The 72,089-nt window shown below is 38.5% G+C and overlaps 4 protein-coding genes and 1 pseudogene across 9 annotated transcripts in view; 1 reads left to right on the top strand and 4 right to left on the bottom strand.

The window, feature by feature from the left end:
* Positions 1-2,631, bottom strand: part of LOC132302314 (uncharacterized) — a 2,866-nt gene extending 235 nt beyond the window's left edge. Inside the window, exons 1-2 of the mRNA XM_059799150.1 lie at positions 2,462-2,631; positions 1-244 (exon numbers count right to left, since the gene is read on the bottom strand). The exon at positions 1-244 is cut by the window's left edge and continues 235 nt beyond it. Of these exons, the coding sequence (XP_059655133.1) occupies positions 1-244; positions 2,462-2,561 (344 nt within the window). The 5' untranslated portion in view covers positions 2,562-2,631. The remainder of the gene's footprint in view (positions 245-2,461) is intronic.
* Positions 2,632-4,491: 1,860 nt separating this feature from the next.
* On the bottom strand, positions 4,492-13,917 carry LOC132303871 (26S proteasome non-ATPase regulatory subunit 6 homolog). 4 transcript variants are annotated; one of them, XM_059801316.1, is made up of 9 exons: positions 13,674-13,917; positions 13,471-13,585; positions 7,878-7,968; positions 7,647-7,792; positions 7,316-7,535; positions 6,994-7,102; positions 6,036-6,204; positions 5,743-5,922; positions 4,492-4,913 (listed from the first exon to the last, which is right to left on the bottom strand). In XM_059801316.1, the coding sequence occupies exons 1-8, from the start codon at positions 13,807-13,809 to the stop codon at positions 5,748-5,750; spliced, it is 1,161 nt and encodes a 386-aa protein (XP_059657299.1). In that variant the 5' UTR covers positions 13,810-13,917; the 3' UTR covers positions 4,492-4,913; positions 5,743-5,747. The 4 variants fall into 4 exon arrangements, with proteins under 4 accessions (XP_059657299.1, XP_059657302.1, XP_059657298.1 ...); XM_059801319.1 differs by having other exon boundaries at positions 4,492-4,910; XM_059801315.1 differs by having other exon boundaries at positions 5,747-5,922.
* A 1,745-nt stretch (positions 13,918-15,662) lies between these two features.
* Positions 15,663-25,582, bottom strand: LOC132303870 (uncharacterized). Of its 3 annotated transcripts, none has more exons than XR_009481392.1 (15): positions 25,306-25,582; positions 25,047-25,075; positions 24,790-24,892; positions 24,232-24,403; positions 23,572-23,757; positions 22,994-23,154; positions 22,293-22,569; positions 21,249-21,463; positions 20,894-20,992; positions 20,287-20,810; positions 18,991-19,760; positions 18,515-18,713; positions 17,029-17,206; positions 16,047-16,155; positions 15,663-15,961 (listed from the first exon to the last, which is right to left on the bottom strand). XR_009481392.1 is itself a non-coding variant. In XM_059801314.1 (14 exons), the coding sequence occupies exons 1-13, from the start codon at positions 25,481-25,483 to the stop codon at positions 17,048-17,050; spliced, it is 3,072 nt and encodes a 1,023-aa protein (XP_059657297.1). In that variant the 5' UTR covers positions 25,484-25,582; the 3' UTR covers positions 15,663-15,961; positions 17,029-17,047. The 3 variants fall into 3 exon arrangements, 1 of the variants encoding a protein (XP_059657297.1); XR_009481391.1 differs by having other exon boundaries at positions 16,047-16,106; XM_059801314.1 differs by lacking the exon at positions 16,047-16,155.
* Positions 25,583-28,009: 2,427 nt separating this feature from the next.
* On the top strand, positions 28,010-39,172 carry LOC132305331 (uncharacterized). Its single transcript, XM_059802990.1, has 4 exons — positions 28,010-28,064; positions 30,020-30,489; positions 30,592-30,858; positions 38,762-39,172. The coding sequence occupies exons 1-4, from the start codon at positions 28,010-28,012 to the stop codon at positions 39,170-39,172; spliced, it is 1,203 nt and encodes a 400-aa protein (XP_059658973.1).
* A 7,007-nt stretch (positions 39,173-46,179) lies between these two features.
* Positions 46,180-51,440, bottom strand: LOC132303869 (transcription factor MYBS3-like; annotated as a pseudogene).
* Between the last annotated feature and the right edge of the window lie 20,649 nt (positions 51,441-72,089).

Below are 72,089 nucleotides of genomic sequence, written 5' to 3'. Positions count from 1 at the left end.
TATCTAGAAAACAAGTAAAGAATTGACAAGTTCCTCTTTTGAGGCTCTTTCAAGGTGCTCAGAGACTGGCAAACAATGTCACTCCGTGAAATGCTAGCGGAAGAACAATCATAGTCTATAGTCAGTGCCTCCTCATAGGGTGGAATGCTTGCAGAAGTACTGCTTATGTATGCATTCATCGAGTTCTCGGAGAGTGAGCTTAGATCACGCTGCGAACCTTGTCTGAGCTTCATAAGTGTAGTCTCTGCATCGAAGGAAAGGTCATTCAATAAATCCCTCAAGTCGGAAGTTAGCACATACTGCTAGATAATACTTTTCTCTTTTATAGATGCATCAAAAGCTGTTAAAATGTCATAGGAGCAACTAGCAAAAGAAACACTGAAATAATCATTCTCTGTAACCTTCATCGCTTCCTCATTTGTGTTTGACAATATGGTTGATAACTATCTTCCCAAAAGTAATTCGCACAAAAATATTATTTGTGAATGAAGCCATACTTTTGCAAGACGTGCAAATTATCAATTGAGAATGCACATACAAGCTTTCATGTACAAGAAGGTTAATGTCAAAATACAAAATGCTAAGCTAGGAAGGAAACTGATTCAAGCAAGTACTTCCCGCGTGTTATTTGCCAGAAACAGAAACAAGAGGACCGTTTTCTATTAGCTCTGCTCATCTCTAAACATTTTATCAGTTATTGTTGGTCCATTTTACTGCAAGTTCCTGAGTAGTATCAATTGAATCCATCCATCCATGCCACTATTCTTACTCCTATAAACGGGAATTTGCAAGGATGAGCAGGTAGCCTGACATGCATAGCTTAATAATTTTGAATTAGGAAATTACTTTTTCGGAATCCGAAAGATTTTCAATTGATATCTTGTATTCAGTAAACCAGTTCACTGCTTAATAAATTCATTGAGTTCAAATCCTGCAAGGTACTACTATATCTACAATTTGCATATATGTGCATGTGTATAAGCGTATTTATGCATCCTGCATGCAGTACTCTGTGTGTGTGTGTGTGTGTGTGTGTGTCCATAGTTGCCTCCTTGGGGAAGAAAAGAGCCGGTGAAGACGCAACTGAGTCAAAGAAAGTAAAAGAAGAAGACTAAAGTTGTCTGAAAAGGATTGTCAATTACAAAGGACAGTCATTGCTGTCAATGTGAAGCTTTTGACTGTTGTAACTTAGGTTGTCTTTATATAACGAATCGACGATTGTATGCCTAAGATGAGCTGGTGGAGCTTGCATTTTCCATTCATGAATGAAGGATTTATTAATACAGCATAATGGGAAAAAGTAAGGTGGTTTATATAACTATGAAACTGCAAGTACCTTGTTTAAAACTTAGTATCAGAAATCTCAGGCTTTAATCAAAACTACATCAAATCTTAAGCTTCTCAAGGAACAAAAGCTTAAGATACCTAACACAAATTTAAAACGCAAGAAAAAATTAGCAGGATTTTATTTGGTTCTCCTCTTTAAATTATTACTATATCTTTACACATCCTGCAGTTTGTCCACAAACATAAAAATTATGTATGCTGAGGCAAAGTATCAAACAGGTGGTGAACGAAAATATCAGCTTGACAAATGAGTACTTAGAAAACAACAACAAATACAGAATTCCATTTCTTTAAACAAACCCATGCTAGGAGAATCGATTTTGGAGCAATCTCACCCGAAAGAAAGATGATCAAATGATCACTTCAAAATCAAACTAACTAAATGGCTAGCCTAGAGTCCAATACTGATTAGTTGATTTCGTGAACTACCACTTTCGCAGCCTAGACAATGTTACAACGTTAAAGATCTTCTAATTAACATCTCCTAAAAGTAATTAACTCTCATTCAAAAACTGCAGCTTCTGTTACTTCAAACAACAACAAAATTGCAGCAGAAGTCGTACTCTTGGACAGAGAATTAATTTGTGCAAAAGCTACCACCCCCTTCTCTTTTGTGTTGCGTATGAATATAGACTCGCAAACACTATAAATATTTTGAACAATTCCAAAATCATTCACAAAATTCATAAATTATTCTTCAGAATTCGAGAATGGCAGTAATTGCTGCCGCATTTTAAAATCTCAATTTCAACCACCGCCTAAATTCATGCTTGAAGCATTCCCCGCCCAAAATTCTTGCAGAAAACTATCTCAATTCAATTCTAAGTGTTTTAGCTGCCAATTCTACTACTAAAACTAGATAATTACAAATTAAATAAAAAATAATAAAAAAAACTCATAATTCATGTTATCTTGATATTGATCTTAGTCACTAAAGTGGGTTCTGTTTGAAAATTAAACAGGGGGGAAAAAATCCATTTCACACAATCTGATTTGAATTATGGAGATCTATGATAAATATTTTTAAAATATATATATATATATATATATATGAAGAGTTTAATTGGTATCAAAACAGGAATTAGATGTGAAAATAGAGGAATAGCAATAATACCGTAGATGGAGAGAGAATCGTCTTTGATGATCTTGGGAGGTGACCTCTCCAACTCCAAGCATTCCAGAGAACTAGATGACGGTCTGACCCTCCCCAACATTTCCTCTCTTTCTCTCTCTAAAACTCTCTCTCTCTATAAGTTTAAAGACAGGGACAGGGACGGGGGGAGGTTTGGAACTTTGTATCTTGACGCGGCAAACAACAAAAAAAAGAAGCGGGAACCAAGTCTGAATGATCGCGGCAAACTTCTTTTGGGCTTCTTTTTGCACCCACTAATTGGGCCACTAGTTGGCCCAAATTCAAATAATTTATTTATTTATTTTAACATTCAAGCTTAAGACCTCTAGAGAGCAATCCTAACTATTTTCATTTCAATTCAACTTAAAGCGAGCTATAAAAATATTTCATATTTGGAAAAAATTAAAAGAGAGAGTAATTCAATTTTGAATCATATGAAAAAATTAAAAGAGAGAGTCAATCAATTTTGAATCAGTTAGTTCAATCATTTCAAATATTTCATATTAAGGCTCGTCTATTTCAACATAAACTTTTTTTAAGTAATATATATATATATATATTTTTGGTGTTTGGTAAAGAAAAAATTAAAAGGGAAAGTCAATCAATTTTGAATTTATTAAGTAACTAGTAATTTATTTGTCGAATAGAAAATTTCTGTGTGTGTTACTCTGTTATATCCTTTGTAATCATCATTCTTAAGGTAATATCCAAATATCCATTCACTTTCAAATAGTAAAATTTACTTCCACTCATAATTAAACTTGAGACTTCAAGTTACTATTTCGAAAGAGAAAGAGATAAAAAAAAAAAAAAAAAAAAATTAGAAGTGGCAATCAATTGCGCATGAATTTATAAAGTAATTAATTAGGCATGTAGTCCAATAATATAATCTGTACATTCTTGCGGAAGGAAAGGGCTTGAGCTCGTGTAGACAAAATGTGTGTGTGTTTTTTTTAAAAATAAAAAATCAAAAAAAATCAAAAATAAATAAATAAATAAATCTTTTTTAACTGATTTTACTTTATCCTTAGGTTGAAGTATTCCTTCACCTTAGATCAATTAAAAGTCACTCTTTTTCTTAGGGTTGTTTGTTTCGACGTAAAATATATTTTTTAATTTTTTTTTTTAGATAAAATATTGTTTTATTTTTACTTTGTCGGTATTTGGTAAAAGTCTATACTTGTCTCTTCTAAAATTCTCTCTGAAAAGTAAGAGGCTGATATCGCTAGGTCACTGACCCGTTAATTTTGATAGGGATTTATTAACTTATAGGATATAGGTACTTGTAAAGATACATTTTATTTTTAAAGAAAATGATTGTAAGCCCATACGTTCTCCATTTCAACCAAGCAATAAAAACTCGATGTTGGTATGGTTATGTGAGGATTTTTTGGTAAGGTGGTTGGTTATTTGAGGTTCTTTAGGTATTCTTCCATTAATAAGCGAGCCACTTTCTGCTTTGCTTTCGTTTATTTATTTGTTTATTCCTAAATGGTTTGGTTTACTTGTATGTTCTTGCAGGCGTCATTTCTCTCCCTGAATCTGCACTCTCTCGCCGAACAACTTGCAAAAGTAGATCTATCACAAAGGCTCATTAATATTTTTTTCTTTTGTAAATATTTTACAACAACCAAACACTAAAAAATAAAAAAATATTTTTAAAAATATATATTTTACCTCTAAACAAACCGAGCTTATAGTCTTGGCTAACCGAGCTTATAGTCTTGGCTAATCAAACAAGCTTTTCACTTGTTTTTCATTTCCCATTCACTCCATCCGGAAAATAGAAATGATAGTTTTTAACAATAATGCTACTAAACTCTTCCAAGTGAAGAAAGATGATGATTCTTTTTTCAAAAAAGAAAAATATGAAAATGGTTCCATATATAGTAATGCTACAAAATAGTTTATATATCATTTGCACTCAACTAAAAACTTAAGAAGTTCATTTTAGTAAATTGTAGATAAAATTGACCATTTTGAGTCATCAAACAAGCAGTAGAACAGCTCAATCCAAGGAAAATGATTCTTCCTCTAATAAATGGCAAACAGAGTACGGATTGAAAGCATGTGGCTGAACCACACACTCATCACGTCTCTGGCTGGATTCAGCAAAAGATTCCATTAATTCCGAACCCACATTTTCTGGGAAAATTCTCAACGAAAAGAAACTTGTGGAGATTGAGACTTCCAACATTCAGAGCATGAAACAATCAAATCCCTAGAGACATTTTTTTTGTTTAGGCAAGTCACCTTCCAAACGAAAATTAAATTGACAAAGCAAAAGATTTCCATTGTTCAACGCTTTTGCAGAAGTCTGTTAAATACTCGACAGCTAGTTGGCAACACTCTCCATAATGTCTCCAATTTAAGCTCTCCGCAGTGTCTCCAAATAAGAACAAGCTTGAGTGGCGGTGAGGTAACAGTCCTGCTGCTGCAAGCAAAAATATCATCAGCTACTAGCATGATAAGGTTGCACGAAAGATCAATACAGACGGAAATTTTGACATGAAAAATATATGAAATAATTAGTACAAAAGTTACATGAATTGTGTTAAAGGTGGTCGGTCTTTCATGAAGTTTTTACTCCTAGGTATTTTACTCATCTAATCATTTCCCCGACATGAGGATGCATCTCTGTACCAAAAGGTAAGGTTACTCCAGGAATGACATGGTACACTCATCGAGCAAAGAGTCACTTCAGAAACTACTTACTACAAAATGAAATGGGAACCTTATTCTGGATGCTAGATAAATTTTAATATACAAATGCAACCCCCCACATAATTAAAACTTAAATGATTCGGCTAAATGAAATGAACCATTAATGTGGAAAAAATGACCAACTGAAATTGAAATCATTGGACCATTTAAGGAATGGGAAAGATACTCAAGGTCAAAGGACCCAACAGCTTTTAACCACTCAATTGGATATATTAAATTAATAATCATAATCACTTCTATTTTAAATGCTATCCAACCATAAAACATCTAACATCACGCTATATCTTCCACACGGACAAAAAATAAACAACCCAGGAGATGCCAACCAAACCATTACCCAGCATGGTTCCCATTGATTACCAAGGGTGCTGGGAAGGTTAGACTGTTAGACTTGGCATAGACCTAATTTCTGGCATCATTTTCACAAAGCAATTGTCCATTAGAACTTTAAAAATTAACAAAATTCAGATGACAATAAAAAGTACATCTTAAGTAACCACACTAGGTTCCTAAACTCAATCAAAACAAGGAACATTTACCTACTTCATAGATCGATCACGCGAGACAGCTTCTGAATCCGGTTTAATAAGAAGTCCCCTTGTTTGATAGTTGCTTGATAAAGAGCATTCTTTGCATCAGGACGATTAGTTTCCAAAACACCTGCAACTTTATCAATTTTGCAATGAAGCTTCCCTGCTGCAATAAATCGAGACAGTTCCCTGGATCCATCGAAATACACAAGTAAACACCTCTAGCTCCTAACAAAAAAGTAAAAACTAAATAACACAAAAGAGAACACAATTGAGAATATCCGCGAAAATGAACCACTTACAAATCAATGAAATCCACTGATACACCAAACGCCTTTGCCATCGCTTCAATTGTAACACTCTTGTACGACTCCAAGAACTGGGAATACACAACGGTTCTAACCTCCCTCATGTAATACCGGAAGTGTGGGTGCAAATAGCGGTCCAACTTTACATTCTCAGTCAGGCCAGCTGAAAGTCATCCAAGTGAAAATTATAACTCAAATATACCAGAAAACTAATAAAATTGAATGAAACCTGACAGGTTTAATCAGTACAGGTGGTATTGGCTATCGTCGCACTAGCAGAGAGGGCAAGCGAAATCCAAATGCCACTCGCATATATTACATTCCAGTACAACCGACATTGTTTACCAATAGATTTATTAATCTGAAGTAGATATTTTATATGAAAATCTACTATGATTAGACTAGATCAGCTATTCACCTTCAATCTTATACTTGGACAGAACAAAGACATATAAATGCTTCCAAAAAATTATGCAAACCAAACACTTAAAGCTCCGCAATTAAGACTAATTTTTTAAACTCCTGATCTACTGAATGGGACCTATTTGTTGGTTAGTCCCATTCCTTTTTCTCATATGCTTCAGATGTGGATCCCAGGCTTACTCGATATGGCAATCCTTAGGCAAGCAGATGATATGTACTATTGCACTTTGAAAATCTATCAGATATCAGTTTCAGGAGGGATGCCTCCTAAATGAAATTTATTTCAATGACTTGAGATGACCTTCAAGAAAAAGAGAAGTATTTTGCATGAGAATTTTGTCATATGAAAAATCATTGAATTAGAACACATGAAAAGGATGGTGAAGGCCGGAGGGTCTATGATAGAACTGGAAAAAACTATGCAATGCAACAAACTATATATACACACGCACATGACCAAATGCATACACACAATTCTGAATATATTCAATTAAAAAGGAAGAGTATTATGTACACTATATTTACTCACCAAACGCTGAGAAAAAAGATTTGTACTGACAATCATATAGAGAGTTCATAAAGTCAGACAGAAAAGGGATCTTTCCAATCACTGTCAAGATTTCAGGAGCATCAACTACCTGCCACAGAGTAACCATAGTTAGAATGTCAATTAAACCAACCTCCTCCCCCCAATCCTACCCCCATCACCACCCCCAAAAGGGAAAAGAGGAAAACCAAAGACGACGACAACAACAACAACAACAATAATAATAGAAGAAAGAAAAGAAGAGCCAAACTCTCTCTCAAGAAAATAGGGCAAAAATACAGGCAGAGGCAAAACTGAATAATACCTTTTGTTTCAGAGAAACTCTATCCAATGATATAATGCTTGTAAGGACGGTGTAAAAAATGAAGGTGTCATAAGGGAAAAGTTCATAAGTAGTGAATGTTGAGATGGAATCCAGAAAAAGATCTGCGGCTTTTTTAAAGTTACGAATGGACATGCAGTACAAGCCTTCATACACCTTTAGACGGTTCTTCCTTTCCCAGTCACCTCCCTCTTCAAACAAGCTGCCATTGGTGTATTAGAGTAAGAATTCATGCTGAACTGCAATGCTTTAAATAAGAGAGACTGCAGAAGAAAATTTCAAAAAAAAAAAGGGATTTTGTGTCCATGCTTACTTCTTCGCTTTATCAATGCTTTTAGAAATGAGATCAAAATCCATATAGAAAAAACCAAGCAGCAGTGTATGGAAGACCAAGTCCATCTTCTGCCCAACTGCAACAGTTTTGCTTTCAGTTACCTTGAGTTGTTCTAATGCCTTATCCTGGAATCACAAAGGAATAAGTCAGAAAAAGGTTCACTGAACTGGCCAAGACTTTATGTAATTTTTAGTCATAATTCTTATTTACCTTGTCACCAATTCGAATGTAAAACAAGGATTTAGCTAAATGAGCTTCTCGAACTTCACTTTCGCCAAGGTTTTCTTCAGCATCAGCAATTCTAAACAAATTCAATTAAATATAAATGAGCAAGAACAAAAGAATTTAGGACCTTAGGAACTTGGCACCTCATAGATACAATGTAATGATCACATCACAACAAAATGCAGTGGTGGAAACATAAGGTGCAGTATGATCAGACTAACCAACTGGTCCATATAAGAGGACCTCATAATATATAGTTTACAACAGAACTCAATAATCATTCACACTAGCTAACCCAGATCCTTTTCAAATATATGTGGAATTCATCAGACATGGTAAGAAACAAACCACATTACCAATTGATAGAAGTTACATAATGGGATTAGTTAAAAACCATATTACCAATTGAACTTATTTAAATTCCACACACACAGAGGAAACTATTCCACCATTCTAGCATGAACTAATATATATATATATATATATAGACACATACGCATTGATAAAGGGCGTTTTGTACCTTCCAGATTTATTGAATATGCAGTAACTTGAAAATTAGGAAGTGGGTTATCAAGTCATTGCATATTGGTTAAAGCACTAGTACAGGATTAAGGCTATGTCTGATAGGTGGGAAAGAAGGAAGGGGGAGGGAAGAGAGGAAGGATAGAACATACATTTTTTACGTAGTAGAGGGAAGAATGAGAGGAAAGGGATGGGATCATAAATTAGGCATCCCTATGGGCTCACCAATTTGCTGCCTACCAAAACTGGACAAAAGGGAGAAGAAGGGAAGGATATTTCTTAACTGAAAATGTAAAGGGCATTCTTTATTTAATATTACCATATCAGATGTGTAATACTTATATAAATGAGGGTATAATAGTGAAAACCATATTCAAAACCTTCCCTCTTTCCTTTCTTCCTATCAAACAATTAAAGATGTCAACCACTTCCTTTCTTTCACTCAACCAAATAAAATCCTATCCCTTCTCATATCCCTTCTATCCACTTATTCTTCCCACCATATAAAGCATAAATCACTGGAGTTCAAATGAGTGAATGAGTGGCTAGGACGTGGGAAACCTTTTGCTAACAAGGTACTCCCTTCATCCCATATCAGATGTCCATGTTTAGAAATTGAAGTTTTTAAGGGGACATGCAATTAATGCATTGTCCCCTTTTAAAATTACCAACTTGTCCTTTTTAGTTTAGATATGTCTAGTTACAAGTTTGAATTTTTTTGAAAATATAAAGGACAACGATGGAAAGATAAGGCTTATTTGCTTTGACTTTTCAAAGTGGACAACCAATTTGGGACATTTAAAAATGAGATAGTGGACTAATACCATGGGACAGAGGTAGTAAAAGACATTGTCATGCGCAACATCTTGCCAATCACGAAGCATCTTGCCTGTCATCACGCAAGACAACGTCATCTCGGGTGAGACTATGAGTCGTCTTGTGATACGATAGAGATCACTTCGTCTACCATAATTCTTGTACCGTGTCTTAAAATAGGATTGATAACTTGAGATATTGAGACAAGCTAGATGATATGTCAAGGCACTGACTGCAACTTTAAACTTTGTGTGAGATACTGTAAATAGGTTAGGATGTAAGAGAGAGAATGTAAGAAAGAAATCAGGTCGTGGCCTTTGGACAATAAACATTGAGTGGTTGCAAAGTGAACAGCATTGTGTATTGCAAATAGAAGGCATATTGACTCCATCTCATGCGACAACACATCACTACTAAGAAGACTAAAGTGATATAAACAGGATGGCTGCAAATCAGGTAATTCATGAGTTGTCATGCGATACTTGCCAGGATGGCGCCAACTATATTGGGTCATCTTATCGGATCAGAATCCAATAAAACTGAGATGACTGGGCAAGTCGAAGCAGGGCAAATGCATCAAATCTTGAGTAATTTGCTCGGAGTGGAAAAACCTAAAACATACAAGCAGATAGTATGCAAGGAATGAAAAGTATAGGGAACGACTAGTAATCTGCAGTCAGTGAGATGACCTAATAACATCAGCAACATTAGTTCAAGAAGGAAAAACTATAAAGGGTCAAATTGCACAAAAAAGGCAGCATACTAGAGCTCACCTGCAGATGTAGAGAAAACCATCACCACCACCATTACCACTATCATCTTCATTGCCGTTATCCCGTTTGAATGGAGCAGGCCACATGGATTCTCTTTTTTCATTCTCTTCTATCATAAGCCATTTCACCTAGTAGATTTATCTATTTAAAATCATTTCTTATGTATTCATTCCATGTTAGTTTGGGCTGACCTACTTTTCCTTGGAAATCTATTTGAGGACGAAAGCTCCCTTGAAGGTGGCTTTCTTCTCTTGGACTGCTGCCCTGGGAAGTATCCTATAGAAACCAATCTTCATTCTCTCACCAGTGCATCTACAGGTCTACATTGAATATATCAACCCACCTGAGTGTACTTTCTCTATTTTCATTAATATGTGTAATTTCTCCCTTAACATTCATTATTATCCTTTTCTCTTCTCGTTACTCTTAACATCCATCTCAGTATTCGCATTTCAGCACCATGAATGTGTCGTTCTTGTCTCTCTTTTTTTTCCTTTTCCTTTTTTTTTTTCCTTTTTTTTTCTTGTTTCTTTTTTAACACCCAATACTTTATATGGACTTTGTTCCATATAGGATAGTCGGTCTAGTGACTGTCGTATATACCATCCCTTATAACTTATTTGATGTTTGTTTGTCGTACAAAACACCCCACTACCTTGCCTCCATTTTGTCCAACCTATTCAAATTCTACTACTTATATCATCATCAATCTCTACGTCCTTTCATGGGATTGATCTTAAATTTCAAAAAAGATTACTTGAGTAATGCTTTGGTCTTGAATTGTTATCACTATATTATCATTTCCTATAATATGACTAAATTAACATTCCATAGATTCTGCTTTAGTTCAACTTATGTTTAGACCATTTGAGATTAAAGTTCTCCAAGTTTCCAATTTTGTTGCAAAAGTTTCATTTGATTTATCCAATAGCACTATGTCTTCAGCAATTATGTTACTTTTTTTTTTGGATAAGTCTTCAGCAATTATGTTACTTAGGCAAATAACATGCATCAACAAATAACGACAATAATTGACCTCAAGTGATCCTAAAAGGTTAAATTTTTATACTTCAGATACATAAAACTAGTGATGTAGGATGGGTAGTGTGATCTGATACCAAACTGATTTAGAGCCAAAAGAGAGAAGGAAAGTGAGGAAAAGAGAGAGAAGAAGAAGGAGGGAAGAAGAGAGTAAAAGAATAATTGGGTGAGAGGAATCTGTAATCAACTCAATATTATTCAATAATCATCAATGGTGGTCAATCCAACACATATGCCCATGTATATATATAGGCAATACAAAAGAAACCCAAGTCCAATATAGCTGCTACAATATATGATGCAATCACATAGAAGTCAAAAATGGTTGTCATGTAGCTGTGCCTATGTTCGGTGCCGAAAAATAGCCATGCTCAGTCCAACAAAGATGCAAGGCCTTAAGACCTTACTCATAGGCAAACCTAACCCTGATACTAATTAAAAGGATATATTCCAAAACTAACTCATATCTATTAATATTTCTAAAATATATAAGAAAGCTCTAAAATCTATTTGTCCTTGCCCGTCCTCCAAGCATAGGTTAGAGTCATGTGCGGTTCAAGCATACAATACAAATTATGATCTCCATCAACTAGTGAACAGTATGTGTGCGCATGTATGTGCATGTGTTAGTAGAATGCAAGCATACCAAAAACAAAAACATGGTTGAACTTCATTGTCCAATAAATAATAGGAAGATTGAAAGAGAGGTACCAAAAATTTTGCAAAAATAGAAGTCAAAATATTATTAATCAATCAAAAAGGTAGGGATAAATATAATTCATCACAATTTCACAAACGATCAAAGAAAGGAAGCTCAACTAATATTTAGAAAACAATCACCCATCCTCCCCCCCCCCCAAAAAAAACATAAAAGAAAGAAAGAGAGTGAAGAGAGAGAAGGAAAAAGGACCAAATTAAAGTACCAAAGGTACTCTCATGGCATTGTGAGCAATGAATAACCCTATCAAATTACTGTTCTAAGTGGGAAATCCCCTAATTGACTTCCTGCTGACGGTACCAGAGTCTCACATCCTGATCCTGCCTTCTCACCGATCAACGAAAAAGAATCTTGCTCCGCTCTTGACTAGATGGTCGTCGATAGCGAACGTTATTGATGCAACGTAGATGAGCCTTATGGGGAAGGCCCTCTGAATGGGGCCAAAGTCTTCCCAATAGGAAAGTGAACAATGCCATTTTCACAAAATGGTTGTCATGCATATGACACAAGAACAGTTTGAACTTAATAAACAACAAGCCCATCAAATGAACTGAGGATGTTAGAAAGGTTTACTAACAAAATTGAATAATGCATTTGCATCAGCTTAATGATAGTGCAAATAGGTAATAGTCATGTGAAACAAAGCAATGGATGTGTGTGTGTGTGTGTGTGTGTGTGTGTGTGTGTGTGTGGGGGGGGGGGGGGGGGGGGGGTTTAAGAGGGAGAGATTAACTCTCAAAACTCATTGCAAAAGTGCTGTATAACCATATATAAAGACGAAAAGCAAAAAATAATTTTTCTAACTGATCCAATAATTTCCATAATGTCTGAGTGAGTTGAGTTGAATTTAGACTTGTCTTCTGGATATATTAGATTTTCCCCAATTAACTTTGGGGACTTCAACTCACTAAAATGGCATAATAGACTATAGTGTATCTTCCAAGTTCATTTTCCTGCTTTTCTCATCAAAATCATCCTAAAAAAATGAAGGTCTACCATGAATTATCAAAGTTATAGAACCCTCTACCAATAATGCAAAAATGAACATATAAAACCTTCGTCATCCCAAACGGAGAAGAAAAAGTGAATTGGATCTTCTCATTCCCTCATCTTCAAATTTAACCGAATTTTCACAAAATTAAATAAAACAATATTTAAGTAAAACAACAGTTGGAAGCCTATGCCCCCACAAATTCCAACATCTGTATGATCATCTTTAAAACTAACATTCACACTCTTCCATTCATTTGTTGGCCCTAAAATACAGATTTCTATTCTCTGGTTTTGAAGCTACTCATTTCGGTTTTGTTGTTCAACATTCTAAGTCCGGTATGAAGACACCAACAAAGCCACCTAACAAGAGCACAAACACTCCTCTTCCACTCTTAATATCTTACTATGTTGTGCATTAACCCCACAAAAAAAATGCAGTTTTGAACCCTAATTTATATCCAAATCATATGTCTCTATGCATACAAATACCACATGTATTGAATCATTAATTGAGTAATATACCAAATCAAATCCTGGGCTCATAACCAAAATTTCTTGTTAGATATAACAGAATTTAAAGAACTACATTAATAGATGACTAAGATGAGGCGATATAACAATTAATTCATAGTCCGACTTACTTATATAGTAATTTGAATCATCACATATGTATAGATATTGAGATATTTGTAACAGAGAGAAATTATAAACTCACTTTTCGTCGAGCTTCTTGAGCTCGTCCTTAATCTTGGAACGCATCGAATCCAAAACAGACTGATCCATATCCAACACAGAGTTAGCGGCTAGGGTTTCATAGAGCGGAGCCATATCTGCACCAATACATACAAAACCAATTAATCTAAATAATGGAAAAAGAAAACCCTTTTTCACGGTAGCGTCGGTGGCGGTGGTGGTTACCGTCGGCTTTGACGGCGGCGAAGACCTCTTCGCGGAGGCGGACCTTCTCAATGTCTTGGACATCTGGGTGGGTGAGAAGGAATAGTTTGTTACCGAGAACCAGCTGAGGATGCTGTGTACCTTCTTCACCTTCCATGGATTTTCTCCCTGATACAGATTTGTGGGTTCGCTCTGTTCACTTGGGACTTTGCTTGTGGAGAGAGAAACTGAGTCGGGGCAGATTGATTTTGCACACAATGGGAGGAGAAAAGAGATGTAATTGGGTGCTTCTCGGGCGTAACTCACAAGGTGGGACCTACTACAATTACCACTAATTTTCTACAATTGATTTTGACATTTGATGTGTTTAATTAATGCATTTTTTTTTTTTTTCCACTTCACATGTCTATCATAATGATTAATAATAACCTTAAAACTATGGTTGGTATAGTAGGAAAAAAAAAAAAAAAATTAGATAACATTAGTGAGGAGGAAAAAGAAATGAAATGAAAGAAAATGAGATGATAGTGTTAATTGCTTGCTGTATTTGTATTTGGTTGATTCATTAAGGGTCAGTTTGCTAGGATGGTAAAATAATAATAATAATAATAAAATAATTGTTTTTGTTAGCAAATGTTGGAGGGAAAAGAAAGGATTTGGAGGGATAAGGCATGAATAGTAGCTTTTGTTATCCTTCTAAAAATGAAAGAAAAGGAAAGGAAAGACTAATATTTTAATGATATTTTGTTAATATTAAATTTGCCCTTATTTTTATAAAAGAAAGATTTTATGAAAAATGGTATGATTGTAAATCCATTACAATAGTTTTTTTTTTCGTTTCTTTCTCAAAACATGATTACTATCTTTTCTTTTCTTTTTCTTTATTGATTGACCTAACAAAGCAACAATTAACACTATCATCTCCTTTTAATCATGTTCGGAAAAAAAATAATAATAATAAATAAATAAATAGGAAACTATTGTAATGAATTTACAACCATACCCTTTTATAGAGTTTTTCTTTTATAAAAAAAGACAAATTTGATATTAATAAAGTTTCATTAAAAATATTAATGTTTCCTTCCCTTTCTTCCCATTTTGGGGATAACAAAAACTACTATTTATGTCTTATTCTATCCCTCAAATCCTTCCAATATTTCCTACCAAACACATTTTTATATTTCCTTTCATTACCATTCCTTTCATTTCCATTCTACCAAAGCCCTACTTTTCTTTTCTTATCATTTCTATTGTGCTAAACTGGCCCGTTACTCGGTGATATGGTAACTATTAAGTGAATTTCAGAGATTTTTATATGATGTTTAACATTCTCTACTTAGGCCCTGTTTGAATAGTGCTATTCTGGTCAAGGATTTCAACTGAATTTTTTGCCCAAACGTTGTTTATGGGCTAAGCATTTGGGTTAGAATTCTCGACGGTAAAAGCATTTTCCTTCTTCTTTTTAGTTTTTTACTGCCAAAATGAAAAAAATAATAATAATAAATTGCAAAGTTGGGTTTGGAGACTTCCAACCAAACGACATCGTTGCAATAATAAGGGCTGGGTAGCATTATTTGTCCAAAAAATGCAGCAGCCATTCAGCGTTTTTGTTTTCAAGGTGATAAGAGACTTCAAGGCCTTGCTTGGATTAGAACTATGAAAAACTGAAAATTCTCAGGTGTTTCTACCTTCAACAACAAAGACGGATAAACCCTAACCCTGATCACTTGACTGTTCACTCATTCACCTCTTATCACTCTTCTTCGTAGTAAAAGAGTTATGATAGCCATTGCTACGCTTCAGCCTATATAATGGGCGAAAACATCCCAACCGTGGAATGCAACCAAGCATTCCAGCCATGAGTCCCACTTGGCTGCATTCCATGGCCGGGATGCTTTCGGCGCTGGGCATGAGAAGCATTCTCCTTGTAATAAATTAATAAAAACACACAACGTCAGTGGACAAGTTCATTATACAATTTGCATCAAACTACATAAAAGCACACCAATCTTTGAAATTGAATATGATAAAGCCTTCATTTCTTTTCTTTTTTTTTACCAATATAGTCTGCTGAGTACACAAATTTTACACATTAACTTCTAAAAGATTACACCAAAATGATTTATAATTTAAGACCCATAACGAAATATAAAACAATCTGCAAATTTTCCTAAAATACCATCGAATTTACAATGATGCAAACTTCAGAAACTTTGATCCACTATTTTCTTTCATTAAAAAGTTCCGTCTTTGAAATCAATGCCTTCTTCCTTTTCCTGATGTAATTTAGAACAAGGAGCTACTGATTCCTACAAACCACGCAACCACCAATTAAAAATACAAGGACTAGAACAAGAAAAGTGAGTGATTCTACAACAAATTTGAGCCATTTACCTCAGGCAACCGATTGAAAGACGTGCAACTACTTCGAGCTATTAGATACGTTCAACTTCTCTGAAACATACTGGTAAATGTTATCAAATGAAAGAAACCATGCGATTTCCTTGAAAATCATGAAAACATTAATGTGTAAGTTATCCAAACGAGTCTGCAAATCCAGCAGAAATGGGAAAGGGAGAATAAAGTCTGAAAGATGAAAAAACAAGCTAAATACAGAGTCTTGCATGTGGAAATTTAAAATGCACACAGTAAAACAAGATAAGACAAATTCCCGTTCTGAGCCTAATGTTGGGATGAAGGACTGAGCGGGGAACAAACCCGAAGGAAGAAGAAAGGAAGCTGTCGGCGTCTTGACTGCCTATCCAAATGCTATGCTACTTGGTAGCAGACTAAGGGAGCTCTAGGGGATCTTTACCTTAGCAGGATGAACCCATAAAGGTGGGCAAGGCTCCATGACCATAAGGAAGGCTGTCCTACAAGTAACAACACCTCGACCCAATACTTCTTACACACTGCAAGCATTGTTTCCCTTTCGTTCCTCAGTGGATTTTAAGGTGGATTACATGCATTGCAAAAAGTAGATGCCCTGATGAAGGTACAATGACCCTAGGCCTCTGGCATTTCTACCTAAAGACTTACCAGCTAAACTAGCACACCTTTCAATATCTTTTAAGTCCTATTGTACCTTACTTTTGTTAGGCAAACATAAAGTAATGTTTTTCCTGGTTAATGTATATACACTTGCCATTGCTATTAATTTTCCATGGCTAAAACATGTTTTATAATATGAATCTCATTCATGCAGACACACAGAAGCAAACCGGCAAGTACAAGTGATTAGCCTGTTTACTAGTTTCAGAGCTGCCAAAACAACTTACATAACTTGCAAGAAGCAGTGCCTTCATCTGGTCTACCTACAATTGACGACATTGACCATATAGAAGGTTACAAAAGGACTTTTTACAGAAATGCTTACCAGGTGTATGATCATCAATTCAGAATTCCATGTTTGAGAAGGGAATTTTAATGGTCCCCTTCAAAGAACTGGAAGGCAGCCCGATGCTCTTCATGTTGAACGTACTTTCTACTGACTCCATTGCTCGCGAAGCTTGAAGGGCCATCTCAGCATGGAGTTGGAGACATGTCATAGCCATCTGAGATTGAAAAGAACGTCTAAATGGTTACGAGGACATGGGAATTTATTAATTTAAATCAATGGAAAAAAAGTGCAATTACTGGAATGTCGATAAAGCTAGGTAACAAAGCCCGCAGGGGGAATCACATTTCCCCTTGGTTGCCAAGAAAACCAAAGGAAAGAAATGTAAATACAAATTATACATCATGTTGTCTCGGCTTCCAAAAATGAAAAGTAACTACGCCAAAGAGTTGTGTAAGGCCTGGCTGGGTTGAACCTTTTTTTTTCCCCGGATGCCAACTAATGAAAGATTTAATCCAAATACCTTTTTTTAATCATTATTCTCCTAGCAGCCGGATACCTTGGAAGTGAAAACTCCTTGCCAAAAATTGGAAATAAGTAAAACAAACTACGGAAAAAATAAAAATAAAAGCAAAATAAATCCCTCATTACACTTTCATACTGCTTTCCATATATTACAATGATTTACTTAAAATATAACTAATTAATTTAAAGAAAGAAAATCCTACGTCACAAGTCTTCCATTTCACTCCTGTGTCAGTATATCTGATACTGTGTCTCCACTGTCAATATCCACAGTTTTTCCCATAATGCAATTGAGTTTAACCCATCTTCGAGGAGAAATGTTTTGGTTGGTACCCTGGCCAATTACAGACTACTAAACTTTTTCAAATATTCAATAAATGAAACAGCACGATGGATCAGACAACAGTGTCCAATAACAGAATTTCACATTTTAGGTCTCACAGAGGATGATTTACAATAGGAGCTGTGATCAATTCAGTGTGTTAACATGCACTCTGGCCTTTGGGTTCTCACCTCCCATTATGCTTCATGAATGAATATTGTAATGACGGTTGAGGAAAAAAAAAAAAAGCCCCAGAAATTAAAACAAAAATGAAAATATATGCTTTGTTAGAAATAACCAGGGTAACCACTACTACTAATAGTTCCCAACAGGGTAACGCATTGATAATGCTCTTTAAAACAATTTCCTATAAGTGGTTAAACGCAATTTGCACCTGCCTAGGCTGCAATAAACCAAGCTGTTCTTGAACAGCTCAGGCACAACTTGCTAAAAACTTGGCTCGTCTACATTTATCAAGGAACGAGCTGAGCTCAAGTTTAAATTTTAATGCTCATTTATAAACAACTGAGCCTGAGTTTGTTCAATTAAACTTGTACAGGCTTGTGAATAGGCTCATCACTAATATTATTAAGGCCCGTTTCAATTTCTCATATGATATAGTATTATAACTTGGTCAATGCAAATTTATATGCATGCACTTCAGCTTATGATGCTTACCGTGTAACACTCTCTATCTGTGTCTGATTCAGCTACATGAAGAGCCCATGTTCGAACCCACTCAAGTCCTTTAGAAATTTCAGGATTTCCTTCAACCAAAGTAGATGCTATATAAGAGGGGTGAAGGGCCACCAATATGCATGAAGCTGCAAAAAGGGCAGATTTTCTGACATATGCTTCTACATGATGGCATATCTCCCTGCATGATAAACAGGAGGCAAGGCTCAATGACAGAAATGAATCATTTAGGCCAGTGGCAAACCAGCAATGACACAACAACCCAGGGGCAAACCTACTACTATTCAGTGATAAAGAAAAACTACCACTTTAATAACCCAATACATATATTTTCTTGTATAATCCTTATGGGTCAGGTTAAATAGTAAATTCCACGGTGCCAGTGCCACAGGCCATTGACCTGTAAGCACAAGCCCTAGGATCCTGCTAAATGTCAATGTATGGAAGATGTAAGGTACCTGGAGCTTAACATATCCATCAGGGGAAGGGCCAATGCAGATGCCTCTGGATGCATGGCTGCACATTTCATACAAACACCAAGCATATAGATAAGTTTCCCCAGTACAATAAAGTCCCTACCAAGCAAGTCAACACCATGCCTTTTCTTATCAAATCCCTGCATGGCAGGAAGCATAAATGCTGCTGCATATTGAGGAAACTTATTTTGGGACCATTCCACCTGCTTTTCTTGTATATTTGCTGATTGGAGGCTCCATCTGCGTGTCTTTCCTCTTTTGATCTGACCCCGTTTTGAGGGAAGTTCTCTCTCATATGAATTTGACCAATTTAATAGAGTTCCTGTTCGTGGGATCTCTTTCCACAAACCAGCTCCAGGAGGCCCTACACTACTAGGCATGAACCACGGTTGAGTCTCTGAAGTGGTTGATATGAGGGCTCTTGGCTGACGTTTTTCTTTCACGGTTCTAGCATAAGCAAGCTCCTGCGCTGCATCTGTCATGACGTCAAGTATCATTATCCGTTGGCTCACATCTACATTAGGTGAATATAATAATTTGTTCAAACTATCAAGAGATTCGAATGGAGATGTGACAATCAATGCCACAAGCGCCCTCTGCCTCTTTTCTTCAGCTGATTCTTCTTCTCCCTCAATAGTCGAATCAGAGCAACGAACCTGTACAAGTGTTCTGACCAGATCACCTGTTAAATACTTCAGTTCATCAGGCGACGCACGCACAAGGTTTTCAGCAACATCAAGAGCCCTTTCGACCTGCAAAATAAGATGTGCAATTAAACTTTCTAGAAGAGATATTGTTTCAGCAATTTCTCAAATAACAGCCCCATGGGAATCTAATTTGGAATTTGACAAGGACGGCTTGCTGAAGACCGGTGGATTAATGGTTACACAATTTCATGGAGAAATTGGCAGCCATACCAACTGCACTAGGAAATGAAACCAGCTATTTCACTTAATTTTAATAACTAGACAGTTAATAGATTGAATGGACGAGATTTGTAGTCATCTTGTGTAAATCTTTACCGAGGGAGAATACCAAAAAAGCTCCAAAATTTTAAATTTCAAAGGTATCATGATATGGTTAGAAACTAATTTTCATAGAAACATAAAAAGAGAGTTAACACCAATTGATGAGATTTTAGATCACATTATGTAAATTTTTACCAAGGGAGACCCCAAAAAATGCTCCAAATTTGTAAATTTCACAGACATCATGACAAGGTTAGAAATTAACTTTCAGAGAGACATAAGAAGAGAGAAAAAGACTCGAATGACTTACACCATCTGCGTCATCAGATTTTCTTAGTGCTCCCACCACATCAACCAACTGTGAGAATTTTTTTTTCAAATCTGTATCATCATCTGTTAAATCATATGGCTGTAATGATGCATCACTTGAGGTTTCAGAAATTTCACTTGCATCATCATCCTCATTATCTTCACCAGAAACGGCCTCATGATTCAGTGTAGCTGGATCAATAATCTCATCAGGATCAACCAACTTAAATGCTGATAATCTCTTCTTTTTACCTTTCACATTATTGGCCATCTCATTGTGGGTACTTTCATTTTCCGGCAACATGGAAGTACATGCTTTTACTTTATTATTATTCTCTTCACTGCTGTTTGTGGTACCCAGAGTACCCTTCTCCGTGGTTGCTAAGCCAAATTCCCAGTCAATGGTCTCCCCAGTACAGCTATCATCAAGAAACAGCGGAATTTTTGGGTCAATCACTTTGGAAAAGACTAAAGCAATACTGCTGGCCATTCTTCGAACCAAATGGGCAGGGCTCTCCAGCCTACCTGCCAGCAATTAGAAAAAGTGTAAGTAACACCAGCCAACTATACTGCAAGATAATCAACCAATAGCGAGTAACAAAATTTACAACTGACTCCTCGAAGAATTGAGTGCATCACATCCTTAGTTGCATCTAAATCTTCTTTTGACATCTTCTCCAGGGAGAGTCCTACCGCTGCAGTTATATCTAAATCTTGAATTAAGGGGCTATGGAACAAGAATAAAACAAATTGGAACTAACAGATGAAGCGAAATATAGAAAATTTTACTTTTTCTTTCCTTCTCTTTTTTTTGTCCAACGGTATAGGCAGGTAGAAAGAAGTCCAACTAGTTAATTGTAAAGATACAAGGACCACAGGTTTTGTCCTTTCCCCTAACCATGGAAGTTCTCTCAAGACTGTTGGAGATATTTAATTCAAAAGGTAAAGTATAAGAAAGGATACAAGCCTGCTGCTCCATTGAGGCTGATTGCACAAACTCTAGTTTAGACCATGCTGCTACAAGACGCTGCACTGCGTCTACAAGACTACGAGTATTGTGACATTTTCTCTGCGAAGTAGCATCAGGGGGGCATTCAAGAACAGCAAATTGAAGGATCCATCTCAGGCAACAGAGAGGAAATACTTTCCAGAGTAAAAACTTTTCAACCAACATGGCCCTGAAAAAGTGAAATATCAAAAATCAATATCTAGTAATGTAGGAGTCAACATAAGAATATATTTTTGAGAATGGTAAACAACAGGACCAGCTTTTCTCTATGAATAATTTAAAAACAAGGATTTGTGATTAGAAATTCTATATAACGAACTTCATTGCGGCCTGGCGGGCCTTGGCACATCGGTAAGGTTGCTCTATTGTGACCTAGAGGTCACGGGTTCGAAACAAAGAAACAAACTCTCCGCATGCGGAGGTAACGCTACGTACATCTAACCTTCCCCGGACCCCGCAGTGGCGGGGGCCTCATACAATGGGCTAGTCCTTTTATTTGACAAACTACATTGGGCACCTGGCCACTTCTTATGATCAGGTCCAAGGAAGCCTGGGCCCATGCACATGTAAAGATTGACAAACTTGTTTTATTGCTTTATACTCTCTACTCTTGCTTGGATTTTGGTACTAAGCAGTTCACAAAAAACAAGGATATATAATTACAAATTCTATTTAACCATTTAACTGCTTGTGCACGTGTGTGATGATCAGTTCCAATGAAGCCTGGGCCCACACACATGCACCTATTGACGACCTTATTTGTTATCTAATTCTCTTTGCAGTTACCCTGGCTTGCAATTTGAATATTAAACATAAAATAAAATAAAATATTGCTTCACAGAAATTTACGCTTCATTTGTAATTGTAAAATAACCAATCAATTGTTACTCAAATGAATTGTCCCCAATGTGAATGCACCTGGAGAGAGAGAGAGAGAGAGATGTCCTCGCAGTATCCTCCGACTCCCATAAAAAAATGAATAGAAATGCTTCACTCACCTGACTGATATTTGGGACTCGTACAACCGATGAAACAATATCCATAATATCCAATAAGCTTCAACATCACTTGCATGTTGAGCTGCCAATTTATGCAAAAGTTGTTCGGAGATTCTTTCTACAGCATAGGGGTCTTTAATTGCCTCTATCATCTTCAACCAGAACCGGGAACCAGACTTTGACTCGAAAAATTCGCCAACAGACACATCATTATTTGATGACAAAACGCTCCGGACATGATTAAGAATTTGTGGAATCACTTCACTCAAGAGCACATCTGTTAACAGTAAAAGTTGATACTTCATTTAAAATTTATTTCGACTAGCATGACAAGGTAACAAATGATTTTGTTGGGGAACTTAAGTCACAAGGTAATAACAATCACAATAGAAGATTAGTTTCTTGGGCTTAGTTCCATCAGGCCAATACAACAATGTGATGGTGCCATGGTAGTTGTGAGTTATGAGTAACTACTAAGAATACAAGTCAGTCCAAGAATAATTCTTATAGAGTGCGCTCCAAGGGAAGCAACCCAATATGGTTAAGACCTCCATAGACACCACAGAAATAGCATATACACGCAATCTTTTGAAGAGAATTTTGGAGGTTACTAGGATAGTTTATAGCTATACTTACAACATGAAGTGCAGATGGAAATGTCTCTCACTTTCAATTGTAGTGATTGTAATATTTAATATTACCTGCAGACCCTCGCCGACAAATGCGAGCAAATGATTCTCCAACGAATAGGATGGTACCGTCCATATCATTTTCATTGAAGATGTCTGCTCTATCACCTAGACTCATATCCCATTCTTCTGCTCCAGCAAGAAGTTGCACAGTAATCTGCTTGAAGAACAAACTGAAATTCTATGGTATAGAATTAACAATAACTCAGAAAGGATATTAAGAAGAAAGAATGAGGATAAACAAATTATCATATAGATCTATTGAGTAGACAGGTCTTTAGCTGGTGCCCTTAGCTAGTGCCCTGCCCATTGTTCATGAGCATCCTCTACCGCCTATTGTTCATGTCCAGGTAAAAGTTTTACAACCCCCACCCAACCCCAACAAACCCACACCCCCCCCCCCCCCCCCCCCCCCCCCTTCCTTTTTTCCCATATTAATATTAATAGAAAATATATGATTTTTTGTTGGTAGAAAGTATAAAATCGAAACATGTTAAAGTGTAAACTCCTAAATATCACACAAACAAACACATGCAGCCATGCAACAAAGCCAAACATTCTTCCACACAATAAAAAGAAAATGAGGATACTGTGGTGAAAGTGAATCTAGGGCTCTCAATCGTGCTTTGTCAGGAACGGACGTAACAAGCTGTGCCATCCTAGAGACAGCTTGCTTGAGCTGTTCATTGTTAAGATCTTGAGATTGACAAGCACCACCGAATTCTCTAGCCATCTGGAGTACCCCATTATTTTCAATCAAGTGAAGTACAAGTAATCTGTCATTAACATAGAAAGAAAAATGTAAATGATATAATATTAGTTAACAATGACATCCCTCACACTTACATACTACACACAAAATAAAACAGTGGTCATATTATATTATTGAAGGATATCTCGGGAATGTTGTCAGTCATGTAAGGCATGATGCAATGGGCATCTGTTTAACAATGCAGTAGTTCAGACTTCATATCATATCAAATGAAGCAAAAGCATGTCCTCATTAGTCAAAACCCTGATAAGAATATGAGACTATAGCAACCTAGTGTGCCTTGAGCTTTTAATAACTATGATCTACTACAAGGGGTACCCTTATTAATAATGTTGAACTCATTTAATAATGCCGTAATATGCATTAATCAGATGTTATGCAAGATGAACTAAACAACCCATTCATAAGAGAAAATGGACTAAGGAGAAGAAGAATACAAGTTCCAGAAATAATGGAACTACTGGGTTTTTGCCACTACCTCTCAGCATTTGAGCAAACAGCATTAGTATCCAGACTAACACTTCCATTCTGTTGCAGAAAAGGAACTACAGTCTGAACAACCTCAGTGGCATGCCCATTCACAAAGAACACGTCATATACATGTTTCTTTGCGGAAAAGGGGAAACAAGTTAGCCAATTGGAAGCAACATCTGCAGGTAACAGCAATTAACATTAGCAACTAATGACTGATATATATTTTTTTCTTATTACAAGTCCAACTTTGTTCGTATTGCTGACCTTACAGCCAGACTTCAGCAATAGAGAACTCTTCCAAACTTCTAAGCATTCATTTCATTTACTTAATTAAAAATTACCAAATTTTCTATTTTATTCTCATTTAAGAAAATGAATTTTTTATTTTTTTGCTTTTTCCTGCTGTTTATAGCCCCAATCAACAAAAATATTACTCCAGCATCCAAAAATCAAAATGGTTACTTTGGGATCCATTCCGAAATAACTTCATATTTCTATTTTTCAAAGTACAATAATCAAACACTAAAAAAAGCACTTAAAATTCAAGTAATAAGCAACTTACCCTGTAACAAAACCCTAGACAATGCAGGAAATGCAGCTCCACGGTAGAAAACCTGACGCCAATAACTCCTCTCCTCTTCGGAAGGGACTTTGGCACTAAGAACCTAAACAAATCGAAATAAAAAATTACTTCATCAAACATAAATGAATTTTCTTTTTTATTTACTCTATATGAGTAATACATAAATTTCAGAACACAGTGCAAAAAAAACATGACTTTCAATCTCCAGTTACAAGAACACCCAATTAAATACACACCTGGTCTCTATATTGCCGATCGATGCTACCTAATTCCAATCAAATAAAATAAATAAATAAATAAAGTACCCATTAGTTGACAAATAAATCAAATACAACGCAAAATTGGAAAAGCAAAAGCTACTTCAACAATTGCATAACGAACTCAACCTAATTCGCCTGACATAAATTAATTACAGAAACTGGAACTTTTAACTTCCATTTTCTTGGTGATTTTCTCGGGAACCAAACAAGGGAGGGTTTTGGGGGAGGGAGTGACCTGAGAGAGAGTGGGAATCCAGAGGGAAGAGAAGAAGAGCGAGAGAGTGGAGGGCGACGATGACTTGGTCGACGTGTTTGACGTCGTTGATGGAGGCGATGACGTCACCCACCTTCTCGAGGATTGTTGTCTCCACTTCTCTGCTTCTCTTCGTCTCGTCGTCGTCTTCCATGGCCATTGCTGTTGAAGATTGCTTGGAGAAACAATTGGAATTGCAGATTATTGAATCAAATGTCGCCTAACGGTGTCGTGTGGGAAAGTTGGCAAAACATTAACTTGGTTCTTTACATAAGGATAAATTATTAAGTAAAATATTAAAAAAGAACACGTTGAATGATAAAAATATTAAGTAAAGCATATTTGAATTGAAATTAAAAGAATTTTTTTTTTATTTTATGTTAGGTATGTAAATTTTTTTATAGTAAAGTCGAACAAAAATATTTACTTAAAAATATTAATTTTTAGTAAGTTATTTTACACCGCTCACCTGATAGAATTCGATTTCAATCTCGATTTATACATACATCAAATAGACAAATATCAAAAAATATAAATAAAAATAAAAACTATATTTTACTTTAAAATATATATATTTTTAAAAATATATATATAACAAACAAAGATTAAGTAAAAATAAATAATTTAACCTAGAGGGAATGAATTTAGATAATGGTATGATAAAAATTAAAATATCAACCAAACAAAAACGACAAGACTTAAATAATGATTGTAATATTTTCATCTAATGCATTTAATTATCCTTCAAGTAATGATCATGTTTCAACAAAATGTTGCCTTTTGTTCTTCTAAGTTTTGCAAAATATATTTCTGTTTTGCAGGAAAAAATAAGTTCTAAGTGAAAAAGGAGAAGAGTATAACCTCCTATAATACTCTTAGGATAGAGAAATGGACTGAAAAAGATTTTTATACTTCTTTCACTTATAGTCATTTGTTGTAAATAGAGATTTAAATTGTAAAAGAGAAATCAATGGCATTGATTGGAAGAGATAAATTGTTTTCGTTCTTTTGGAGGGAGAAGCAAAATAGAGTTTGAGAAGAAGAAAAATCTGAAATAGTAAGGTTTGGAACCATTAAGATTAAAAGTTTATTTATTTATTTTTTTAACAATTTTAAGAGGAATGTGCTTATAAATTATAAACACAAACAAAAATAAATAAATAAATAGAAAAGGAAAATGGAAGAAATAAAAATATAAAAAATAAATAAATAGTGAAAAATGAGTGGGATTGAACCTTAATTGGCTCAGTCAATGGTCTTGAAAGTAATGAGATAACTTCTTAAATGATGTCTAATTACATGTTAAAGAAATTAATTCACACACCCACTTTATTATAAAAGAAACTCGGGCTCTTGAAGGAAGCGAGTAGGTCTGCCTTTCAGGGTGCTGAACCTCTTGATCTAGCTTGAAACTTTGATTCCTACATCTTACTTGAATCAAGAAAGACCTACATTAGCAAGTCCGATTTAGGATAATATTAAGCTCCACACCGGTCAAGATGTATACTATTCTTACCGTTAATGTGGACCAATAATAAATCCTTACTCGTGAAGATTTAAGTATTATTTTGGGCATTATAGCTGTATTTTTTTTTATTTTAAATAAAATATTTTGTACAACTTTTTGTTTTTAGTTGGGTATTCTAGCTGTATTTAAAAAAAAATAAAAAAATGTTTATAAAGTACCAAAACGTTTTGTAAAGTACCGAAACTTTTGGTGACCAAAAATCGAAATAAAAAATGTTCTGTAAAGTGCCGAAACTTTTCGTGACCAAAAATCAAAACACTACACCTAGAAGTTTTCTGTTTCGGCTAAAGAAAAAACAAAACCCCTAGAATCATTACTATTCAAAATGCTTCCAAAATAAATTAAAATCATTTCAATAATTTTAAATGTTTATTTATAATTATTTTATTTAAAATTGAGCATTTTCATTTACATATAAATGTAATAATTAAAATTATAATGCTGAAAAGCACCTCAAAGTAACTAAAATAAAATTTAAACTTAAAATTGTTGGAGGCCTTCACACAGGTGAAGATACCTCCAAAAATTGGCGTATGCCGCTTTTTGCGGCGCGCACACGGTATTCTTTAGTAAAAGGCGATCTGCATTAGGGGGATTGGGCTGGTTGAAAATTCACTGAAATGGGAAGTACAGAACTGGTAATGTGCCTATGATGAAGAAGAGGAGAGAGAAGAGAGACAGAGAAGTGAGAATATGTGAGAGTTTCTGTTGAAGACAAAAGCTTCCATCTCTCCGATGATGCTGTTGTATACAGTGTTGGGTTTGGGCCGTGCGGGTTGGCAATTGTTAAAAGCCCAATGTTCTGTTTGGTTGCTGAGAAAGTACACGAGAAGAAAATAAAATAAACTAAATACTTAATATTCAACTTACAGCACTTCCGGTGGCCAAAAGCTTAAGATATTGGGTATTATAGTATATTTATCAATTTATACACATTTCAATTTCAATTCGAATTTGATGTTGTTGGACACCTCTAATCTGTTACATATCCACCCATTTATACTCATTTCACTTCTCATTTATACTCATTTCACTTCTCATTCAATTTGGACACCTCTAACATGCTCTTCAATCCGAACTTGCAATAGTATTGTTGTGATCAGACCACCCTATCTATCCGGGGTGGCAACTCGAAAACTTTCGGACAAAGCGCTTGACATGAGACCAGATCAAGAACTGGGTTTGCTTCTGATATCAATTATAATAGGTGGACGTTTGTCCACTAATCCGTATTCATTACCTATTCATTTAGTAGTTAGCATTATTAAAAAATTCATTTACATCACCACCTTATCCAAATTAAAATAGTTTATCAGGTAAAAGAAAAAAAAATCAACTCAAAATGTCTTGAAATAAAATTTGTGGGTTTAATTTGGCCGAATTAAGTGAAAAAAATAATGTAAAAGTTTGTCATGATTTGTACAATCTATTGTAATGTATTTTGACAGAAACTTTTTGTTTACAATGTTACACATGCATTTTGATATTTATGCATAATGAGAGAGAGAAACATAGAACTCAATTAAACTTACCTATTTTTAGGGTTTACAGTAGAAAGTAAAAATTACTTCATGCAAGTGAAGAGACTTTCCTTAGATAGTGAAGATGCAAGAAATTCGTTCCCCTCTTTCTCTCTCTAGAATTCTTACACCTCAACCCAAAAGATCCCCCTCCTTTCCATTCCTTATCCTATTTATAGATATTTACAAGATATTTACAAGATATTTACTGATTGCTGGATCTGGGCCTATTCCTCCATAAGTCCTGGTCACCTTTGATGGGCTTACTCGCGTTCGGCCCATATGGCAGTGTCTTTATATGGGCCGACCCAGCTGTACGAACTGAATGTAGTGTTTGCGAGTCGGATCCGGCCCATGTCGTCCGGGGCCTCCTCAACTGCCCCCATAATTGCCCCTTATTTAATAAGGGGTAATTATTGATGGCGTCTCATCATGATGTTGACGGCTCGAGATAACCACGTGGGGGAGCGGACGGTCAGATCCAGAATCAATGTTCCGGGGCTCGAGGAATTTCTCTCCTTCCCGACGCTTCGGCCCTCGGGCCCCCTCGCCTTTATAATGCTCTAGAATTCCACTTCACTTCCCTTTACCGTCTCCATCATCAGTCAAGTCTCTCTCTTTCTAGAACAGTGCTAAGCTTTTTCTGGTGAAATCCTTCAAGAGTCATTCTTCCAGCGATCTTGCAGTCCTTCGAGGTTAGTTTCGTTCTTTTTTACTTTCGGCAGGCTTCCATTTACCCCCTTTTAGATTCTTCTAGCACTTCCACCATGGTTGTAGATCTGGATGTTCTTCGTATGAGACTTAGACTTCCTAACAACATCGAAGTTAGGGTTTGCCCCCAGGACGTTAACATTATGACCGGCCCCGGCCTCCTGCCCGGCGAAGTCTTATTCACGAACCTTCAATTGAATGTTGTTAGGTTCCCTCTGCACCCTTTCTTTAGTTATGTCTTCAATAGATTGGGGATATCCCCTCTGCAGGTCAACCCCAACTTCTTTAGAATCATATCTGTTATACTCTTGTTGATGCGTGACAGAAATCTGGACCTCGACCTCATAGACCTCCTTCTGTGCTATAAGGTCAGTAAGATCCGTACTAACGAACCCTTCTACCACCTCTACCCGTTCGAGAAGATGTCCGTTCGAGAAGATGTCCATATGTACGGACACAATAAAATCTGAGAAGGGTTGGAGGGATAGCATCGTGGGCATTAGTGGGGCTTGGTCTTCGCCGGCTGCAGAGGATTACCCAATCCCGAGCGCCTTTGGTGTCTGTTCTGTCTCCTCCTATAAGAAATTCAAATCTCATAAACATGACTGCCCCTGCGAAACATGCGTTCCTCGTTTTTGCACTTTCTTATGCCGTTACTTGGGAATACCTTGTGATGACTTGAGCTATAGTGTTTGCAGGGATAGGAATAACTACTTGAAGAAATACGTTCTGAACGATATTCCTTCCTGCTCAGATCTCCTCACTTCAGACAACCTCTTAGCACTCTCATCACTCGGCTATAACATGAGCAGACTTCAGATTCCTTCTTTTGACAGGAAGAAAAATACTCCCCCAGCCACTCCTGCTGCTGGGGCGACCTCCTCTCCAGCGTCAGCTTCTTCCTCAGCCACCATATCTGACACTGTCCCGAGCGCAGTGGCTATTAACCCTGTTGCCAGCACCCCTGCTGCCAACCAGAACGCGTCCCCCCCAGCTACCATAGCTCCTGCTGCTGCGGGGGGCGGTCGGGACAAAGAACGAGGCAAAAGGCCTCATCCTGACAGTGAAGTCGATCCTGAGGAGGAGCCTCTCATTAGAAGGACCCGGGTCTCCGGGCCGGGTGCTCTCTTGCACCGAGCGATCAGAGCTCCTGCTCCCTCTGGGCCTGCTGCAGCTGGTGGCTCTGCTTCTGCTTCAGGCCCCCCTTCTATCCCCACCTTACCGCCATGGGCCCCTCGGTACACCCGAACGGATGGGACGTTCGTGAAACCGAACGAGACCATGCTGAAGGATGGCCAGACCGCTATGGCCTACTACAGGAGCATGTGGACTCCGAAGGACCTTGAGGCGGCAAAGGGCCTTTCCCAGAAGGATGTGTTCAGCCGCTTTCCCCAATCTGCTATGGAGGTGACTTTTATTTTCTAACTCATGAATTCTCTCATATTATTTGGTCTTGCCTTCGCCCGACCTGACTATTGGCTTAACCGTTTTTAATGTGCACCTATGCAGACATTGTTCGGAATGATGGCCATGCAGAAGCAGGTGGAGATGGGGAACGCCAGGGCCCGTAAGTTTTCTGACAGCCTGGAGGTGGCTAATAAAGAAAACGACCTCCTCGCCATGAAGAATACCGAGGTACTGGCTCGGCTTGACAAAACCGAGCAAGAGAGAGATGTCCTGAAGAAGGAGAATGATTCCCTTCAGGATGAGAAGGACGCCCTCCAGCTTGAGAAGAGCGTCTGGCAAACTGAGCGGGAATCAATTAGAGAAGAAAAGGCAGAACTCCAGCGCCTTCTAGCTGATGAACAGTCTGCTCGGATGGCTTTTGAAAAAAGAGCTCTGGACGAGCGTACCGCTCTGATCGACGCGATCAGCAGAGTGGGTGGTGGGATGCTGGCCCTTCACGCTCGGTTCTCAAGGGTCGGTGCTCTTAGGTATGCTCAAGGATTCCGGGAAGGTTTCGCCGACCGGGTTCCGGATGAGGGACAGACCAGCTCCACTCCGGATGAGGTAGACAAGGATCTGGGGATCGAACCTCTGGGTGTCTATGTCGACCCAGAACCCACCGAAGCGGAGCGCATATTCGATGAGTGCCAGGACATTGCTTCCTCAAGGATCATCACAGCTCTTCCTACCGCTCTGCCACTGACCGCTCCTCAATCGTCAACCGTGGTTCCTTCCATAGCCACTGCTGACGCTGAACCCCAGCCGAACGATTCAGTCATTCACCTTGATTCCCCACCTCATGAAGGTGAGACGGCTGATGGGGCCGAGGAGGTGAGTCGGCACGACCAGGATGCTGTTGGTACTGAAGCGTCTAGCTAGGGCTCCTTTGAATTCTTCCATTCCATATCTTTTTGTAATGATGGACATCTCTCTTTTGTAAACTCAATGCTCAATATTAATGAAACGACAGAACTCTTTTTCCCTATGTGTTGTGCTTTATTCAACTTATCTTCAATACATACATATCTTTTCTCTCTTTTTCTTTTATATTAGCTTTGCCGTGTGTTTGTTTATGGCAAGTGCCTGGCGCTCGGCTAGAATGCCACTTGCCACTTGGCTTTAAATTTTTAGCAAGTGTCTGGCGTTCGGCTCATGGTGCCAGCTGCCACTTATCTTGCTTAAGTGCCTGGCGCTCGGCTAGAATGCCACTTGCCACTTGGCTTTAAGTTTTTAGCAAGTGTCTGGCGTTCGGCTTATAGTGCCAGCTGCCACTTATCTTGCTTAAGTGCCTGGCGCTCGGCTAGAATGCCACTTGCCACTTGGCTTTAAGTTTTTAGCAAGTGTCTGGCGTTCGGCTTATAGTGCCAGCTGCCACTTATCTTGCTTAAGTGCCTGGCGCTCGGCTAGAATGCCACTTGCCACTTGGCTTTAAGTTTTTAGCAAGTGTCTGGCGTTCGGCTTATAGTGTCAGCTGCCACTTATCTTGCTTAAGTGTCTGGCGCTCGGCTAGAATGCCACTTGCCACTTGGCTTTAAGTTTTTAGCAAGTGTCTGGCGTTCGGCTTATAGTGCCAGCTGCCACTTATCTTGCTTAAGTGCCTGGCGCTCGGCTAGAATGCCACTTGCCACTTGGCTTTAAGTTTTTATAGTAGACCGTTGGAAAAGAAAGTTCTTTTTTGTAAATTTCAGTAACTTGCTCATTCATACGTATTTGATTGACAACAAACAACATCCAATTAAAGCCGGAACTTAGCTTTTATTGGTAGTACCTCTTCAGAGACGTGGCGTTCCAGGGCTTGCTGACCAACCTTCCCGCCATGGTTTCCAACGTATATGCCCCCTTGCCAATGACTTCTGCAATTCTGTATGGGCCTTCCCAGGGTGGCATCATTTTTTTTGACCATCCCCACCTTTCTTTTCAGAACCAGATCGCCAGGGGCAAAATCCCTGTGTTTTACTCTCTTGTTATGACTATTCGCCAGCACTTGCTGATACGATGCTAGCCTTATAGCCGCTGCGTCCCTCCTTTTGTCTATCATATCGAGGTTCAATCTTAACATCTTGTCGTTCTGATCTCGACTCCATGCTAAGCTTCTGATAGTGGGGACTAAATGCTCAACCGGTATAACTGCCTCAGTACCATACGCCATTGTGAACGGGCTCTCCCCAGTCGGCCGCCTTGGGGTGGTTCTGTAAGCCCATAGAACGTTCGGGAGTTCATCCAACCATTTCCCCTTATGATCTTCCAGCTTCTTCTTAATGCAGGCGAAAATGGTTCTGTTTGTGATTTCTGCTTGTCCGTTGGCCTGAGGATGACTTACTGCAGCCAACTTCTGGTTGATTCCATACTCCTCCAGCAGCTTTCTTACTTGTCTGCTATCGAGGTTTGTGCCATTGTCCATGACTATTGATCTGGGAACACCGAAACGGCAGATAATATTGTTCCAAATAAATCGTCTCACATGAGTCTGAGTCACGCTAGGATATGGTTCTGCTTCCACCCATTTAGTGAAGTAATCCGTGGCTAGTAACACATACTTGTTCTGAGCTCTTGCAGTTGGCAGAGGACCGACCACATCCATCCCCCATTGCGCGAAAGGCCATGGCGAGGCCATTACGTGCAATTCCTCAGGTGGTTGGTGGATCAATGGTCCATATCGTTGGCATTTATCGCACCTTCGAGAGAACTCCTCCGCATCTCTTGACATGTTTGGCCAGAAATACCCTTGTGTCATTGCTTTATGCGCTAACGATCGCCCCCCAGAATGATTGCCACACACACCCTCATGAATAGCTCGCAATACCTGCTGCGACTCCGCGGGGGTGACACATTTCAAGTATGGGCCAGAGTAGGACCTTCTGTACAGCTGGTTCCGCACGATGGCGTACTTTGCAGCATTCTTTTTGAGTCTCATAGCTTCATCCCTTTGCATAGGCAAAACGCCATCTCGAATATAGGTAATGATGGGGTCAATCCAACTCGGTTCATACGGTATGACGTTGACTTGCCAAGGGTCAGAGTCCAACGGTTCTTCGAAAATAGATGGCTGGGTCACTATTCCTACTGGAATCACCCTCGCCAATGATTCACCGCAACTCGAAGCACTGCATGCTAAACGGTCTGCATCTGCATTCTGTTCCCTCGGCAGCTGTATGAATTCAATCTTTGCAAAGTCCTTGGCTTTATGCAGAACGGCAGAACGATATGCCCCCATCGTGTCATCCTTGGTCGCGTACTCACCATTTACCTGCCGAACAATCAGCTGCGAATCACTATACACTGTCAAACTTTTGATCTGTAGCTCTCTGGCCAACTTTAATCCATTTAGCAACGCCTCGTATTCCGCTTCATTATTGGTGGCTCGGAACTCAAGTCTGAGTGCTTGGCTCAAGGAAGTACCCTCTGGGGTTTGCAGTTTGATCCCAATCCCAGCCCCCATCTGGTTAGAGGAGCCATCCACAAAAAGTTTCCAAGAGCCGCATCTAAGGTCTTCTTTCGTATCTTCGGCGTCACATTCTAGTAGGAAATCGGCTACCGCTTGCCCCTTAACAGCTGTTCTCGGCTCATACGTTATGTCAAATGAACTCAACTCTATGGCCCACTTTGTCATTCTGCCCGAGAGCTCTGGCTTGTGCATAAGCGTTCTGATTGGGAAAGTTGTTAGAACAGCTATGGGGTGGGATTCGAAATAATGCCTCAACTTTCTTTTTGCATTTACAAGTGCAAGTACCACCCGTTCGGCCTTTGAGTATCTTTTTTCTGCCTCCGTCAGTGTTTTGCTTACATAAAATACCGGGTATTGCACCCCTTCCTTGCAACGAATCAGAACGGCACTCGTCGCGACACCAGATACTCCAAGATATAGAAATAACTTTTCTTCCGGATCTGGGGCTGACAGGACTGGTGGATTCTGCATATATTCCTTCAAATGAGTCAATGCTTGTCGTTGCTCATCCCCCCAGACCTGCCTTCCATGGCTCCGAATCGTGTCAAAGAATGGTTTGCAGTGATCTGACAATTTTGAAATAAATCGACTTAATGCAGCTATTCGTCCTGTGAGGGCTTGCACCTCTCTGATCGTCTTTGGCTCGGCATTCTTAATCAAAGCCTCTGCTTGAGCGGGGCTAACTTCGATGCCTCTGCGATTGACCACGTGTCCCAGAAACTGTCCGGAACTCACACCGAACGAGCACTTGGTTGGATTGAGCCTCATCCCATATCGCTTTAGTACATCAAATACATCTTGCAGATGCTTCAGATGATCATCCTTCTTCCTACTCTTTACCACCATATCATCAATATAGGCTTCCACAATCTTACCCATTTGATTCTTAAAAACTTTGCTAACAAGTCTTTGATAAGTTGCTCCCGCATTCTTTAGTCCGAAAGGCATAACTTTGTAGCAGTATGTTCCTCGCTCGGTGACAAAAGAAGTTTTTTCTTCATCTGCGGGGTCCATAGGAATCTGATTATAACCTGAATAAGCGTCCAGAAAGGTTAAACGCTCATACCCAGTGGTGGCATCCACCATTTGATCAATCTTAGGCAACGGGAAGCTGTCCTTCGGACAGTCTTTGTTCAAATTGGTGAAATCAATGCATACTCGCCATTTCCCATTCTTCTTCTGCACAACAACGACGTTAGACAACCACTCAGGGTAGTGCACCTCTCTGATAAATCCCGCATCAAGCAGCCTATCGACTTCTTCCGCTATGATCTGATTACGTTCTGGAGCAAATCTTCGCTGCTTCTGTTTCACTGGTTTGAAATTGGGATTGACATTCAGGGAATGACAGGATACGGAGGGACTAATTCCAGGCATGTCTAGGTGACTCCATGCAAATACGTCGGCATTGTGGGACAAGAAATCCACTAGCTCTTGCTGCTCTTCTCTGGTCAGTCTTATACCTACTCTGGTAGTTCGTTCTGGCCTGGACTGATCGATCTGCACATCCAGAAGGGGCTCCTCGGTCAAGTCGACTGACTCCTCCACCCTATTCCGCTCGAGCGGAGGTTCCTGTAATTGCTATCTGGGGCTTGCCGAACGGACGGGCGCCTTTCCTTTCCCAGCATGCTTTAGTGTGATGGAATAACACTCTTTGGCTGCGACCTGATCCCCCCGAATGTCTATCACTTTATCTCCATCGGGTCCGAGGCACCTCATGACCTGATGCAGAGTTGAGGGTACACCTCAGACTCTGTGAATCCATCCTCTTCCCATCAGGAGATTATACGAGGGGTGAATTTCCACAACCACAAAAGTTTCCATAAGAGCTCGTTCTGCAGCTTGAACTTCCACTTCCACCATCCCGACGGGCCCCACCCTCTTCCCATCGAACCTAAACAAGGGATTTCCAGTGGGCTTGAGCCTCTCTGGTTTAATCTCGAGCCTGTCAAATGTGTCCCTCGGCATGACATTCGCACTGCTCCCAGGATCGATCAGAACTCTGCGCACCAAGCAATCTGCCACTGTCAAACTGACTACCAACGGGTCGTCATGAGGCAGTTGAACACGCTGCAGGTCTGTCCAGTCGAACTTTATCTGCATCGACGGGCTCTACTGGTGTAGAGTATTCACACTGCCGACCCTTTTCTTCATCTGCGCCTGCCGCAGGCGTACCCGGAGCAGCTCATCTGACTCTTCACTAGGCTCGGGTCGACCATGGATAGCATTGATTATACGAACTGGTTGTGAATTGTGGGAGCTTTGTTTATGACTCCTTTTTATTTGTTCCACCGGTCGATTCTGCTCCATCGCCGAACCTTGAACATAACTCGCGAACTCCCCTCTAGCTATCAACATCTCCACTTGCCTCCTCAGGTTCCTGCATTCGTTAGTCTGATGACCGAAATCAGAATGAAAAGCACAATGTTTAGTTTGATCCCTCTGTTCGAGGGGTTGCCTAATTGGCAGTGGTGGATGAAACTTATCTTTGTTCTCCTGATACAGCCTCGCCAGAGTGACCTTCAGCGGAGTAATCAGCTCTTCCTCCCTGGACCTTTTTCCTGCCTTCCAAGAGGTCTGACGTTGCGGCTGAGCCTGCTTCTGCCTGATCTTTGCCTTGGACTTTTCCTCGGTCGACACAAGCGACGTTGTCCGAGCATTAGCTGCCTCCTCTTCTTCTAGGCGCACAAAGCCATCGGCTCTTTCATTGAGTTCATCCATAGTAGTCGGCGTGTTCACTACCAGACTGGTGTGAAACGGAGTTCCGCGTGTCATGGCTAACTTGAAGGCTTGAACTGCCGTAGAAGGGTGGCATTCGATCACCATACTCTTAGTGAGATTAAACCTGGTAAGAAAGGCCTGGAGACGTTCATCCTTGTGCTGCCTCATCGTGAATAGGCTCGAGATGTCCTTCGGCGGGCGTTTGTTCCCATAGTACTGGCTTATGAACCGATCGCACAGGTTTCTGAAACTACCAATGGAGCTCCTAGGCAAGTTTTTGAACCAGCTGAGCGCCGGTCCGGCTAGGCTTGTAGGGAAACATTTGCACATTAAAGAGTCGTTTTCCGTATTCAGGGCCATTTTCAACTGGATATGATACACATGATCGATCGGATCGGTCGTTCCGTCGAACAGAATAAAGACTGGCATAGCAAACTTCCTTGGATGCGGGGCATTCAAGATCTCGTCGGTGAATGGTGAATCCACCGTCCGAGCTGCGGATCGGAAATCTTCATTCTCTCTCTGGAGTCCAGCGGTAGCTCTGTGAGTTACGGTTCTGCCCTCCGAACCGTGATGAGTGATAGTAACCATGGATGGCCGGTAAGACGGATCGAACGACCGTTCCTCTATGAACTCTCTTTGCCAAGGCGACGCTACTCGACGGCGATCAACCTCCATCACTTCCTCTCGGTCGAACCTTTCCCGCTGCGGATCAACGTGAGTCGATCCTTCGTGATCTTCAACTCGACGAACATTTGGCGGCAAATTGTCCATCATCCTTTCATCACGGTGGTGAGCTGATTGATTGTTCTCGTCCTGTTCGCCTTGATGCGCGATATTAGATTGAACACCTCCTTCTCCGACCGGAAGTGGATGCGAAACCGCAGGTATTTGCCGATGTTGCATTCCAGCTTTCAATTCTGCATTCTCTTTTTTGAGAGCTTCAATCAAGCTCATCAACTCCTCAAGCTTTGTTTGCTGGACAGCCTCCATCGGATTGGAGCTTTCACCTATCATTATTCCCGAACGGAGTAAAGGCATTAATCTCAAGTTCGCGAGTAGATCCGAGCTTCGTGAGTAGGAATTTTTAGATCTGGCTTCTAATTCTCTGAATTATGCTCACTGTTTACGAGATCTGAATTGTCTGAACTCTAAATCCGTCAGATCCTGCCACAATCGAACAACTCGTTGTTGCGTAGATCTGAAGTCACTCCTGCCAAAGCTTCAAGAATTGTAATTCCTCCAGAGTAGGTCACAATCGCTCAGATCTGGATCCAAATCCCAAAGATCGAGTCTCGATCAACCGAATTGGTTTGAATCCATTCGATATTCCTCATTGATCAACCAAACTTCCATGTGATTCCCACAGACGGCGCCAATTGAAGATGCAAGAAATTCGTTCCCCTCTTTCTCTCTCTAGAATTCTTACACCTCAACCAAAAGATCCCCCTCCTTTCCATTCCTTATCCTATTTATAGATATTTACAAGATATTTACAAGATATTTACTGATTGCTGGATCTGGGCCTATTCCTCCATAAGTCCTGGTCACCTTTGATGGGCTTACTCGCGTTCGGCCCATATGGCAGTGTCTTTATATGGGCCGACCCAGCTGTACGAACTGAATGTAGTGTTTGCGAGTCGGATCCGGCCCATGTCGTCCGGGGCCTCCTCAGATAGACTTTTCTTTCTAGGGTTAATTTCAGCTGTACCCCCTCACCTTTTAACTGTTTTTCATCTACACTCCCTCTAGGTTTCAATATTTTACGTACACCTCCTGACCTTTGACCATACGTAACAAGTTACCTCCTACCATTAAGCAACTAACAATGTGTGCTGATGTTAGCATGAGAAATTTGTTAAAAAGTCAATTTTACCCTTCTAATTTCTAAAAGGACATTGTTGACCAACCAATGTGAGCCTGGAAAGAATCATATTTTGTTTATTTTTGGGTTGAGAAAAATTCTGCAATTCAGTCTAGGTTAGCAGAAAATTGCCATAGAAGAGTGCGGCATCGAGACTGTCATAGAAGATGGTGAGCTTAGTGTTAGGGTTTTTTTTTTATTAGAAGAGAGATATCCCAAGTAGCGGTGACCTCGGATGTTGTGGCGTTGATGGGGGAGACGGTGGCGGAGGCGACCGTGAACTCAGGGAGCGAGGGGCGGAGGACGAGACAGACCATGAAGAAGATGACTCCAATTATGAGGACAACGGTGAGGACAACGGCGATGAAATGGTAGTGGAAAGAGTGGCGACCGTGGGTATGAAATTGGTGGTGGTAAGCAGCAGTATAGAAGGTGGAGGGCGATGGTGCCACTGCGTGGGGGTATCCGAAGGTAAAGCCCATGAAGGTGGTGCCGGAAATTACCCTATTCGTCCCCACCGACGAAGCGTTCTTGGATCTTCCAACGACTGTGAAGTTGCCAAGTTTCAATTTGGAGTTAAACGTGAACCTGATTCAACCGTTGCCAGGGACTGAGGCGATGGGTGCCGGCCAGAAGCTACACTCTGCAAATATCGAAAGAAATCTAGCAGCAGCTCCCGCTGTCGAAACACAAAGCAACTTTTGGCGTTAATCGAGGTCGTCATCATCAGGTAAAGGATCTGTTGGTCAAGCGATCGATAAAGTGTGAAATTGACGGCAAAGCACCCGATCAACATCGCTATCGACAGCGTCATTATAAACAACAGATTATGCCGGCGGTGAGCTATTCGTTTGGATCACTCTGAGTGTTTTGTGGTCATGGCTGACTCGTCCGAGTTGGACTCGGGGGTGAAGCGGATGCGAAGTGACGACTTGAGATGAGAGAGAGCCATGGTCATAGAACTGGTCTGATGATCTCTGCACATTCCGGCTAGGGCTGCAACTTGGGTTGGGTAACCCGAACTAACCAAAGCCCAACTCAATTTTTCACTGGCTTAGACAATTATTTTTACAATTAGGGTTGGGCTTGGGTTGAAAATTTTCAACCCGAATTTAATTAGGGTTGGACTTGGGTTGAAGTGCTAGTAATCCGAACCAACCCAAACCCGAATTACAATATTATTTTCATATATATTTTTACTTTTAAATACATTATTTATAATATTTAAACCATGATTACTTTTTTTCTTTTCAACTTTTTTTATTAAATCTTAACTTATTGTATGTTAACATTTAGGAGAATTAATTTTCTAATAATTTGTTTGTAATTTTTTAAAAATTTATTAAAAGTCTTTAAACTTTTTCTTGTTTAAGAGTAATTTGATCTAAAACTAATTCAAGATCATATTAAATTTTTTGTATAAAGATAAGCCATATGAGTAACCCGAATTAACCAGAAGCTTTAACCCGGAATTTGAGCCCAAATTTGAAAGTAGAAGGATGAGTTAAGCTCGTATTGAGTAATTAAGGTTGAAGAAAGGGTTTGGGTTGGGTTTAGGTTTAACATTTCATATGGTGGGTTGGGCTCAAGTTATACCTCAAACTAGGGGTGCAACTTGGGTTGAACCCAATCCTAGCCCAGCCCGATTTTTCGCGGGCTTGGGCAATCATTTTTACAATTAGGGTTGGGCTTAGGTTGAAAAATCTCAACCCAAATTGAATTAAGGTTGGACTCAGGTTGAAGTGCTAGCAACCCGAGTCAACCCGAACCCGAATTACAATATTATTTTCATATATATTTTTAATTAAAAATATATTATATATAATATTTAAACTATGATTATCTTTTTTCTTTTCAACTTCCTTTATTAAATCTTAACTTATTGTATGTTAACATTTAGAAGACTTAATTTTCAAAGAATTTGTTTGTAATTTATTAAAAATCTACAAAAAGTCTTAGAACTTTTTCTTGTTTAAGAGTAATTTAATCTAAAATTAATTCAAGATCATATTAAATTTTCAGTGTGAAGATTAGTTATATGAGTAACCCGAATTAGCCCAAAGTTTTAACACGAAATCTAAACCCGAGTTGCAGGCCCGAATTTAAAAGTAGAATGATGGGTTGGGCTTGGGTTAAGTAGTTAGGGCTGAGAATAGGGTTTGGGTTGGGCTTGGGTTTAGCATTTTATATGGTGGGTTGGGCTCAAATTATACCTCAAACCCGCCTAATCCGCCCGAGTTGCAGCCCTACCTCAAACTCGCCCAAACCACCCGAGTTGCAACCCTAATTCCAGCACCTCCTTCACCTTCATTATCATCATTGCCAATAGCCACCAGAAACAACGCCTTCACCTTCGCGTATGAAAATTTGCTGATTTTTGGACAACCACACCCCCTTGTTATATTTGACAGCCAAACAGAGCCTAAAAATATGTGAAAAGTCTAATTTGCCCTACATTATTTGATTAATTTTAATAGTAAAATATAAAAAATAATTAAATAACCTAATTGCCTTTCTCCTTTCTCTCTTGATATATACATAAACCCATCTGTGCAAATATATATATATATACTCATAACCATGAAATTGTTCGGCGAAGGATGAGCACGGTGGTAGCGACACAACCGTGAAAGTGTCCGGCGAAGGGTGTCAAGCAAGATGGAGATCAACGTTGAAGGGGCTGTAGTAGCGTGCAAGGCTCTGCTTAGCGATGATGAACCCACCCATGGTGGAGTAGTGGAGGTGATATGTTTGGCGATTATGAACCCACCCACGGTGGAGATGCTTTGCTCGGCGGCGACAGAGGGGGTAGCAACATAGAGGGTGTGAAGAAGACTTGGAATCGCTGAAGAAGGTGACGCGTGCGGGCGTAAAAAGTGCGTTAGATTTATGCGTAATGGCGCGTGAGCGCGAGTTAGATGACGGCGATGAGGTTGGTGGCTCTTTGGCGCAAGTTAGACGACAGCGGTGAGGAACTATGAGGATGTCGCGGTTCTGGCGGTGATGTTGATGACGATGAGGTAGAGATAAGGATGTACGTTTGAGTTAGAAGAGGAGGGACGGCAGATGGTGGTGCTCCAAAACTGCGCAATTAGCGCCGTCTTGTTGAATGATCCAGATCCCGACGGTGACAGGGCCTATACGTGAGGCTGGAAGGGGCTGAGGAACGCGGCTAGCAGAACCTTGATTCATGCGCGGCTGGTTCTTGCCGCTGTCGGCAACACGGCCGACGTCGCCATGGTCCACAGTGATGGTGATCCGATTCTTTGTATTCACCTGACTTCTTTGGACTTAATAATGCCGACCTAATTATCAAAATTATCATATAGCTATAAGAGAAAGTTGCAAAAATTATTATATTATTTAAAAAAATCATGCCAAACACATTAAGAAACAATTGTACAGTTTGTTCCTATCTACTTGAAACACAAAAGAATTGTTATGAAACACAAGATGAAAAGATGAAAAAAGTGGGAGAAGGAAGGATCTGCGTTTGTGGGCAAAGGTTAAAAAGGTCATTTCAACATTCAAATTGGTCAATATAAAAGTAAAAGGGCAAAAATGTCAATTTATTACCATTAGGGTATTTTTGGTAACTGTAACAAACTTGAGGGGGTGTCTTTGTCCCAAAATAGGGTCAGTTGTATTTGTATATTTTTTTGGTAAATCTCAAGAGTTGTGTGATACCCCTCAGATCCGAGACATGGGTTGATCAGGCCCAAGCCCAAACCCGATGGAATATCAAACAATTAATATTTAAAACGAACACAGATTACAAAATGATTTAAGAAATAAATAAAAGTTGAAAGAAATCTAAGTTTAAAAATCCTTGAATAAAATAAAAATCAAAATCCCGAAATCCCATCCTCCATAAAACCTCCAATAATTGAATAACTCGGGAATCCATCTCTAGTGAACTCCTAATAAAAAAAATCCAAACTGAAATCAAACTACTAAAAGAACATCCGGAATGAAACCATAGAGAGAAGTCCTACGTTGTCGGAAGAGTGAGTAGTAATCTCTGCTCAGCACGATCAGGTTTAAGTCTGGAACTGACGAGTACATGAAAAATAGAAGTGGTTCAGGCCCACGAACAAGTTCTATCCTACTATAATCCAAGCAGAGACTCGATATGCATATACATTCTAACCAACTCAACAATATCTATATAATCAGTATATATATATATATATATATATATCCACATTATGGGACTCTCACTGAACTATGATGAAGGTCTCAACTTGAGTAGAAGGCAACATGCAAAACGCACCTGAGTGGGTATGACTACCTAGCCTAACAGGGTATACCTCAACTAACATAGTCAGCTACGCATCTTACTGCATATATGTTCCCTAACCGTCGACTTTGAGACTCATGCTCATATCACGGTACCATATAAATATATTTAAAGTCCTATCATATCCATTCATAAGAAGTCCAGTTAGTCATTCAGTATGTGCAGTTTTTTTGACTTAACAAAGATAACAAGTAATCCCGTCAGTCATTCAGCTTGTGTAGCTTTTTTGACTTAAGTATAAGTAGGATTTATATTATAACCCATTCCTTTATTCCGTATAGGTAGGATTTAGTGTTTTAAAACTAATCCGTCCCTAGTATGCCACCATCCTATACTAGTGCACACAATCCATCCATCCAGTAGTTGATAATATAGATAATAAATGTAACTTCCAACTAATCCACAGAGTCCATATAATTGATAGACCGTAAATAAATGTTTATATCAATTAATTCCATACAAAGCATAATAAAATTTTGTAACCTAACATGCTTGTCTTATTCTACTGTTACATGATTCTTGCATAATTTATAGCACAGAAAATAAACATAAACATCCTTTACTCCGTGATAAACATAATAATGATAATAAATACATTAGCATGCTTACTTGATACCACTTAAAACATGATTTAGATTATAAACCATTCACAGAAAAATTGCTACAAACAAAGTTAAGCAATTTAAGTTTTTCACTTCCAAAACAGAATACTAATCTACTTAAAAATTATATACTGTTCAAGCAATACACATTAGTTGATTTGTTATCATGCCTCCTGGAGCCTTAATATGACTTTATGCATCATTAAAACTTCCACATACAACCCTAAATCCATCTGGAACAACAAAAACCAACCCAGAAAACCAAAATATGCCAAAACTGCAACAAAAGGGGGTGGAGCCGCCTCCCCCACTCGGGGAGCCACCTCCCCCTTGAGTGGAGCCGGCTCCATACCATGTGGAGCCGCCTCCACACCACCTAGAGCCGGCTCCACCCTTGTGTAGAGCCACCTCTTCACCCGCTCTTCTTATCTGCTTGTTTTCCTTCACCTTTTCCCTCTCCGGTGACGTCCAATTTTATCTGTCCTTAACTTTAAAGGTTTCTACTAATTAAAATTAAGTTCCAATGTTCCAGAGATTTTAGAAATCATTAATCTTTAATCCACTTCAATTTGAACAAAAATATGCAAGGAAAAATTAAAACAAGCAAATACTAATCATGTAAGCACATACAGTTACAGACGAACATAAACATGCAAACCAGATTAATATTAATACTTCCTAGTGTGGTACAGACTAATTCAACTCTTTATGCATCAGTTTACATGAATTAATTCAAGAGTTATGCAAGAACGAACTTAAAACAACCAATACATAACTTGTAAACACAACCAATTTTTTTTTAAGCATTCAGACATGCAATCCGATTTAATTTTAATCTTTATTTAGTCCTGGAGTTGCATTAGACACGTAAAGAACACGAGCCAAAGGAAGAGAGTTAGGATTAGAACTTGCCTTTAGCCTTGCACTGTCGTCTTCCCAAGTTCTCCGGCGATTCCTACTGAAATCCCTCCTCTGTTCTCTCTCTGCCTCCAATGTCGTGAATAGGGTTCTAAAACCCTAGCTAGACGTATGGTACATATTTATAGACAACAAAAATACCTAAGTCCAATTAAACCCTAAACCTAAACATAATCGGCCCATGACAAAACCTATTTTATAAACGCTATGTCTGCTACAAATTTACAAAGCCACGTTAAAAAAATTAAAACATTTAAATTTAATTAAAACAATGACTCATGTATGTAATTTAAATACACAATTAAACAGTTAAACTGCCAATTAAAATAGAAACAATTAAATAGTTAAATCAAACCAAATACTAAAACAATTAAATAATTAAGCAAATATGCAATTCATCACACAAAATAAAATAAAACAATAAATAAAATGCCGAGACTATTCTTTTAAAATTAGGGGTATCACAAGTTGTTGTTGTACTTTACCTTAAATATTAATATATAATTGAGGCCTAAATTGTAAAATCACACAACTCTGTTAATAAAATAGATGCCGTCACGTACAGGGGTTGTGCGTGGAATATTAACACCCAGAAGGAGTATAGGTGGAATATGGTCAAAGGTGAGGGGGTATTGGTGGAATTAACCATTCTTTCTAATTCAGGTAGCATAATAAGTTCCTATTAGAAGCACGGTTTTGTACCGGAATGCACACAAGCATAACTAAATAGGGTTTTAATTTTTATTTTAGATGTGATGTGAATTAGGCTTTGAGATAAAAATATTAGAGAAGATCCAAACCCTATAATATTTATAAATAAGATTGAAGAATGAAATGTTATGCCATTTCATTAATGATCCATTATTTATTTTAAATCTTTAGTACATGTAAATTGGTAAAAGAATCTCTACGTTAGTAATATTTTTCTTCTTCCCTTTCTTAGATTTAGACTCCTTTTGATATGTCATGGAATTCTGAATGCCATGGAATGTTTCACAATATATATATATATATATATATATATTAATCATTGCAAAGGTACAAAGGTCAAGCTATTAATCACGGTATAAAAGTAAAAGTCAAATCATAAAAAAAAACATACAAATTTTGAAGCAAAATAAATATATATATATATTCCATATTTATTAAAAACGAGAGCCAAGGCTCTGCAACGAAAGCCGCCACCAAGGAGAGGCTGTGTCAATATCATACCATATAACTCACAGGCTTCTATAAGACGAATCCACACATGAACTATTTTGTAATGGTAATATCATACCATATGTTTCTGGGATAGAACGTCAGTTACGTCACATAATGACTATTTTACAATATCATACCATAAATCATATGCTTTGGTGTAACACCTCTTAGGCTCTTAGCAATCAAATTCTCAGGAAACTACTTTCAATTTTATGAAGAAAAATATACACCAAAAAAATAATAAATTTACTTTCACATATTTAAGTGTCATCTGAATTGTACTTCTCAGATTCAAAAAAAAAAAACTAAAGACAAAAATGTTGTCCTCCTCTTCCTCTTCCTCTTCCTCTTCCTCTTCCTCTTAAACCATTTGAACCTTTTAAGAACCCATTTTTGAAGAGGCTTGGGGATTGAATGCATTGAAGTGATATTTCCTTTTGATTGGCCACAATGGGTCAGAGTCCACCCCTGATAAAAGTACTGATTATATTGTACTGATTATATTTACAAGTAATGCCATGTATGACTTATCAAAAAGAAAAACAACTGATACCATCTATGTGTCATCAGTTTCACACCACAAATTTAAGTACAAATAGACCATTCGAACCTTTACATAACATTCAAATGTATGTCCAAACTCATAAACCATTTGAACCCCCTTGAGGACTTTTTTTGTTTGTCCTAAGCAACCAACATTTTATCCAATAGAAAATTTCTCCAACCTTTTTGAACACTTTAAAGCATAAGATGTTACCAAGACTTTCCTCAAACCATCTCTCTATATAAAGACTTTCCTCAAACCATCTCTCCATACAACTTTAGGACAACTTGAAAAATCATTTCCAATTCAAGAGGTCTGGTAATCCCTTCTCACTTCTCTTCATAGTTTACTGAACATTTCCTTTCCATCTCCATGATTGTTAATTTATTATATTGTGCCAACTCAAAGTGTTTTCTTCAGATTTGTGCTCAAAATCCTATGGCTGATGCTGCAACAACATTCCTCTTTCTGCCCCGCATAGGAAGGAACTTCACCGGACAGTTCAATGTGGCATTTATGGCCATGAGATGCTACTTCTTTGAAGGACTGTGTATGGCCACTGCTCGCCATGCAATTCTTGTCTTCATCGTTCCAATTATCATCAACTTTCTCGAATTGATGTACCAAGGGAAGGACAAATCTCCATTTGAAACACACCCCAAGAGCATGCAGGTGGGCATTGTTAGTTTGCTCGTATATGGATTGGCATATGATGCTAAGTCGAGATTTTCTTCTACTCATCCAACTTATGCCCTTGTTCTTCGGCATAGTATGGTGGTGTTTGGTTCGCTGGCAGTGGTGTCTCTGGCATCAGTCCTCTTTGCAGACTCCATTAGGCCGGTTCTATACTTGCTTTACGTCTTGTTTTTAGCAGGTGAATTGTTGAACCAACAGCTTCGAATGCTGTGGAATTGGCTCCACCAGAGAATCATGGCCCATATTCACCATAGACAGCCTGTTCCTGAAAGGCACGCTATAGAAATGCTCCCTGCATAACAGAAGGAAATTAAGCAATTGGGGCACAAACACCAGTACCTGACTTGGTGAGAGTTTATTTTAGGAAACATACACTCTGAATGTTACAGTAAAGAACAACAACAAATAACTGAGGTGGCCCTGACCATCAAACATGGGTCTGTATCTTGTACACAATTTCTTATCATGACCAAAGAAAAATCAAGCAGTCTGTTAGTATGTGTCCTAAAGAAGAAGTTTAAGGTGGCTCTGACCAGACCAATCTATAGATTCTTAAGAAATTTAATGTCCCTATAATCTGCCAAAATATGGTTGGTTTAGGCAATCAAATGTACGAAGAATCAGAAAATTTATAATTCTTTTTCTTTTTCCATTCTTTATCATGAATTTCAGAATTTCCATATGCACCAAAGGATGGTAAGATGACATACCAGGAAGTGTTCCGAGTTTAAGGGTAGGGAAGAAATTTGATCTCGATCTAAGGCACTAGACCATTCCAAAGTGATGGATGTAGCCACTTCCATAGGTTCCAAAATTCAGCTACAATTTTTCCCAAGGAATCCCGTTTACTCTTTTACCTGCTCATGCATTCATAGACAAGACTCAAGCTGTGAGTCGCAACGTCAAACAATTATCCTCAATACATACAGGATTCATCTTAACAAGAACTTTTGCTCATAGAACCATATTTTTAATGGAGATCACAATCCAGAAAAAAATGAAGTGTTCCCCACAAATAAATCAACAAAATGAATTTATTTATTTATTTATTTTTCTTCAGCAGCTCATTGCAGAATAGAGTAGACACAGGCTGAAAGATGCCTTAGCAGACAAGCTCTTATTTCTCAGTTTTTCTTACATTAGAAACCAATACGCAGCATGAAAACCAAAACAAAAAGATTTACCGTTGACAAAGTAGTATTTAGTACCAATCCAAGGATAAATGTATAGTGGTTCTTGATTCCTTCCTGATACATAGACATATTGTAGGTATAACAGAAACACTTCCTCAAGGGGGACGAGTCACAACTCAGGTAAATCTTTGGTCAAAAGAAACATAGAATTTGTTACTGTTTAGATTATCACAAGCATAATTCTATCTAAAGCAGAAGATATAATAAACTGAAGGAAAAATAATAATAACTTGGCACAAAATGGTAAAAGATTTAATTAATTTCTCACAAAAGTTGCAACAACCTACAAGGTAAGAACTGACATTTTCTTTCAGCAAGTAGGTAACAAAAGAAAACTATTACTAGACTCAAACCAGACTGCGCATTATTTTCATGAATTAACAGAAAATATCAAGAGCTTACCAACACTAAGCAAGCTATCCTAAACATCTAGGCAGCACTTTGACTTCTAAACTGCATGGATAGGACTGTTGCTTGAGTTCATGCCTGAACTGCTAGAGGCAATAGCATGGAAAGCAGACTGCCTAGTGGTTCCGTCAAACAGTTTCAAGGAGAGAGGAGAGGACCCTTTCTCGCCAGCAGATTCCCCCAAGCTCAATTTTGACATGCCAACCAACTCATCTACATTAATTGGGCTCTTTGAATGCGTTGCTGTTGGCTTAAGAACCTCATGAGTTTCCTTTTTTGCTGGCTCCATACCTTATCCTGACCAAAATGGGAAAGAGAATGGCAGAACAGGAGAGATGTAAGCAGGATAAACATCTGGGTAACAGCACTGCGAGCTATCTGGCTTTGGAAGGACATGTTCCCCATCATTGGAGTTGACAGAATCCATTAATTCACATTATTCATTCAAATCAGGAGGCATAAACAATGCATTGTTGTGTTGTCTCAGCTTGTGGAGGATTAATGGCAAAGAAATCTGGCGACTCCATTGGTGTGTCGACTGACTGCAGAAATACAAGGAAAAGTAACGATAAATAAGCAATGAATATTGAGATAGGAGAGAAATGAAAAAGTGACTTAAAAGTACCAAATGTGCATGCATCTAAAACAGAAACCTAATCACAGAAAACTTAGTAAGTGCTTCCAAAAAGAAACTATATAAATCTAGATCCTATCCTAAAGGCTTAAAACGGCAGAATCATACACATTGGATGCACAATGGAAACAAAAAATGTAGGAGTCATCTTAGCAATTCCAATCAAATATACATAGTAAACGATAAATACAGAAATAATTGCTATTTAGATGAGTCTCAGAAAACAATAAACCAAGATAATCCAACATAAATGTTTCTCGCTTTTAAGGGTGGCAACAGACAGCCAATCCCTTGCATTTATGTCACATGTCATATGCATGATCATGTCAGTGAGATTCTGGCTATTAGTATGGATGGAGTTTGGAAAATCCCATAATAAAATTATGGCATCAGAATCAGAAACAAACAGAAGCAACAAATCTGGCATCCATAACCATTAAGAATTATCATTAAATATATAAGTAAAAATTAAATATACATATAATTATATATATGCCTATGATTCATCTGTGTACAAAGAGAAATATAAATATACTAACTTCATCGGTTACAATATCAAACAGGCTAGATCGTCTTTTCCTTCTAGACATGTTGGTTTGCCTGATGAAATATTTATGGGCATGGCTGGCCACCTGTTTGGGATTTCTTGATATCACATAATTGCATGCTATTCCTCGCCAATCACCTTTGCCAAGCATTTGCAAGCCACGTAGAAACATCCTATGTTCCTCTTCGGTCCATGTAGAAACATCATATGTTCCTCTTCGGTCCATGGAACACCTATAAATCAAATTACACATGTTTCAAAGGCCAACAGGCACGCACAGTACAGGAAATACGATAGATGTATCAAAAAAATAATGTGTTCAACTATATGGACTAGAAAATCTGATCAATTCAAAGCGGACAATAGATGCACTAAAAGTGAACCTTTGGTGGCATTAGAAAATACTTAAGAAGACAAGATATAAGCTAAACACGTTCATGTTCCTCCCAGAACCAAGAAATTTTACCACATAAATCAAAACTTCGCTCTTCAAAAAATGCAAATTATTTGCTCGATCTAAAGAAACTATGCTTCCTTGCCCTCATCAGGTTGACAACCTGACAGCTTTTAAAAAAAGATAAGTTCCACTAATACAGTAATACAATATCATCTATTCCATGGCTTTGATAACAAATCACCAACAATCCTGGCTGCTTCAAGTTTTAATGAACTTCATGACTTGGAAGCTCAAACGTAAGTATGATCCCTTCATCATATGGATAAAACTAGTTTGCCATTACATCGACTAACCACAATCAGAATACAGAGCTGCTCTGAGTAATATAAATATAATGCTAAGTGCAACTGTTAGTTACCCAATGAAGGTAAATTTCAATATGACACATGAAGAACTATCAGTCAGCATTTTTAACTAAATCAATTCTTGATTGGCAAAAAGAGCAATTGAAGTCAACTGGGAGAGGCAGTCAAGTAACCAGCACTAACTTGAATCAGTAACTCATCACCTATTTACAACGATTTTTTTTTTTCCAAATGAATCTTGTACAAACTAAAGCAGTGACTCTAAATGCAAATCGAGTATGGCATAAATCAAAATTAAATCGATTACCCTTTAATTCCCTTTAATTCTAAAAGTCATAGAGGTTTTGAAATGGGCACCTGTTTTCTCAGTTTGGTTGATGAGGAAGGATAAACTACTCTACTCTCATTTGCTGAGGAAATGTAAAAGAGGAAAAATAAATTGAAGACAATTACTCTCACTCTTCCAACTAGATTTCAAAACCCATGTATAGTACAACTTTCTAATTTTGTTGAGCTACTGATTTTGGGGACTACAAAATTAGATCATAAAATCAAAATTCAAATTTTCATTAGCAGTCGCCCAATTTCTCAAACCACATTGAAAGTTGTAACTTATATGAAATTCAAAACTTGATTCTTTACAAAATAACAATCAAGCACAACCATCCACACTTACAAATAGAACATTAAATACCCAAATAAACACAGACAAGATTATATATATATGGTTGAAAAAATCGAACCTTTCTTTCTTTCTCTGCTGGACGAAGAACCAGGGACAAAATCCTCCGATGCATAGCCATCTGTGGCAACGCCGTGATCCGGCGTGTCGTCGGGGAAGTCGTGAATGCTATTGGCGCCGCCGTTTTGAAGGGTTCCGATACTGGAACCTGTGTAATGGGTCAAGTTTACTGGCACTCTTTCGGATTGCCCGATCCAAGTGACCTGGACTCTTACGATTAAGGACAATTATTAGTTCCACACCTGTTAGGATGTACATTTTTTATAATATGTAAAAAAATAATAAATGAACACGTTTTCATTCGTTACCAGCAACACTTAAAGTCTGTTTCGGCTAAAAATTAAATAAGAAAAATTACTATTCAAAATGTGTCCTAAATAAATAAAAATCATTTCAGTAATTATAAATGTATATATTTCATTTTGAAATTTATATCTACATTTACATATAAATTATATATTTACAATTATAACGCTGAAAAGCCCCTCAAAGGAACTAAAATAAAATTTGAACTACAAATTGTAGGAGACCTTCACACAGGTGAAGATTCCTCCAAAAATTGGCGTATGCCGCTGTTTGCGGCGCGCACACGGTATTCTTAGGCTTTATATATTTATTTATTTTCATGCATTTTTATGGACAAAAGTGTGGGAACAAAACAAAACTGCGAACTGCTCATTGATTTTATTATAAGTCAGCCTCTCATCAATTTAAATGTTGCATTTTGACTTCTTCATATCACCGATTATCACTTTTCAACCCTCATAATAAATATTAAATGTCCAGAATACCCTCAAACAAGTTTAGGTCAAGGACAGCTTGTAACTAATCAATAATTTTTGAAAAAAGATTTGTTTTGTTATTATTATAATTTTTTTTTCAGTTTTGCCATGTATCTAATAAGGCAATGTGAGTTTGATTTATTACGTTAATATATGTTCATGGCCATTCTTATACCTATTGTTGGTAATTTATGAAATTGCAAGAAAATTTATCTGCATAAATGATGATTTAATACATACAGTATATATATATATATATATATATATATATATATATATATATATAAAAATGATTGTAGGTGAGTGTATATATATATATGTTCATGTCCATTCATATACTTACTATTATTTTGATTTTTTTTTTTTTTTTTTATAATTTATCAGATAGCAAAAATTGTTTACGGCAATGGTGGAACCATCAAGCAATTTATTATCATTACAATTATAATTTTTTATTATTATTACTACTATTACTGGCGCTACTGCTTACTATTATTATTACTGTTATTATTATTATTACTATGTATTCTTATTATTATTATTGCTGTTATTATAACTTATTATTATTATTATTATTACATCATGCAACAAATATGTATTACTACTAAACAGTAAACACTAAACAGTGTTATTATTTTTTACTTTTAAAATCACGGCAACAACTAATATTAATAAATATTATTTTTAATTTCTACTTTCATTCATTAAAAAAAAAATATATATTTATACTTTCTTAAAGAGTGCAAAAACAAAAAGAAGAAAGAAAAGAAATATTTACTAAAATTTTGCTTGAACTTTTTATTTTAAAAATAACAGGTAATTATGATTCATGAGGCAAAAGGAGAAATCCACTTCATTTTCACCCTCATAATACAATTTTATTTTCTTTTTTCTGTCTTTTTAATGTTAAATTATTTGTTTTTCTTGATAAATATTTCTTTTCCAACTTTCATTTCCCTAATTACATATTTCTTAACCATTTCCGTATCAACTTTGCTTTTCAAAATCAGGTATCACCAACTCATCCCTCCTTCGACCGTACATTGTTTTCGTCATTCAGGCAAGCCGCTCCGGTGCGCACACCGCCATCACAAGAATCCCATTGCCCTCTTCTTTCTCTCTCTACTCAACCCTCTCTGCTCTAATCTCTCTCTACAGCATTATACATACATATATATATATATATATATATCGTCGATTGCCTACATTCTCTATCTGCGTATATTTCTTGATTTCGGAAGCGGAGTTGAAGTTTCTCGTGGATTGATTAGTTGATTATGAATGCGTGTTCCTGAATTAGAGGTTCGAATTCTCTCATGGATTCGATTTGGATTCACAACAACCACCCAAGCGCTTGGCATTTCTTTCTCGCGATCCTATTCGCATTTGGTTTCGTTGCCCTCAGGGTTATACTTGACAGATTCATATTTCGTGTTAGTTTTTCTATTTGTGTCACATTTCGTATAATTTTTTGCGTTGTTATTGCTACTTTCTTGAATCTTGAAATGGAATTCTTTCGTAATGGAGAGCCTCTTTGAAGATTTTGATTATTGTTGCATATCAATGTACTTTTTTATAAGCTAATTTAGTAACTATATGTATGCATAATATATAAGTCACATACACACATGATGACACAAAATTTTTTGGTTTCTAGAATGTAAGCAGGAAAAGAAAGTGTAAGAAAGCTTGAACGGTTGAGAGTTACTAGATGACACCGTACATTGTACATTTCCATTTAAAATGTTCCAGGGGCATTCTCATTATAGCTTGAGTCAAGCTTCAATGCTCACCCTGAAGTATCATGCGTAGCTAGAGATGCAAACAAGGCACTCAATTATGTTGTTGGAACAAATCTATTGCAGTAGTGCTTAACCAGGCTTAGAATCGCGTAATTGATTCTCGAAGATAGTTGAAGCCTCTCCCATGTGCAAACTGTAGATGATTGACATCACTATTTCCGGGATTCAACTAAACCCAGATTCGAAATTTGTATGTTCATAAAGGTTGCACTTCTCTTCGGTGCAAACAATTCCTTGAGAGGGGGTGAAAAACTATAACACTCAAACTCAATTGTTTAAAATACTTCTCTCAAAACTTTAATGCTAAATCTCTCTCTTGATTCTTGTTTTGAGACTATATGCATATGTTTTTTAAAAGGCTTCGTAGGACTAATACTATATTTATAGAGAAAGTATTCCTCTTTGAAGTTATAATTGTAAAGTTCAGACTTAAAGTCTTCATTAAATAGAGTTAATTAAAACTAATAAATTCGAAACACAACTGCGACATATGTAAAACCGGCCTGTAAATAGTCTTAGCTTAGAGCATTGAGTGGGTCTTTAGAAATGCAAGAAAGTGAAATTTTCAAGCAGAGAAGAGTTCAACGATCATGGAGTGACATTGTCTCTTTTCAAACAAGTTTATTATGCATGGCTACCAAAGGCACTTGATATTTATTCTGCAATCTTCTATATATATGGTTCAATCGTTTAATCACCGTTGATTTAATATTGAGGATTCTGACCGTCGTTAGCGGGAGAAATTAGCCTGCCCAGGTACATGATACATGTACTGCTACATGTCATTGAAGTTTCAGCTTTGGCATTCCTTTACCAATCTCAGGATGAGCTACTAAGGTACTGATAAATAATGGAAGCTTTAGGTGCCAACATCTTAAAGAAGATGCAGAGATGTGTGGTTGGCAGACCTGTTCTATTTGTGCCAATGCATTTGGAAAAATCAGAATAGACCACTTTTAAAGTGGTTGAAATGGCTATCTTGAAGCTAAACACATAAAGTTGAGTTTTATTTATCTTATTTTTCTTCCGCTACGGGGAGATTTTCAGTTTTGAAGGATTCTTTTTCTGAGTTTGTCGGTCTTTTGTCTATATGTTCTGTGTACATGTGTTATTATCCCAACCCATCTTCGATAACAGTCATGGCATCTTTTAAATTTTTATCAATGTCCCTACTTCATCTCTATGTGTATGTCTTCTAGTGTAAGAGTTTATATTCTTTTATTTTTCAATTTCCCTACCTTCCTCTCCTATCCACTTAGTTTCTGTTAAGTATTTTAAAACCCACCTTCTATCCATGGTTTCTGCCAACTTTGTTGCTTTATCTATCAGGGTTACTACATTCCAAGTCTCTTTTTTAACCCTATTATCTTGTGCCAACTTCTTTATTGCGCTCACACGGTTATCCTTCCCTAGCTTTCACCGCATCCATATGTAGATATTGTCCATGTTTTCAAGCATCCAAAAGGTCATGAAATGTGTTGCTTAAATGGAATACCTCTGCAACATGACAGTAGTTTATTTGTCATATTTTCAAGGGACGTCTAATTGTACATCATTGAGTGGAAAGATTATCTTAGTAATTGGATCAAAAGTTGTTTTTAGCATCTGTTGGAAGAACTGGTCCTGGCCGAAATCAACAGCCGGAGCTCTCTTTGCTCGAATTATGATTTTTGAGTCCAATGTGAAAGAAATGCATTCATCAATTGTTGTTTTTGCTTGCAACTAACCTTATGGTTACCAATTATTGTATAAGAAACAATAGATGCACACGGTTTTGTGTTGGCAAGTTAGTCACACACCCATTTTGTCTTGAATAAAACTTGAACCCTCGACCTCACAAATAAGAATCATCTCCTAGATGTCAGCAGCAAGAATCTTAAAATATCCTAGCAGAAGTGAAAGCATTATTAAGAGGCCAAGAATGGCAAGGGGGCCCAATAGTCATTAGTCTGTTAAACTAGGCAATTGAGGTTTGTAAAGTATTGGTTTACCCACTGGCTGGTCTTTAGCCTACTTCAGAGGGATGCATTTTGGCAGCAAGTGCTGCCGTGGAGTGAACTTATGGGAAGTGATTTTCACTTTACGTCCCTTACAGTTTTCCAGGTTAGGGCTAGGATGGTATTTTGTGTTGGTTATAAAAACTCAATCAATATCATTTTTTTTCTTTCCTTGGGAGGAGACTTCACTTCTTCCTGCACCTATTCTTTCATAATAGTCTTTCCTTGTTAAAAAATAATAAAAGCTTATGTCATATAGCTAGTAGCAACATACCTTCCTCTAACCTGCCCAAGAACTTCCCCTGCTTTTTACCATAGCCTAGTATTTTGACATAAGGTACTAAAAACACAAGGCAAATAGAACAGCAAATAAATATTTAAAAAAATAAAATGAAGCAAAAATAAAAAGAAAATCAACACACCTTGGCCCAGTAAGAATTATTTTGAAGCCTGTCATCAGGAAATTCAATCTCACCGACTTTCACTCTTTGAAATGCATTCATTGTCTTTGGCTGTAAAATCAGCATCGATCAAATATAAATTTACAATGGAACATCAATTGTTTGGGAAAAAAAAAGAAAAAAAAGGAGAGAGAGAGAAGAAAAGAAAACTATGATGCGGATTGAAATAATAAACAAAAGAACAACAATGGAAGTGGCAAAGATGATAACATAATGGGAAAAAGGACAGTGCGTGCACACACTCACAAAAATAAATAAATAAATTAACAATAAAATGCAAGATAAGAAAACCAAAGAACAACAAATAAATCATTGAAATAAAGGGCTCACATTTAAAAAGAAAAGAAAAAGAATTTCTTTTAGGACATCTACTGTCATCAATACCTTCCCCTCACCACCACCACCCCCCCACACAAAAATCCCAGGGGAAAAATGATATAAATATTTGAGTAAGAAGAGATCACATGGCTGTCTAACATCACTAAATATAGAACTGTTGGCATATTTAACCAGACAACACCATCCATGGATAGCCCCACTCCAATTTATTTTCAAGGTAAATGTATTACGTGTCACATTATTTCAAAGGATAATTTCATGCAAATCAAGAAACAAGTAAAAGATTTACAACATTGTACCTCAGCTGATCCATTAAGTTCTTTCCTCATGGTTTTCTGCTCTTCCCCATTCTCCTCAAGCTTCCCATTTGCATGCTTATCAAGCTGCTTTGTACAAGCCTTCTTCAAGTCAACATGACCAACTTGGTCATTTTACCCTTTACTTTCTTTGTATGCATGCCCATCACCTCCTGGGATTGCATTCACCTTTATCATTTGCTCATTACTCTTCGTTTCTTCCAATCTTTCAGTTTTTCCGCGCTTGGAGTGTTCAGTTGCTACATCCGCAACAGGCTGAAGCTCATTTTAGTCAGAAGCTAATCTTTTTCTTTTCTTGGAATGTGTTTTTTTCTTTGTTAGCTGCATCCTCTCTTTCTAGAATCATTAATTATTGCATTTCTTTGTCAACCACTTCCACTAGCTCTTGAGGTAATCCTTCAGAGACTGAACCATCTTTCTTTCTCTTCCCAAGAACGGAGCCAATGAAGGCATAGGGGGCACTGCCCCTCTGAGTTGGCGAGCAACCTATATGTGGTAATTTTTTTAAAAAATTTCATATATATGAAAAAATTTATATAGTGCCCCTCAAATTATATTCCTAAAATTTAAAAATTCCTAAAATTATATTCTTTTTTTTTTCTTTATTTTTTCTTTTACTCTTCACATTTCTTAAATTTTCTTAGTAGAAAAAGTCAAATTTTTCTTCCTCAATTGAAACTTTTTAACTATTGCCTATTAAAGTTCTTTCATTTTTCTTTCCTTTTATATTTTAATAATGTTCTTCTTCTTTGTCTTTTTGAATTTTATAGTTGTTATATATATATATATATATATATATATTTGTTTGGCAGTGTGCCCCCCTCACTTGAAATCCTAGCTCCGTCACTGTTTCTTCCTAACTTTAATTTTTAACTTTTCCCCCCAATTATATTTTAATAATGTTCTTCTTCTTTGTCTTTTTGAATTTTATAGTTGTTATATATATATATATATATATATATATATATATATTTGTTTGGCAGTGTGCCCCTCACTTGAAATCTTGGCTCCGTCACTGTCTCTTCCTAACTTTAATTTTTAACTTTTCCCCCCAATATTCCCCAATGCAGAATCATCAACAAGCTTCTTTGCCATCGCTCCTTGCTTATCCTCCAAGCCTGGTTCCTCAACATTTTCAGCATGACAAATAACATTTTTTCTTATCTCTAGATTTAACTTTTGACTCAGAATCAATTATACTGTCACCTTTTGAAGATACTAAATCCATTACCCCTGCCAATGCATCTAATTTTTCTTGCTCTACATTACCATCAAGTAATCCAGAAACTAAAATACTATCATAAAATCTATGAGTGTGTGTGATGATCTGATAGTAGAAATTAAACAGTTTAGCCATCAAGATCAAAAATAACAACTTTAAAGCGAGCTGCTGTCAATCTACTGAGGTTAACAGTACCAATAAATCTTTGTCAATGACAATCTTAACAAGTCATAAAGTTACCTATAAGTAGGCGAAAGCCAAGCCATTCGACCCATCTGCCGTACCCATGATAAAGAAGAAATGATATGAATCAAACAGAAAAAGAGAATTACTGTGCGCTTCAAGCCAGGGGAAATAATATCCTACTACTATATTATGCAAAATAGACTGTTTTTAAGATATCTTTTCAGGTAATCAGCTTTGTTCCAATATTAACAGTTCCATAGGCTTCACATAAGAACCAAAGGTTGTAGCCTGGTGGTACCTCCTCGCCTTTCAAAAGAAAAGATTGAAGGTTCAAGTCTCCACAGGGCAAGTGAGAGTCCGTGTGTTCCTTGCCAAGGTTAAAAAAAAAAAAAAGATTCACATAAGATGGGGCCAAAATTAGGTTAGAACCTCCCACGTCTGGCTCTCTTCATAAAAGATGTGCCATTAACTTAAGCCAGTTTATTTATTTATATTTTTTTATTCTAATATTACATAGCACAGGACACCGACATGATAAGAAGACTTGGCCGTTAGCTTCAGCGATTCATGGGACATTTCCTTATTTTTCACAAATAATTTCTAAAACCTAATATGGAACAAATTCCTAAAATATTTCCTTGCTTATCACAATTAGCATAAAGATAAAAACTTGAAGATATGCCAAAATGCCATAAATAGCTGTAAGAGCAATTAAAAATCAAGCACATAATCCCTTAAAAAAAACCAGAACAGAGGCTTAAGAGCAAATCATAGTCTTTGCAAAGTAAAGCAAAAATATCAAATCATAAAAATAAGCTTCTTCTGCACATTAGACTAATCTTGTACTACATATAGATATAATAATATGGTCGATAAGCCTACTGTAGGTGCAAAATTCCGCTCAATCAATTACGATCGAGAAAAAATAATATAACACACTCAACAAACAATAAGAATAAACAAGAACAATGTCTATAGAAGAATTGAATTGCTCGCCCCTTTATTGGAGGTCTAGGCCTTTATTTATACACAAAAGTTGGTAGAATTATGGTAGGACTCGCGTTGCTTGTCCTCCAATTCTTTCTATATATGACTTTCTTTACAAATAGAGTTCTTTCCATTGTTTGATATTTCCTATGTAGAGTTTGCTTTGTATAAAAACTTTCCTTTCGGGTTGACTCCTTTGTTAAATAGGATTGAGCCATATTTAATTATACTTGGGCCGGATGCGGTTTGGTGTAAGTGACTTGACTAATGGATCAAAACTTCAACAGTGGTGATGTTGGACTGATCGGTACTCTTGTCTGACTTTGGAGGCCCAACATAAATGATAATGGGTTAAAACACAACGTAACTTGGGTTTGATCCGGATAGGCTTCTGAGATCTCCTAAATGCAGATTTGTATAATGGTGACGTGTCTCATTCTTATTGGAGGGAAATTTTTCCCTCCACACTTTGCCCCCAATTCCACTTTAATTGGGTTACGGCTCCTAATTAAAGGGGAATTGAAGTCGTGTAGTTGCCATTCTCGCACGAGGCGTTTCCATTCGCGTCTATTGTTATTCTGACTCAAGGGCTTGTTCAAGACTCGCTTTTGTTCTCAGTGTGCTCATTCTGTCTACTGCGTTCTTCATACTCTCATATCTCCAGGTTAGTTCTTCTTTCCCTTCTTCCAATCTTACATTATGAGTACTTCGACTACTCCTAAGCGTATAGAGATCGTAGATTCTGAGTCCACGCCCTCGTCTTCCCCTAATCTCATTAGGGTTCCCCCTCCTAGGGTTTCGGACTTCCCTAAGCCTGCAAATGACTCGGTTAATCAGCCGGATGCTTCCCTGATCCAGGCTGAAACATCCACCTCTGGGTCATACAATATCTTCACTAAGGAAGAAAGGAATGCAATTTTATCTATTCATTTTACCCCGTTTTCCATTGAATCCGTAATGGAAGAGTTTGAGATTCCCAAGGGGGTAGAAATTGTGGAATACCCCAAGGGCGCCGATTTTTGCGTCCGCAAGGGCGTCGGAGAAGATGAGTTGCTCTTCTCTGTTGGGCATCTCAACGCTCTTAGGTTCCCCCTTCATCCTTTCTATCACCTAGTCTTTAACAAATTGGGGATTGCACCCCTGCAAGTAAACCCTAACTTCCTTCGAGTAATCTCGGCACTCCTCATTCGCTGATGGCTAGAGAGTCTTGATCTGACTCTGGCTGACTTGCTGATTATTTATTCCATTTCTAAGCACGGGACCGAACCTGGTCGTTTCTTTTTCACCTCCCCCTTGTACCAAAGGATATGTACAGACCTCCTTACTTCTGAGAAGAAGTGGAAAGAGAGGATGATAATCGTTAAAGGGAGATGGGCCGTGCCCCAATCGAGCAAACTCCCAATCCCTCACAAGTTCGGGAAGTTAGGTATAGAACATCCCCCTTTCTTCATGAAGATTGTTTTGGCTGTTTCCCATGTCGAGTCTTATTTTTTCGATATATTTATGAGTTTCTTGGTATTTTTTCAACGACATTTCCTTCTTCGGCTGCCAAGAAGAGGCTTTCCTTCCTGGAAGGGCAGGTTTGAAAAGACCCTCATTTGGTTGAGAACTTACTTACTTCTGCAAATCTTAAAGTAATTGCTTCCAGAGTTGTAGCTGCTGATCTCATGGACCTCTCACTTCCATCATTTGACAGCTTCCCCATGACTGAGGAAGAAAAACAACGGGCTAAAGCCTTGAAGAGGAAGGCTGCAGAGAGTGCCCCGTTAACTATATTGCGCTCAAATGAACAGGAGAAGGAGATTGACGAAGTCCCTTTGAACAAAAAGGCGAGGCTGAATTCTTCTTCAACCACGAAACCCAAGGGTGCTTCCAACCCAAAAAGCAAAGGGAAGAAAGCTGAAGAGATTAACCCTGAAGATGAGGTCAGTGCTTACGTCCTTGCTGAGGCTGGGGCACCTTGGACTCCTTCTTTCTCGAGGGCTGACAAGTCCATCCTCTATGTTGGTGATTCTATGATCACTGACCCATCTGTAGCGCTGGCTGTTGCTCGAGGAATGTGGCTCCCCAAGGATGAAGAAATTATTGGTAGAATGGGATTGGAACAATTACTCCCATCTGCCCCTGTTCGAGCCATAGAGGTTGCTCCTTCCTTATTTTCCATTGTTATAATTATCTTACAAATTTTCTTACATTGTTATTGTCTCTATCTTGATAACGCAGGGCCTGTATCACACCATGGCTCTTTGTGCCACTGCTGAGGCTCAATCTCTCTCCATTCAGAAACTGGAGAAAGATCTCAGCAAATCTAAAGAAGAAGGCATCCCATGCCATTGCAAATCCACAAATTGCATATGAGGCTAGGGATGTTTATAAGAAACGTCTGGCTGTTTCTGATGCAAAAGTGGAATTGCAGAAGGCTAAAGTCCAGCGTTTGAATGATGCCCTTAGCACCTGCATCATTGCAGGGAGGCAGATGCAAGGTCGTTACTCCAGTTTGGTGCGCTTATCCAGCGCCAAGGCCTTCAGGTTCGGCTTCAATCAAGGTTCAGGGGAAAAAACAACAGATCCCGAGGCTTTTGATGCTCATATGGGAGTGTCTTTCCCTTATGATGAGGGTCCGAAGGCTCAGGAAGCTGAAGTTCTTTTCGCTGAGATGGTGAAAGCTTATCCTGAGGTCCCTTCAGCTCCAAGTGTCTCCACTCCTGCAACTGGCCCATCAAATCCTCCACCTGCAAGTCCAGCTGTGGTAGATGCTTTCGAATCTGCCCCGTTTGATCCGAAGAGGAAGTAGGATCGAGTAACTTTTTTTTTTCCTTTTTTCTTTTGTAATGAAATAACATTGGGAATGATAAACATGAATGATATAACCTTGTTTCTTAAGCTGTGTCACTTTTATTCTGCTTCGACTGAGCATACTTGTATGCTTTTGATATTGCACACACTCTGTTGGATGAGATATTTTTTTTTATTATTATTTTTATTATTATTATTTTTTAAGGAAAGTACCCTGTCTGAGGGTTCCTTATCTGTTTTAGTCCGAAGCAAAATAAATAAGATGTGAAGAAGAGATCTTCTCTAACGGTTTATCTGATAATAGATGATTGCTTTTTTCCTTTGGTGATTTAACCGTCAAGGGAAACCTTCTTGAAATGGATTTGTATGAAGCAAGTATATTTATACTTGTTTCTTCTTGTAGTTTTTCGATGTGGGACAATCTCGTGGCTTATATTACCGAACTTAGAATCAGTGAATATGAGTGTGAGAGTAAGGTTTGTTGAGCCGGACACTTAGGGTTTGAGGCGAATGAATTACTCCCCGGCACTGAGCTTAGGGGGAGTTTTGCCGAGCCGGATACTTAGGGTCTGAGGCGAATGAATTACTCCCCGGTACTGAGCCTGAGGGGAGTTTTGCCGAGCCGGACACTTAGGGTCTGAGGCGAATGAATTACTCCCCGGCGCTAAGCCTTAGGGGAATTTTGCCGAGCCGGACACATTGGGTCTGAGGCAAATGAATTACTCTTCGGCGCTGAGCTTGAGGGCAGTTTTGCCGAGCCGGACACATAGGGTCCGAGGCGAATGAATTACTCTTCGGCGCTGAGCCTGAGGGGAGTTTTGCCGAGCCGGACACATAGGGTCTGAGGCGAATGAATTACTCCCCGGCGCCGAGCCTGAGGGGAGGTTTTTTGAGCTGGACACTTAGGGTCCGAGGCGAATAAATTACTCCCTAGCGCTGAGCCTGAGGGGAGGTTTGCTGTGCCGGACACTTAGGGTCTGAGGCGAATGAATTATTCCTTGGCGCTAAGCCTAAGGGGAGGTTTGCCGAGCTGGACACTTAGGGTCCGAGGCGAATGAATTACTCCCCGGCGCTGAGCCTGAGCGGAGGTTTGCTGAGCCGGAGGCGCTGAGCTTGAGGGGAGGTTTGCTGAGCTGGACACTTAGGGTCCGAGGTGAGTTGGTTCCTCCTCAGCGTTGAGCCTGAGGAGAAGTTTGCATATATATATATATATTCTTCTTTTTTTTTTTTTCCTTTTTCAAACAACTTATCATGAAGCCGAGGACTCAAGAATGATAGGAGGCCAAGAAAGCGAGTAACAGTGGCTGGGAAGTTTCCTATTTGTTTACTTTAGAGACTTTCCTCCATTGATACTCCCTTCTTGGCAATCAAATGTAATGGACTACGCATATATTAACCACATTTCTTTTCTATTTTTATCCGATGTGGGACAAAAACTAAATTTTGTAAAAAAGGTCAGTGTAAGGAATGCCTCTGGTATTAAGCTTGACAACCTTTAATACCAGTGGGCCCTCCTTACACCACAATCAACTATTTGAATATTCCCATATATAACAGAATGTAACTCACACTTTTTTGTTGATGTGGGACAGAGAGTTTTAACTATAGGCCAAAGCGCATGCTTTTTAATAATTTGCTTCCAACATTGCTTTGCATAAAAGCATAAAATTGCATAATCACAGTGTAGTATGAAAATTTCTTTGCATAAAAATTGCATAATGTATAATGCGACGCAAAATTGCATAATCATAGAGTGGTATGGCTCCCATTTTTATGGAAAGAAACAAATGGAGTAGAATTGTACTGAAAATGATAGAAGCAAAATAAAGAAAAGCTTGGCTGACTGTGGGCATATATAGCCTTATTTGTGACAAACTCTTAACAAAATTGACTAACTTATCTAATGTAAATACTTTTTAAGGTGTATTGCATTCCAAGGACGCGCAATGGGACGTCCGTTAGCTTCAGCCAAACGATATGCTCCCTTCCCCACTACTTCGGTAACCCTGTAGGGTCCGGTCCAATTAGGTTCCAGTTTCTTTACATAAGCTGTCTCTTGCTTTAGAACCCAATCGCCTACCACAAAGCTCCTGAATCTGACACGTTTGTTATAATTGTTGTGATACCCCTCGGATCCGAGACATGGGTTGATCAGGCCCATACCCAAACCCGAGGGAAATCAAACAATTAAAGTATTTTAAAACGAACACAGATGGAAAAATGAAATAAGAATAACTATTAAAAGCTGAACAGAATACTAATATAAAATCCTCAATAGCCTGATAAAACTTAATAAAATCCAACTTCCAAAACTTCCATGAATTACAACTCGGGAATCCATCAAGTGGACCCCTAAATAAAAATCTCAACTGAAACGTAAACAACTGACATAAAACCAAATACTAAAATATGGAAGGACATCCTACGTCGTCGGTGGAATAAATGATAATCCCTGCACAGCACAATCAAGCCTAAGACTGGAACCGTCCGATACCTGAAAAATAAGAGTGGGTCAGGCCCACGAACAAGTTCTAATCTAACTGCAATCCATACAGTGACCCGATACGCAGATACACCTAAATACCTCACAATATCTATCTAGTCCATACATAAATATATCCACACTAGAGGACCTTCACTGGACTATAATGGGGTCTCAACCTGAGTAGAAGACAACATGCAAAAACGCACCCAAAGGTGGGCATGAATACCTAGACCTAACAGGGTACACCTCAACCATCATATCCAGCTATGCATCCTAATGCATATACGCTCCCTAACCAATGACTCTGAGACTCATGCCCATATCGTGGTGCCATAACATATATATAAAGTCCGTCTAACCCAAGGGATGCCATTTTATTGTTTATTGAATTGACATAAGAATTTTAATCTAGTTTAGTCATTCAACTTAATCAGTCGATCTGACTTAAACACAACCAACATTTAATCTAGGTAGTCATTCAACTTAATCAGTCGATCCGACTACACACAAACACAATTAATCCAGATAGTCTTTCAACTTAATCAGTCGATCTGACTAAACAAGGTTTAGGATTCAATATTTTACAATCCATCCCTTTCATCCGATAGGTTAGGTATTAGCATTTTGAGCTAAACCGTCCCTAGTATGCCACCGTCCCGTACCGGTGCATACAATCCTCCATAACCATATAATTGACAGAATATATTAATTCAGCAATTAAAATTCCACATATATATAATCCAAAACCAATATCCAAGTAATTGCAGGAAAACAGTTAAAGTTCCAGCAATTAAATCCAAGCATTAAACCATATAGTTGCAGATTGTGATTTCATAACTCAACAATTAACATCCAGATATGCATAGATCAAATCTAATATATCATTGACTCTATCACGTATTTAAAATCAATTCTATAATCATATTATAGTCCAGTAAATTGTTAAAATTAATTTAAGCAATTTATTTCCTTCCATCCGGTAACAGCGTACTGAGTTGTATACTTGTACTCTGTTTTATCTTTAGCACAGAGCCCTAACCTATCCATAAGTCTAATTCATCAATTAAAAGACTTCTCCGTGTATCTAAAATTTAATTTAGAATCCTATTTTAGCACCATAAATTAGCAAATTAGAACTAGACAATGAATTACCTTCCAGCCGTTAACCGCACGCAAAGTGGTTAATTTGCGCACTGTTAATTCCATTAATAAAAAGAGGGTATTTTATGCAATCCAAGACTTTGATTTCATGTTAAAGTATTTGTTTAAAACCCCCATTAAAGTTTCAAAACTTTTCCTGAACCCCAAGTGCCCAAACAGTAGCTGAAAACCCACTGAACACATCAACTGGAAAGAGCCTGCTCTTTTAAAACATTGAGTAGGCTCCAAAATGGAGTTGAGCCGGCTCCTTTAAACCATGGAGCCAGCTCCATTGGGTTAGAGCCGGCTCTATGTAACCTAGAGCCGGCTCCATTGTAGGAGGGAGCCGGCTCATTCTCCATGGAGCCGGCTCTCTCTCCCTCTGTGAGAGCCCTTTCCCCCGTCTGAAGTTTCTGCAACCTTCTGCCTCGTCTCCGGCCAGTTGCAACCTGTCTAATTGGGTTTAAACTTTTCTTAGGAGTCCTAATTATGTTCAGTATAGTCCCCAAGATATACTTATAGAAATTAAAAACAAATACAGAGTCTATAAGTTATACAGATTCCTCATGCTTTAAGAACATAACTAAAACAAATATGGACGAACCATCAATAACAGATTTCCAACACATCTAGGTTATCAACATAGCATCTAAGATACATGTAAAACTCAGTCCAGTATAGTCCCAAGATGTGTTTACAGAAGTTACAAACAAATTACAAATCAACAAGTTCCACAGACCATGCATGCTTATAACACAAGTACTGTAATGAACTTTCAGAAACCCATCATCGAATTAATTCACGGCAAAGATTAGGTTAATTTGACATATAAAACATGCTTGATTCAATTATTATTCCATTAAAACCCTAGAGTATATCTAGGCAAGCCAAAGGGAAGGAGAAAGAGAAGAACTTGCCTGTTCAGCCCTTGCTTGTTCCGGCAACACAACCCTCTATCCAACCTTCTTCTGGTTCTAGGTAGTCCACCACCACTACACCTCCTTGGTCCTCCCTATTCTTCCCTTGACAAACCTTACAATGCTCTGTCCTTACAAAATCCCTCTCTGTTTTCACTCTGTAACTTTGAGACGTGACAGAGCTTTTGGTAATTTTAAAACCCTAGGCTAAGACACAACAGAGTATTTATAGGCTTACCATTAAAACCCTAATCCGTGTATAATTATAGACAGAGCCTTAATGTAGTCGGCCCATAACAACACCTACGTTTTAAAACAGTGTCGGCTACATACGTGAATTCCATTATACAATTAAAACTATACCCTAATTTAATAACTAAAATCTTTAACTTAACTTCCTTAAATAAATAAAAGCCAAATAAAAAGACAACTAAATAATTAAAGACAGAAAATACATATCATAAAAAAAAAAATTTACCAAATAAATCAACTAAAATAACAAAATCCAATTAGGTCAAATAAATCAAACAAAATAAACAATTAAACAATTAATCTAATAAAAATGCACACAAATAATTTAAATTAACAGCAATCAATCAATTAATCAAATAAAACACAATTTAAACAATTAATTAAATTAAAATACTATTTAAACAATTAATTTAAATTCCCGGATTGTCCTTTTAAAATTAGGGGTATTACAATTGTTGCGCAGCTGTTGCTGATATGAAGCAAGTCTAATTGCTGCAGCATCCCTTTTTTCATCCAGGAGATCGAAACTATGTTCGAGCTGCTGACTATTGTTTCCTTCAAGCAATAAGAATGTCCGAAGGGTTGGAACTGCCGCTTCGGTTAGGATCACAGCTTCGGATCCATAAGCCATGGCAAATGGACTCTCCCCCGTGGGCCGCTGTGGTGTGGTTCGGTACGCCCAAAACACCTGAGGGAGGTTTTCGTACCATTTTGTTTTGAGTTTCTCCAGCTTCTTCTTTAAACAACTGAAAATGGTTCGGTTAGTTATTTCAGCCTGTCCATTCCCTTGTGGATGATTGATTGCAGCTAGCTTTTGTACAATTCCATGCTCAGTGAAGAATTTTCTTGTACTTTTATTGTCGAGGTTCTTACCATTGTCCATCATAATGACTTTTGGGACCCCAAACTGGCAAATGATGTTGTTCCAAAGGAAACTTTTTACTTGCTCATGGGTCACACTTGAGTAAGCCTCGGCTTCTACCCATTTAGTAAAATAATTTATAGCTAGTAGCACGTACTCCTTTTGTTCCACGATCTTGGGTAAAGGACCCACCATATCAATCCCCCATTATGCGAATGGCCATAGATTTGCCATTGCATGCAAATCTTCGGCAGGTTGATGCTTCGTGGGACCGTGGCGTTGACATTTGTCACATCTCCGAGTATACTCTTCTGTATTCCGGGCAAAGTACGGCCAGAAGTAGCCTTGAGTTAGAACTTTATGTACAAGGGATCTACCCTCAGAATGGTTGCCGCAATTTCCATCATGGATTTGTTTCAACACCACAAGAGCCTCAGTAGGGCTTAAACATTTCAGGTAAGGACCTGAAAATGACTTCTGGTATAACTGGTTGTTAATGATGGCATATTTAGCTGCGGTGAGTCGGAGCTTCCGTGCTTCAGTCTTCTGGTTTGGAAGAATTCCATGCTTGAGGCTTCCAGTGGATCAATCCAGCATGGCTCTCGAGGAATAACTAGAATCACCATTACTTCTTGCTGAGGGTGAATGCTGGGCTCATCCAAGACGTCAATCGGCACAATCCGAGTCAGATCTTCATCTGAGGATGACGCTGCTGTGGCCAATTGATCTGCTTTAGCATTTTTAACACGAGGTACCTGACATAATTCGATTTGATCGAATCCCCGTGTAACATTATCTACAACTTCTTTATATGCCTTCATTCTTTCCTCTTTGGGATGGTACTGACCTGTCACTTAATTTATAACAAGCTGTGAGTCACTAAAAACCTTTAAACAACGTACCTGGAGGCTGCTGGCCAATCGAAGACCAACAAGTAATGCCTCATACTCTGCCTCATTGTTCGTAGCAGGGAATTTCAAGCAGATTGACTGCTGCAACTTGGTGCCTTCGGGTGTTGACATAACAACCTCTACCCCTGCACTTGTTTGATTCGAGGAATCATCGACCCGAAGCTCCCATTGTGGTTCAGGGGGTTCTGGCTTTTCGGGAGTGTCTTCATATTCGAGAAGAAAATCTGCTACGGCTTGTCCCTTGTGCGACACCTTTGGCTCATAAGTTATGTCGAAGGAACTAAGCTCGATAGCCCATTTAGTAAATCTCCCAGATAGATCGGGCTTAGAGAGTATACCCCATATAGGATAGTTGGTGAGTACCACAATGCTGTAAGATTCAAAATAATGCCGAAGCTTCCTCTTGGCATAGACCAAGGCTAAGATAATTTTCTCTGCTTTGCTATATCGTGTCTCCGCATCTGTCATTGTCTTATTTGTGTAGAAGACTGGATATTGCCTCTTTCCTTCCTTTCTAATCAATGTTGCATTTATCGCTATACTAGAAATCGCCAAATACATAATAAGAACCTCCCCGGGTTTTGGAGCGGATAGAATTGGTGGTTCGGCCATATAACCTTTCAACTGATTGAGGGCCTGCTGCTGCTGAGGTCCCCATATATCTTTATTCTTAGATCTTATAGCATCGAAGAATGGTTTGCACTTATCTGACAATCGGGATATAAACCGGCTGAGGGCTGCGATCCGACCAGTAAGAACTTGTACCTCCCTACGATTTTTTGGTTCCTGATTCTAGATGAGGGCCTTAGCCTGAGCTGGACTTACCTCTATCCCTCTTTTATTCACTATGTGGCCGAGGAATTGACCTGATGATACCGCGAAGGAGCACTTGGATGGATTCAGTTTCCTGTTGTACTTCTTCAAGGTATTGAAAACTTCCTGGAGATGCTTCGGATGGTCTTCCTTCTTCACACTTTTGACCACCATGTCATATATATATGCTTCAACTGTCTTTCCCAACAGATTGTCAAAGATCTTATTGACAAGACGTTGATAAGTAGCCCTAGCGTTCTTCAGTCCGAAGGGCATGACCCTGTAACAATAAGTCCCCTTTTCTGTAATGAAAGCCGTTTTTTCTTCATTTTCAGGGTTCATAGGACTTTGATTGTATCCCGAGTATGCATCAAGGAATGTTAGCCTCTCGTAGCCGGTGGTAGCATTAACCATCTGAAATATCTTGGGCAGAGGGAAACTATCTTTAGGGCAGGCTTTGTTAAGGTTGGTATAGTCTACACAAACCCTCCACTTTCTGTTCTTCTTCTGTACGACCACCACGTTTGACAGCCACTGTGGATATTGCACTTCTCGAATGAAACCTGCTTGCAACAACTTGGTCACTTCTTCAGCTATAATGCGATTGCATTCGGGGGCAAACCTTCGGTGTTTCTGCTTAACCGGTTTGAACTCCGAATCCACCTTCAGGCTATGGCAGGAAACTAAAGGATCGATTCCTACCATGTCCAAGTGATCCCATGCAAAAACATCTGCATTGCTCCGAATAACATCAATTAATGCCTCCTTTTCTTCGGACGTGGAGGAAGAGCCTAAATAAGTGACCTTCTGAGGGTCGTCGAGGATAACTTCTACGGCTTCAAGGGTCTCCTCGGTGGGCTTCGCAATTTCTTCTTCTTCCTCTACCTTAAGATACTTGGGCAAAGGGCTCTGTAATTGCTATTTGGGTATATTTTTGGAAGCCACACCTGGTTGCTGCTGAGTAGACACCTTCTTTGCTCCAGCTTGTGTCAACATATAGCATTCCTTCGCAGCGACTTGATCGCCCCATAGATTAATCACTTCTTTTCCGTCCGGAGATAAGCACTGCATCACCTGGTAAAGGGTGGACAGAACTCCTCTTATCCGGTGTATCCAGCCTCTTCCCATGATGAGATTATAAGAAGGATGGATCTCTGTTAAAACAAAGTTCTCCTTCAGTGTCCCCTTCGCCGCAGTTACGGACAAGTCTATTACTCCAAGGGGATCTACTCTTGTGCCATCGAATCCCATCAACGGGCTAGAGGTAAGTCGAATAGATAATGACGGGATCTCTAGCTTCTCAAAGACTGTCTTTGTGATGATGTTGGCGCTACTTCCTGGATCTATCAAAACCCTCTTGATTATACAATTGGCCACTAAAAGACTGATGACCAATGGATCCTCGTAGGGGAGTTGAACTCTGGATAGGTCGTCATCTCCGAATCCAATACTGATGCTACCCGAAGCGATAGCATTGACCGAGGATATCTTCCTGAGCTTGTGTGCTGCCCTCAATCTAGATCTGTATACCCCCTCGGACTCTTGATCATCTTCAGACTTACCATGTATTGCATGAATGACTTTTACTTGAGTACCTTCCACCTTGCGGGGATAGACCTCGCGGGGCTTTGCATACTCCTTTGTCATTAGGTAATCCGCCAACTCACCTCTGGAGATTATATTCTCCACCTGTCGCCTAAGGGATCTGCAATTATTGGCTGAATGCCCATAATCTCGATGATAAGCGCAATGCTTGCTTGTGTCCCTTTGCTCCAGGGGTTGCTTTATTGGCTGCGGGGTTGTGAACTTTATCTTATTCTATTGGAAGAGCCGAGCTAAGGTAGTTCGGAAAGGTGTAAATCCTTCCTCTACCCTTTGCCTCTTCTCAGGTGCCTGGGTGATCGGCGTTGAGGTACGTTGGCTTTTCTAAATCTTTGAATTTGGAATTCTTTCTCGAGGCTTGTTCTCCACCGTCACGAGAGTGGCGTGCTGCGCTCGGTGGGCTATATTTCCCTCGAGCCGAATGTAGATCTGGGCCCTGGCATTGAGAGTCTGCATGTCGGGAGGAGAATATTTGACCAAGGAAGTGTGGAACTTCGTCCCCTGAATCATCGCAAGTTTAAACGTCTCTATAGCAGTCGCGGGATGACAATCTGCTATTTTTAAGGCTTCCATGTTGAATCTTGATAAGAAATCCTGCAATGTTTCCCCTTTCTTTTGCCTTACGGTGAAGAGGCTGGCAATGCTTTTCTTTTGCTTCTTATTTCCGCAATACTGTGCCAGGAACATGGTGCACAGAGTTACGTAATCTGGGATGGACTTATGCGGTCTATTCCTGAACCACTCTAGTGCTGCTCCTGTCAAGCTGGTAGGAAAAACTCTGCACATCCAAGGGTCATTACGATCATCCAAAGCCATCTTTTGAGCGTAATGATCTAGGTACCGAGAAGGATCCCCCGTTCCATCAAACTGGGTGAAAGAAGGCATAGTAAATTTCTGGGCCTCTCAACCAGATACACATCGTCAGTGAAATGAGTTTTGACCAAGGAATTTTTGTGTTCTCTAGCTATCTCAGCAGGTGTCTGAATCTTTAAGAGTCTTTTCTCATCAAAGGCATCCTGAACACCTGCACCATCTGGAATTCCATTGGACCACACCGTGAGCTTCTGGCTGGATTCGACTTGCTCGTCCTGCGTGCGACGAGGGACGTTGT

Source organism: Cornus florida, unplaced genomic scaffold (assembly GCF_030987335.1).
Source record: "Cornus florida cultivar Cherokee Brave unplaced genomic scaffold, ASM3098733v1 CherokeeBrave_3.0.0_Hap2_Chr04, whole genome shotgun sequence".
NCBI lineage: Eukaryota > Viridiplantae > Streptophyta > Magnoliopsida > Cornales > Cornaceae > Cornus > Cornus florida.
The sequence above is the reverse complement of the archived record's forward strand: the minus strand, read 5'-3'. Positions and strand labels throughout refer to the sequence as shown.

Bases quoted from the DNA above. Each gene is read 5' to 3' on its own strand.
- LOC132305331 (XM_059802990.1), top strand. From the start codon at position 28,010: ATGAGACCAGATCAAGAACTGGGTTTGCTTCTGATATCAATTATAATA. The intron at 28,065-30,019 runs GTTTGTCCACTA...TCCCGAGCGCAG, and splicing joins ATCAATTATAATAGGTGGAC to TGGCTATTAACCCTGTTGCC. The intron at 30,859-38,761 runs GCAGAACTCCAG...TTTTTTTATTAG, and splicing joins AATCAATTAGAGAAGAAAAG to AAGAGAGATATCCCAAGTAG.
- LOC132303871 (XM_059801316.1), bottom strand. From the start codon at position 13,809: ATGGAAGGTGAAGAAGGTACACAGCATCCTCAGCTGGTTCTCGGTAAC. The intron at 7,793-7,877 runs GTAAATAAGAAT...TTGTGATTCCAG, and splicing joins ACATTCGAATTGGTGACAAG to GATAAGGCATTAGAACAACT. The intron at 6,205-6,993 runs GTGAGTAAATAT...GATGACTTTCAG, and splicing joins ATCTTTTTTCTCAGCGTTTG to CTGGCCTGACTGAGAATGTA.
- LOC132303870 (XM_059801314.1), bottom strand. From the start codon at position 25,483: ATGGCCATGGAAGACGACGACGAGACGAAGAGAAGCAGAGAAGTGGAG. The intron at 23,155-23,571 runs GTATCCTCATTT...ATAGAATTTCAG, and splicing joins CTAGATTCACTTTCACCACA to TTTGTTCTTCAAGCAGATTA. The intron at 20,811-20,893 runs GTAAATTTTGTT...AATTGCTGGCAG, and splicing joins AATTCTTCGAGGAGTCAGTT to GTAGGCTGGAGAGCCCTGCC.